The sequence below is a fragment of the Solanum pennellii genome, chromosome 7, assembly GCF_001406875.1.
Source record: "Solanum pennellii chromosome 7, SPENNV200".
NCBI classification, from domain to species: Eukaryota; Viridiplantae; Streptophyta; class Magnoliopsida; order Solanales; family Solanaceae; genus Solanum; species Solanum pennellii.
The window spans coordinates 58,605,491-58,677,579 of NC_028643.1; the positions used below are offsets into that span (position 1 = coordinate 58,605,491).

Consider the following 72,089-nt stretch of genomic DNA (forward strand, 5'->3'; position numbering starts at 1 on the left):
TTGCATCATATTTTAGAAGCTCTTGTACTTATGACACAAATTCTTGGGTGGTACTTTAATCTTTCCTTAATTCATACTTATAAAGAGCTTTTTTTGTTGAGATTTTCACTTAATGTTTACTTTCTAACTATTTACTTAAAATTTGTAAAATATGTTGGGTTGGCTTACCTATTAGTTGGGAACATAGGTGCCATCACGTCTTGTGAATTTGGTCATGACAAATTTGGTATCAGAGCCCTAGGTTCATCGGTATCACGAGTACAAGAGAACCGTCTATTAGATTATCGTATATCAGTATGATGACTTCCATACCTATTTTCGAAAGGCTATAGAACATTTAGGAAATATTTTGTTCTTTCATTCATTATCGTGTGCACTTGACCTTGTTGAAATTCTAATATTGATAACTCATTCCCTCTCAGATGGCGAGAACTCATACATCAGCAAGTGGTGGTCAGGAGCCTATTCCTACGCCTGCTTTTGCGAACAATATCCGAGGCAGAGGCAATAGACGAGCTCGAGGTTGAGGTCGGGGTAGTTTTTATATTAACGCACCTGTATGAGGTCAAGTAACAATATATACCCTGGTTCGTGATAGGACCGTACCTCCTGATGCAGATGTTATTAATGAGGATGTGCAAGATCGGGTCGAGGGAGATGGGCCAGCTCAGGCTCTACCCAGTACTATTGCCACCCTAGTGCATCAAGATATCTTAGATCGTATGTTAGAAATCCTAGAGATGATGGCTTAGGCATGAGCTTTGCCTGTCACTTCTAATATCTCACAGACCCGGGTAGGAGGTCAGACTCAAGATCCAATAGTTGCTCAAGATTCTGATGGCTAGAAAGATATGACGACCCGTAGGTAATTTTGAGAACTAGGACTATTTTAATTCTTGTTGAAAAATTTAAAGGGGTATTTTAAACAAGTTTGTAACTATGAGTATCTAATTGATGATTTTTCTTAAATGATTATCATAGTTTAATAGTTAGTGGGTCACATACATAATTAATAGTAACCACCTGACATATATAATTAGAATATGTTAGTGGAGTTAGTTTAGAGAAGAAGGGAAAACAAAAGAGTTGGAAATTTATTTGTGCGGTGGAAAATACAGAGCAAAGGATGGAAAAAAAAATACTTCATGTAAAAAGCTTTCTTTATCCGACTCTAATTTCTGCATAAGCGCACATAAGTCGTATAAATTATAGGCGCGAAAGACTGCGTTGATACTGTATTATTTTGTTGTCACTTGGTATTGAAAAATTAGAGAAAATCTAGTACAACTATTACGTTGAGTTTCTGATTGTTTAATCAATAATAATTAGTATGCAATCATTAGACAATGATTACAGGAATGAAAATGATTCAAGGGTTGGGGGTTTTGATTTTTCCGTCTCGTAGTTGTAGGATCTGTGCAAAATTTGCTTATAATTTCTTTATGTATTTTTCTTTATGGTATTAAAATGGAGGGGAGGACTAGAATCATAGCACAATCATGACAATGATTGGCATTTAGTAGAGACTTTTTAAAAATTTTGCATGTTTTGTGCATAATTAATTTTTTCTTAGAAAAATGGTCACGTTGCAGCAGTGCTCTGTCTGGTGGTGTTAATTGGGGGAATGTGATTCTTATTTTACTTATTTATCAAATCAAGATACTAGCTTTTGATATTGAGATAGGTAATAAATTATTAGGTGTATATTATATGATCTAACATTGAATTTTAGGGTATTTAAAGAGATTAAGGTTAAATTCTTGGCTTGAAATTAGGCAATATGATAATTTGAGCATATAAATTATATTAAGATTTGGATCCTGATTAGAGTTTGGAGTGAGTTTTAGGGTCTATGATAGACCTATAATAATTTCAATGTCTACGATCTCTCTTATTTATGAATAATGCCTCATTGGTAGATTGTGAATGTTCGTAAACTTTGCGAAAAGGGAAGGAACTATCTTGAGGATTCGTGGCACGAGTTCGGCACTTAAGGTGTGTTAAGGCTTTCAGACTTGTTGAAGGACGTTTTCCTAATAAAAGATAAAAAAAAGAAATTCACAAAGAGGTAAGGGTGAAAGATAGGAGTCTCGTATCAATGGTGTGAAGGGCATTGGAACGATTATCAGTGTTATAAAGGGAAAGTTATTACTGTAGAAGGTGGATTGTAGTTTTAGAATATCAAAGCATATGGGTATTAGATACTATATTTTTGACTTAAATTTTGTGTTTTCTTTATTATACCCGTACAGTTGTGATAATTAAGGTGATTATGTATTATGTGCATTTTGACTGATTGAGGTGCATCATCATCCCCTTATTTGAAATAATATTTTCCATAGGCATTGACATGAGATTGAGTAAAAGTTTGGCACGGGGAGATTGTCCGTGCTGGGATGTTTAGATATAAAGATCATAATTTGAGCACGTGGAGATCGTTCGTGCGGAAATTGTTTATTTTTATGATAGTACATTGAGATCGTTCTCACAAACACGTGGAGATTGTCAGTGTCGGCATATAGACCTCGCGAGACCCCCATGGGTCATGAAATCTCGATGTATTTTCGAGGAGTATCATGCATAAACGGTTGAGAGAATACTGGGTAATTTGAGGCATATCATTTCATGGTGTCATAATGCATTGCATCTCGTGACATCTTTCATTCCTGTTTGATTATGCTTTTTTTATTGGTGGTTGGAAAATAATTTATGTTTGATTACCTCTATTTGTTGAAACTTGTCTTGTAAGTGTAATATAGACTTGTGTAATTAAATAATTGACTTTTCTTATGTAAACTGCCGTCACTACTTCTTCGTGTCGGTCAATAAGATATACTTGCTCCACGTGGTTTCATACTCATACTACACTTGTTGCACTCTTTGTGGTGCAGATTCGATTCAAAGTACGAGCACATCTCGTGGAGCAATTTGAGTCCTAACTTGGAGTATGTTTGAGTTGTGGTGAGCTGCTTGGCTTTTCCGTGGCCCACACTTCCCTCTATCTTTTACTTATTCTGCTATATTAGTATTTAGACAGCATATCCCTTGTGATGTATTTGTAATTTCAGTTTCATACTTGCATCGTATTTTAGAAGCTCTTGTACATATGACACCAATTCTTGGGTGGTATTTTTATATTTTGCAATTCATACTTATAAAGTGCTTTTTGTGTGGTGATTTTCACTTAGTGTTTACTTTTTTCTCATTATTTAGTTAAAATTGGTACAATATGTTGGGTTGGCTTACCTATTGGTTGGGAACATAGGTGCCATCTCGACTTGTGAATTTGGATTGTGACGAATTTGGTATCAGAGACCTAGGTTCATCGGTCTCACGAGTACAAGAGCAAGTAGACTCTCGCAGATCGGTATGATGACGTCCATACCTACCTTCGAGAGGCTTTAGGACATTTAAGAAATAATTTATTCTTTCATTCATTATCGCGTGCACTTGACCTTGTTGAAATTCTAATATTGATATCTCATTCCCTCTTAGATGGAGAGAACTCATACATCTGCAAGTGGTGGTCAAGAGCCTATTCCTACGACTGCTTCTTGGAATAATATCCTAGGTAGAGGCAGGGGACGAGCTCGAGGTTGAGGTCGGATTAGTTTTTATATTGAAGCACCTGTGTGAGGTCAAGTAACAATATATACCCTGGGTCGTGATAGGACCGTACCTCTTGATGCAGATGTTATTCATGAGGATGTGCAAGATCGGGTCTAGGGAGATGGGCCAGCGCTGGCTCTACCCAGTACTATTGCCACCCCACTGCATCAAGATATCTTAGATCGTATGTTAGAAATCCTTGAGATGATGGCTTAGGCATCAGCTTTGCCTGTCACTTCTGATGGCTCACAAACCCGGGTAGGAGGTAAGACTGCAGATCCGATAGTTTCTCAAGATATTGATGGCTAGAAAGGTGTGACGACCCGCTAGATTGTTTCGAGAACTAGGACTCTTTAAACTCTTCTTTAAGAATTTAAAGGGGTATTTTAAACTAGTTAGTAACTATAAGTATCTAATTGATGATTTTTGTTAAATGAGTATCCTAGTTGAATAGTTAGTGGGTCATACATAATTAATAGTAACCACCTGACACATGTAATTAAAATATGTTAATGGAGTTAGTTTAGAGAAGAAGGGAAAACAAAATAGTTGGAATTTTATTTATGCGGTGTAAAATAGAAAGCGAAGGATGAAAAAACAAATACTTCAGGTAAAAAGGTTTCTTTAGCCGACTCTAATTTTTGCATAAGCGCGCATAAGTCGTATAAATTATTGGCGCGAAAGACTGTGTTGATATTGTATTATTTTGTTCTCACTTGGTATTGGAAAGTTAGAGAAAATCTAGTATAATTGTTACGTTGAGTTTCTTATTGTTTAATTAATAATAATTAGTAGTAAATCATTAGACAATGATTACAGGAATGAAAATAATTTAAGGGTTGGGGTTTGTGATTTTTCCCTCTCGTAGTTGTAGGATCTGTGCAAAATTGGCTTTAAATTTCTGTATTTATATTTTTATTTTTGGTATTAAAATAGTGTGGAGGACAAGAATCTTAGCCCAATCATTAGGCAATCATGCCAATGATTGGCCTTTAGTAGTGAGTTTTAGAAAATTTGGCATGTCTTGCGCATAGTTAATTTTTTTTTACAACAAATGGTCACATTGCAGCAGTGCTATGTCCGGTGTTGTTAATCGGGGGAAAGTGATTCTTATTTTTATTATTTATCAAATCAAGCTTCTAGTTTTTGATATATTGAGATAGACAATTAATTATTAGGTGTATTTTATATAATCTAATATTGAACTTTACAGTATTTAGAGAGATTATTGTTAAATTCTTTGCTTGAAATATGGAAATATGATATTTGGGCGTATAAATTAGATTCTATGATAGACTTATAATAATTTGAATGTCTACGAACTCGCTTACTTACGAATATTACATCATTTGTAGATTGTGAATGTTCGTAAACTTTGCAAAAAGGGAAGGAACTATCTTGAGGATTCGTGGCATGAGTTCGCTACTTAAGGTATGTTTAGGATTTTAGACTTGTTGAAGGACGTTTTCCTAATTAAAGATAAAAAATAAATTCACAAAGAGGTAAGGGCGAAAGATGGGGGTCTCGTATCAATGGTGTGACGGGCATTGGTACGAGTACCGGTGTTATATAGGGAAAGTTATTACTATAGAATGTGGATTGTAGTTTGAGAATATCAAAGCATATGGGTATTAGATGATGTATTATTGACTTGAATTTCTTGTGTAATTGTGTTTTCTAAATTACACCCGTATAGTTGCGATAATTGAGGTGAATATGTATTATGTGGATATTTGACTAATTGAGGTGCATCATGATTCCCTTATTTGAAATAATATTGTGCACAGGCATTGACAAGAGATTGAGTATAAGTTGGGAACAGGGAGATTGTCCCTTTTGGGGATGGTGAGATGTAAAGATCATAAATTCGGCACGTGGAGATTGTTCGTGCGGAAATTGTTTATTTTTATGATACTGCGTTGAGATCGTCCGCACAAACATGTAGAGATCGTCCGTTTTGCCATATAGATCTCGCGAGTCCCCCATGGGTTATGAACTCTCGATGTATTTTTGAGGAGTATCAAGTATAGACGATTGAAAGAGTATTTGGCATTCTGAGGCATATCATTTCATGATGTCATATTGCATTGCATTTTTGACATCTTTCATTTTTGTTTGATTATGTGTTTTTATTGGTGGTTGGAAAATAATTGATATTTGATTACCTCTATTTGATGAAACTCGGCTGGTAAGTGAATATAGACTTGTGTAATTAAAGAATTGACTTTTCTTATACAAACTCTTGTCACTACTTCTTCGTTGCCGGTCAATGCGATATACTTGGTCCACATTGTTTCGTAGTCAAACTACACTTGTTGCACTGTTTGTGGTGCAGATTCGTTTGCAAGTACAAGCATATCTCATGGAGCGATTTGAGTCCTAGCTTGGAGTATGTTTGGGTTGTGGTGAGCTGCTTGGCTGTTCCGTGGCCCACACCTCCCTCTATCTTTTACTAATTCTGTTATATTAGTATTTAGACAGGATATCCCTTATGACGTATTTGTCATTTCAGTTTCAAACTTGCATTATATTTTAGAAGCTCTTGTACTTATGACACCAATTTTTGGATGTTATTTTTATCTTTTTTGCAATTCATTCTTATAAAGAGATTTTTTTTGTGGAGATTTTCACTTAGTTTCTACATTTTCACACTGTTTAGGTGAAATTGGTAAAATATGTTGGGTTGGCTTACCAATTGGTCGGGAACATAGGTGCCATCACGACTTGTGAATTTGGATCGTGATAAATTTGGTATCAGATCCCTAGGTTCATCGGTCTCACGAGTGAAAGAGCAATGTCTAGTATACTCTTGTGGATCCGTATGATTTCATCCGTACCTATCTTCTAAAGGCTATAGGACATTTAGGAAAGATTTTGTTCTTTCATTCATTATTGTGTGCACTTGACCTTGTTGAATTTCTAATATTAATATCTCATTCTATCACAGATGGCGAGAACTTGTACATCGGAGAGTGGTGTTTGGTAGCCTATTCCCGCGCCTTCTTCTGGGAACACTATCCAATGTAGAGGCAGTGGATGAGCTCGAGGTTGAGGTCGGGGTAGGAGCCGTATTGCAACACCTGTGGGAGGTCAAGTACCAATATCTATCCAGGGTCGTGATAGGACCGTACCTCTTGATGCATATGTTATTCATGGGGATGTGCAAGATCGTGTAGAGGGAGATGGGCCAGTTGAGGCTCTACCTAGTACTATTTCCACCCCAGTGCATCAAGATACATTAGCTCATATGTTAGGAATCCTTTAGGGGATGTCTTAGGCAAGAGCTTTGCCTGTCACTTTTGATGGCTCACAGACCCGTGTTGGAGGTCAAACTCCTGGTCCGATAGTTTCTCCAGATTCCCAGACTCCCAAGGCTCTGCCAACTGCTATAGTATCTCCTCATTTGGATAATATGGAGTTTCCAGATATTGCATCATTTTTAGTGAACAAGCCTTGTATGACCATTTATGACCAAAAGATGTTTGAGAGGTTAAGACTAACGAATTTTCCAACTTATACAGGTGACTTAATTGAGGATGCATATGAATTTATAGTTAGTTGTCATGAGATCTTAGATAATCTTGGATTAGTGGAGTCTCATGAAGTTGACTACGCAGTGTTTCAGATGATTGGCTCTGCCAAGAAGTGGTGGGGGGATTATATTAGTAGTAGGCCAGCAGGATCCCCTCCGCTATCATGGACTCAGTCTACTCAGGTATTTCTAGCAAAATTTATTCTGTGCAGTGAGAGGGAGCGCAAGAGGGCCGAGTTTCACGGTTTGGAGCAAGGTGGTATGTCAGTATAAGGGTATCAGGGTAAATTTCATACCATGGCTAGGCATGGTTCTATGATACTTCCCATAGAGGCTGAGAGAGTGAGAAGGTTTGTTAAGGGTCTCATTATTCCGATTCTTATAGGAGTTTCTGAGGTTGCTTCTTCAGGCATTCCTTTAAAGAAAGTGGTTGATGCTGCTAAGGAGTTGGAGATTGTCACGACCCGCAAGTACATCCTAGAAGTTAGACCATTCTTGCGTCGTCACATGGCAAATGAGACTTTAAGAAGTCTCATCTAAGCCTCTCGTATCATTCATTGCATAATAAACATTCTAAAGTAGGTAAGAATTTAAAACTTTCCTCACACATGAAGAACTCTTTCATAAACATTACACAAGCGGAAGACTATTATTTGAAACATTAAATCATTACAACATCTACTTGAACCATCTAAACATTAAGTATACAACACTTGGGAACTAATCCCATACACCACAATAAAATAAAGTGTATGACATAAGGGACATGTGGATATTGTCCTCGAATCAATGAGGACTCACCAATACTTCATCTTCAAGGATTAAAAACCTATCCATCCTCCATGAAACATCAAGACTTCCAATTCCCTACACTTAAATAAAAAAGGGAAAAGAATGGGTTGTCACATTAGATGTACTACGTATGGAAGCCATGCAAAAATCGTGAAAAAGAGACATTTAGTAAATAGCATGATTTTCCGGAATTTCGATTAAAAAATCATACTATAAGCATAAGAACAACATTTACAAACTTAGAAATACATAAGAAATCGCTTAAGCCAATAATAAATTTTTTTTTAGAAACTTTACAGTGAATTCACTTCACTATACAGTGAACTCAATTCGATGTTACAGTGAAGTTCCTTTACTTCACTTTAAACACCCTTTAGCATGCAATCTTCTCAGTCAAAGCTATCCAAAGATTCACTTAAGTCACACCAATAATGACCGCCCATACACCCTCTCTAGATTATTTATATTGAGTCACATACACACTTATAAAGCATCATTAACATCAAGGTAAGATTCTCCTACCAAAGGTGATTCTAAGTCTCACTTGAGTGAGTTGTGAAGCGACCACCTATAAAATCCCTTACACACACACTTAAGAGATCCTATATAATCCCTAAGATAGAATCATTCTCACTTAATACATTACATATAGATGATATGAAGTTCTCCTTCCGAAGGCTATCGAAAGACTTACTTAGGTAAATCAAGAAGATAACGTCCATAGTGACCTCTTCAAGATTACCTAAGTAATCCTTAAGACTACCTAAGGCTTAGATCATGTCTACATAATAAACCAACTTCCCTAACTAGAATCATTCTTAAGACTTATCTAGGTAAGATAAGATGTGACCATTCCTGTGCCCCCTTCACACCTTAACTAGACAACCCTTAATTACTCTAGATTTATACTACTTCATTTAACATACTTTCTTACCTTATCTTATTACATTCATTAGTTCATTTAAGACTCATTCATCACATAAAGGACATTCAAGTAATAATCTTGGACAAGATCTAGGGTCTCCAAATAATATCTTCAAAGTCTATTGTGCAATGTCTAGATAGCGTCCCATACCATAACCTAAACTTCATAAAACTTCTCAAATGGTAATAGGTATACCACAAGATGAGAAATACACAATAATGGACATAGAACATGGTAGAAAACCATGGAATCCGGAGTTCAGACCTACTCCGATGAGGGTGTTCTACTTGCCAAGGGTAGAACTAGGAAACATCCCATGTAGGCACATGGTTAAGGAATATGAAGGGCGTGCATTGTATTCTAGTCTCATTCTTAAGTAGAACACTTCCTTACAATACTCACTCGGTGGTAGCCTTCGTTCTCATACAGTAATTCACATTAAAGGTTCATACAATTGGGTTCCATATCTAGTCATAACCTAATCACATTTTCCCTACCAAAGAGGGCCTCTAGGGATACCTTACAACTGCGACAAGAAGCTCATGATGAATTTACTAAGGATTAATATGATGTCATTCCATCCAATTAACCTTAAGTCCATCATTCCTTTGCTTGAAGGATACCATTACGACTTTCGACTACCACTATGTTCAAGTTTTCACATAAAAGACCCTCTTAACATCATTCAAGGTTACATATCATTCATACATTCAATACTAAGAGACTTTAGCATCCTAATTCAAGACATCACATATTCACTTTCGTACAAGCATCAAGCAAGGGATACAAGTCAACCAAGCGAAGACACCACATACTTTACCTTAGCACATATTACTAATCATTCTACAAGCACAGAAATAACCATTATCATCTTTAAGTCATCATCAACACTTCCATATCATCATCAATATAACTATTATAGACTCATATAGTCAAGTAGGAACAGCCATGCATCAACCATAAGACTACACTTAGAAGCACATAGTCATAGTTTACACGATTTCCTAACATACATAGAAAGAACATGTACTTTCACATTGCTGCACAATAGATAGATATACTCATACTTCACATAAAACAACTAGAAAAAATATGATAGTACTTCAAGTAGTGTTGACAAGGCCATGATAATCATATTGCATAAAGTAACGCCAACAAGGCCACATCAATTCACATAGCACCGCCACCATAAGTGGACCATATCAATCACCACATAATTGAAGTCTAATTAACATAAAATAAAAAAAATATGGCAGAATACCCCACTCCATCTTACCACTTTGATTTCAATGCTAAAACATCCAATTCGATATCATAAGGCCCCTTACCCAAGTCCATAACCAACAATTCAAAACAATTATATCAATAATCAATGAAACTAGGTCAATTAGTTACATACGTATCAATCTAATACAATCTACATATCAACTGAATATAAATATTGCATCATTAGATAGCCCCTAGAAGATTACATTAGAAATCATAAGCCTTAAGTCAATATCAATTCAATAAGTCTAACATTCAATAGATCTAGGAATATTCAATACTCAATTGATAAAATTGAAACAACCTATAAACCAATTAACCATAATCTATACATGAATCAAAAGCCCATAACAATCTACACATAAATTCATCAATCTCAAAGCATGATCACTTAACCCATATTTTTGTCAAATTGAGACATTTGTTAATGTCAAGGGTTCATGGAAAATTTCATTGGAAAACATAAATTATACATCAATTTCATCATATATAAACATTTGGAAACCATTTATGCAAGAACCCAAGACATAGAGTAAAAATTGGACTTTTTCATTTTTTTTTAAATCTTCGAAAGTCATCTTTGATATTGGATGTAAGGTCATAGAAAGACTTAGATAAAGAAATCACATACCTTATGTTAAGAATCAAAAGCTAATTGAATAAGAAACTCCATTGAAGACCCAGCTTCAAGCTCTATCTTCACTTTAAACTCACATGGAGGTTTTTGGACAAACTTTTGGAGTGAATATGTTTTGATTTAGGTGTTAGGGTTATAATGAGAGTTTAATGACTTATGTTCTCTTAAAATACCCATAAACACTCAAAACAACCATCCTCACATTTAATAAGACTTGGGGTGAACTTACAACTTCACCCCTCAAGTTAACAGAAAGCTGGCAAAACACAGGCAGCTCATCGACGGTCCGTTGTCTCACCCACGTCCTGTCGATGGGGGTCTCGTGGGTTGAACCTGAAATTCCCCAACCTTCAATAAAAGTGGATCCATCGACATGAACCATCGACGGTCCATTTCCTGGTTGACTGGCCGTTGTTTGGGTCGTCGATTGCCACTGCTTGGCAGTGTTGAGCTCCAATGTTGGGGTCCTCCTTTAGGGCCCCTTGTGGGTCCTAGATGGAGTCGTACCCGGACGTTTTCATCGCAAATATGTTCGTATACAAGTTAAGGACTTACCATATAAGTTTCATCCAAAACAAATAAGTAAAACTCGACTAAACACACATAGACACATAAAGTCGTTTCAAGGTAAACTTTTCGAACGTCATAGACTTTCTTGGACGTTTGACCTCCAAACTTCACAAAACGTGACACACTAACTATATACTCTATAATAACTCTTTTGAGGACCTAATAAACTTATGAATCACACATAAAAACATTAAACGACATACGAGGCACATAGGTCACTTATTCGTCGAACATCTTTTTCGTCCCTTGACGTTTGACTTCCAATGCACTTAAACTCTTAGACATTGCCTCAAACCCACATTATAAACCATTTTAGAACTTTATACCATCAAGATAACCATGTTAGTCTTTAGTTTACCTAAGTCATTTTCGGGGCCTTACAAAGATAATTTGACGTGAGGGATCTGAGCAGCGTGAGGATAAGAGGAATCGATATTCAGGTGAATATTGTGGTGCTCCCCCTAGGAGTCGAGGTTAGTTAGGCAGAGGTTATCATTCTCAGTCCAGCAGACCCATTCATGCTGCTATACCTGCGTTTGAGGCTGGTTAAGGTGGGTATAGTTCTTCAATCTCAGTGCATACTTCACAGGGTTCATCTGCTAGACTTGTAGTTCATGGAGGGAATTCTGGTCATTCAGGTGGACCTTATCATCCTGCGTCTCATAGGGGTTGTTTGGAGTGCGGTGATATGTGACCCAATGTGAGACACTGCCCTAGGACAAGGCGTGGTGGCTAACATCAAGGTTCTCAGGCTTCGACTTTCAGTGCTTGATACGCTCGAAGTTACTTCTCAAATAATAAGTAAAGCAGTCGTGTCAAGTAAATAACCCAAATAATGAGGTTGGGATCGATCCCACGAGGAAAATAGTTTAGACTTAACATCAATCTATTATTACTATTGTTCAGTCAATTACTTCCTTGGAAAGCAAAAATGATAAACGGGGGGTTTTCTAATTCTAAATAAATGAAAACAACTAGCAAAATTAAAGGAGACAACTAACAGCTTCAAATGTTGGAGTTTAATCAATTAATAAAAGTAACTAGGGTTTACGTGTTCCCGACAGGTTCATAAATTGATAATTCTTACTATAACAATTCTTTCCTCGTATCTTGCATGCAAAGTGATAAGTTATGTATTTCTAAATCCTTGGTCCGGCATCTAGAAAATTTCACTCCACACCTTGGTCCGGCTACGTGTGTTTCTATACTAACCCTTACCTTTACCTAATATTAAGCATAATATTCGGTATTTGACTAAGTTATTACCTCGTACCAATAAATACTAGCCTGTTAGATAGTATACATGAAATCTATGTTGATAATTCTTTTCCTATTATCTACCTCACTGGTCCGGCAAGTAGCATTTAGGTAAGTTCTAACGTTGGCCTTCCGTTAAAAAGACTTTTAAGCGAAAGAATTATCAATACATGCAAGACACTATTCTAGAATTGTTATTTTAGTTACGTTTTACCTCGTTATTCACCTATGGTTCCCAGAACCCTAGTTATGGAGTTTAGTTACCCATAGTCATAATCACAATATTCAAATACGTAATATAAGAATTCATGCACTTACTTCAATGAGAAAGAATAAAATCCAGAAGTTCACTTGATTAATCAACAAAGGTCACAAACAATCAATTACTGAAATTAATTGAGGACTAAAGATTCTCCAAAAGTGTAACAATAATCACCAAGTCTAATCCACAAAATAAGCTCAAATAACCAAGAGTCGAACAAGAGTCTAAAAATAATCAAGAGTCTAACAAAGAGTCTAAAAATAATCAAGAGTCTAACAAAGAGTCTTAAAATAATCAAGAGTCTAACCCCAAAAAAACGAGGTTTTTTCGAACTAGTTATAAAAAATAATAACCTAATTAAATAAGGGCTTTATTTGCTGGAAATCTGTCAAAACGCAGCTGGGTTGACAGACCTCGCGACGGATCGTCGTGCTCACGACGGGCCGTCATGGACTCCGTCGTCCCATACTTATGCAATTTCTTGTGTTGATCTCTTCATTACCCTCGACGGCAGGTATGAAGGATCGTCACAGGCACAACGGTCCGTCGGGGGTATCCATTCCATAACACTTGAACTCTTGGAATTTGGGTACTGGGACTACTTCTCTGATCTTCATGACTAACCAGCAGGACGGACCGTCATGGCTACGACGGTCCGTCACGCATTTTGTAACCCCATACTTGGTCAGACTTCCCCATCTTCCTTCAGCAGCTGCACTACGATGCCACCTACGGATCGTCACGGGCACGACGGACCGTCACAAGCTCCGTAGGTGGTACTTTTCTGCATTTCTTGCTCAAAAACCTCCGCATTCATCTTTTAGACAAATTTTAGCAAATAAAGAGAAACTTACATAAAAATTAATACAAAAAGGCTTTTGGACACACTAAACTTAAGGAAAAAGCATTAAAAATACCGTGAAACCACGGTATATTAACACCCTCAACTTAAATTCGTTGTTTGTCCTCAACCGATGCACTATGACACAATACAAAATCTTTGTACAATAGTATCCATGATTTATCTTTCGCAATTATTTGGCTATCAATCCCGATCAGTCTCATCATATTTATGCATGCTATAACTATTAGGCTTGAATTATGTGGAATAAGACCATGACACAGACTCACCATGCACTAACACCTAACCTCTTTAATTTCTCACCGAGGTGCTAAAATTTATGGTATTGCAACTAGTATCCTCACTTCAAAACAATATCCTCATTTTTCACACAACGATTTCAGTTTGGGTATAAGGATTACTTTTCAACACACAGTATCAGAACAGATTCACAACTCATTCATACATATTGCCATAAGCTTGGCCTTATTTTCACTGCTTTAAGTTTGCTATACAACTCTTAGGATCACGATAGGACTTTCTTAGCTAGTAACATAGGCTCAGGGTCAGGTAGGGTATATTTAGGTATACTTTAGTGACTTTTTGCCCTCCTTGACATATCGGCTAAACGTACCACTTTTTATCATTTTATTTCGCCCAGTTTCTCATATTCTTTCACCTTCCTCTTTTCCCTTCTTTCTTCATTTGTGTAAGTCACTCTCTTCTTTTCTTGCTTGTATTTCTTGTATTTTTTTATACTTTTTTCACTTTTCTTTCAACTGATTCTTGAGTCACTTTACTTTTGTTCTTTCTCTCTCTTTGTTCTTTCAACCCCACTTTCCAGAGCATTCCTCATAATAGCCACCCTCAACTCATGGCTTTGCCATGAGTCAAAGTACACAATACCCAAAGTTGGGTCAGGGCCATAAAAAGGGTTGTTTACTGCATTAGCCACCATCAACTTATGCTTTTGGCATAAGTTGAGGTGCACATGACCAAGGAGGGACCAAGGCCAACACATTATTCTCAGAAAAGAACAGTTGGGGTGAAAAAGAAAGGTCCAGTTTAAGCTCAAATCATTTGGATCAAAGAAGGATTAATTTCATTTGGTTTTCTTTTATTTAGGCTAAAAATGGGCTATATTGAACAAGTGCCTATGATCCTTTCCTAAATGACTATTACAGCTTACTTTTAGCAGGACTAACCAGGCATGTTCTAGCTCTGTAGAAATAGTGGACTATTCAAATCTTCTTTACACTCACTTGACATCTCATTACTCTACCAGATTATCAGACACCTAGTTCGAATTTTAGACTTAGGGTCATGCAGTAGTGTATCTCTATGTCATGCTTAATGCACACATTTATCAATTACTATGTCTAGTCATGCATCATTTTCATTTTATCAGGATATCATTTTAGCCATTATGCTTCAGAATTAAACTGTGTACACAAGATATAGACATGCTGGTTCAACAGAAAAAATAATCAGTCTCTTGGGGAAAAATAACACAGGCAAGAAAATACCAAAAGAGGATAGTGAATTGAGCTACTCAGACAACACCATAGCACTCACTTTACATTTACCCCACCCCCAATAATAAGACATGCAATTGTCCCCAATGCATAAAAAAATTGAATACAAGAGTGGTAGGTAAAGCATCCCTGGGGCGTAAAACGCCGACGATCAGCAAGCTGGTGGGTCCGGTTCCCCGGAACACACTATCTCTATTATTTGGACACCCTCAGTAGTGTCCACAGCATCAACAACACTATTAGTAGTGCCTCTCGCTATCTCCACATTTCTTGAACTAGATGCCACAACAGCTAACTCTACTGCCCTCATCTGACGCGCCTCCTCATCAGCAAGCGAGGCTCTCCTCGCAGCCTCCATCTCACGGCGCTCCTTCTTCCATGCTCGAGCCTTATCCTCCTCTCGACCCCTACGCCTCTTGGCATTCTCTCGAGGGGGAGGTGGTGGAATCTCAGAAGTGGTGAATAAGGCCGCCATCACTGTGTCTTCAGTAGGCTCTGCAGAAGGGGCCTCATACTCATGCACCCTAGCCTCTAAGATCATATCGATGTCTGCGCGAAGACTGTCGACCTCAACCTGAAGGGTCGACACATCTAGCTAAGGGGCTGGCCAGGCTAGCACCCGCAACTCAAAAGCATCCAAGCGCTGATGAACTTCAACGATCTTCCGCTCTGTGTGCTTGACCATTCTCCGCTCCAAGCGCTCCTATGCCTCAACAATAGACCTCTGCATCCAATGCTAGATGTTATGCAGAAGTGTAGGCATCTGTGCCTCTAATTTCTGGACCCAAGCAAGCGGGACCAGAGTGGGGAAAGGGGCTGAGCGAGAGGAGCTCGAGCCAGTGCTACTACCCGGGATAGACTCGACCGGGGTAGTGTCAGTGGAAACCGCCTGCATAGCCGTGCATGCCTGTGCTACGGTATCAGCCAGATTGTCACCAAGTGGAAGCAACTCTAGACGGGGCCCTCTGCGTGGAGCCAACTCATTGGCCTCATCCCTGATGAGGCCGATATCAACAGTGCCCAGCGGGGTCTTGAGCTGATAAACGTGCCATTAAGGAACACCTGCGGACGTGCATATAGAAAATATCATGCACGGGAAAGGGTAAGTAGTTGTGACCTTAAAAGCCCTCTAATGCATGACCGCCTGTAGAAGCCAAGAAAAGTCCACCTCAAACTCGGCTATCATCGCCGCCATAAGTACTGCACCATCCCATGTGACTATATTATCAGCGTCTGTGGAAGAAAGGCAGTGGCGGACAATCAACCATAAAAACTTCGCCGTGAAGGTAAGGTTAGCCTTCTTGATTGCTCCCTTCGACTCGGTCACCCAGTCAGCACCCTCTCCATTAACAGATAAGTGCAGGGCCATCCACCTCTTGGTGGACTCTCTCAGCGATGGCTCACGCAGAAAGTGGCCATCTTTGACAGTTTGCCACCGGTAGTCAAACTCGGCGGTGAGAGGGGTCTTGTTTGCATCAACATCCTCGCCGTATAGATACCGGCGGATGGCAGGAAGAGAGATATCAACCTGAATGCCACGTACGCGGACATGCTCCAGTGGGGCCTGTTTGGCGAAGGCAACCCGCCTATCAATCTTTGATTTTAGAGTAGCCACGTAAGAGGAGTAGAACTCTCTGACCAACTCTTCACTTTAATGTCCCAACGAATGCGCTGTCCACTCCAGTCGATGTACGGTGAAGAGATTGTGGATCTCTGGCATAGTCGGGAGACTTCCCGTAAGAACCCGCCTCTCCAATTTAAGTGTCCGTGTCATGACTCCTTTTTCATTCAGAAACTTTGCGTCGGAATAGACTTGATACTACCCATCGACACACCACCGGTTGGGCTAGTCGGCAACTGGGGTGAGAGCACGAGTCGGTGAACCGGGTGTGGATTCCTAACTGTCAGCCTCATCAGACGAGGCAGACTGTGCAGCGGCGGCGGGTGCAGGGATCTCAGCAGATTTGGAGGCTTCCTCCGACCACAAAACTCCTAAGGATCCAGACGCTCCTTCTTCATTAGTAGCTAACCCAAAAGGTGTTCCAGTCGGTGTGCACTCCTTATCAGACTGGGAGGCAGTGAATACGCCGTATGCCATCTTTTTCGGTGTGGCTCGGGCAGCACGTGTAGCTCGGGATGGGGTGGAAGTGCCTGGGGGCACGTACTCGGGGTCACGCTCATCATCAGAGCCAATGACCAGGCAGGCAGACGGGGGGATAGACTTCGATCACCCACGTGCGTAGACTCGATCTTGTTTTGGTGCCATAATAGATAGTACCTGTAAAGAATCAATATTAGTACTAGAAGGAGCAAACAAGACAAGCAAAACCACACAAAATAAATAAATGAGTTTAGATGTAATGACATTTCTATAGTAATAGTCAAACACGACGGACCAGGTGACGGCTCATCGTGAGTACGACGGACCGTCATGGGGTCTGTCATGTATTAATTTAAACTATGTTTATGTGGAGACCCCTGAATAAATGTCTCTGACAAGTATGACGGAAAGGCAGGATGGACCATTGTGATTATGACGGTCCGTCGTCGATCTCCGTTGGAGGACACTTTAGAAAAAAATGTATGGAGACCCTTAGAAGAGGGTTCTCTGACCGTCATGACGGTTATGCAGGACGGACCGTTGAGGGTATGACATTCCGTCGTAGGTGTACGTCAGAGGATACTTTTAAAAAGTAAGAAGACCCTTAGGAGAGGGGTCTCTGACCATCATAACGGTTATGCAGGACGGACCGTCGAGGGTATGACGGTCCGTCGAAGATTTTCGTTGGAGGACACTTAGAAAAAGTGAGAGACCCTTATGAATAGGGTCTCTGACCGTCATGACGGTATATGCAGGACGGACCGTCGTGGGAATGATGGTCCGTCGCATCTGTCCATTGGAGGACAATTAGCAAAAGTGAGAGACCCTTAGGAACAGGGTCTCTAACAACCAGAATGGTTGTGCAGGACGGACCGTCGTGGGAACGACAGTGCGTCGCATGTGTGCGTTGGTGGACACTTGGAGAAAATTGGACAGTGGGGTGTTAGGGATGTTGGAACGGACCCAATGACGGTCCGTCGTGGGTACGATGGTCCGTCATCGGGGTCTATTTCTGTCATTCAGTGACAGAACTGGGGATGCCCCATTCATCCCTTATGACCCAAATGGAAATGTTAGTGTTTTAACCTACATTTGTGTAACCCAAATACCTAGTAAACTAGCAATGCTAAAGAATCTATTTCTAGAGTTTTACCAAGGCAATTTTGAAGATTCTCAACCTAGGTCAGACAGAATATGTATTAAAGAATGAACCCATCAATAAGAAATAGGCTAATACTAATTGATAAACAAAAATACAATGTAAATCGGTAGAAATCAGAGACACATACCTGAGAATTTGAGAAAAACAAGAGAGAAAGGTACTTGGTGATCAAGTAAAGAACCACAACAGCAGACTCCGACTACAAGAGAGTGCATTTTAGAAATTGGGGTATTTGGGAAAATGATCGGTTGAAAGAAAGAAAGGTAGGAAACTAGAAGTTGAAAAGGGAGGGAAATGGGTGGAAGAGGGATGGAAATGGGTGAAATGAAGGGGGTCGGGTTTTTAGATGTTAAGAATTTTTAAAATCCCCAGCTAGGTCGGGTCGGGTACGCTTCATTAATGACGTGACGAGTCCCCGAAGATGGTACGTCGCTGTTGTGACGGTCCGTCATTGGTTTCGTCACGTGTTCCCTAGTTTTGAAACTAACAGAAAGACGTTCCTAGCACGACGGATTCATGCGACGGTCCGTCGCATGCGTGACGGTCCGTCGATGTGTCCGTCAGTGACTGTTGCAAAGTGATTTTCTGCAGAATTTCCTGTTGATGTGCCTGCAAATTTTAAACACACTAGTAGAAAATGCTACCATTACTGAAAAGAAAAAACTATAAGTATTGGGTTGCGTCACAAGAAGCGCCTGATTTAACGTCGCGGCACGACTGATGACACTTGACTCCTCAGACTTCATCAAGATGGTATGCCTCTATCACTTCATGCACCGATGCAGCATACCCAAAATAGAGTTTTATTCGTTCTGCATTCACCTTAAACCGCACTCTCTCCTTGGTTTTTAACTCAACTACTCCATCAGGGAATACTTGGGTAATCAAGTAAGGGCCAGTCCGTTTGGACTTGAGCTTGCCCGGAAGCCAACACAACCTAGAACTGTCTAAAAGCACGAAATCCCCAACCATAAACTCTCGTTATTCACTTTTTAGGTCATTATCCTTCTTCATCTTTTCTTTGAAGGATATAGCAGATACCGATTGGAGCTCACCACTCTGCCTTATAGACCTACAAATGTTGAAGGTCGCTTCTTCATTGTTCAATCGAAATATCATCTGCCCCTTTTCCATATCAACTAAGGCTCTACCCGTAGCAAGGAATGGCCTCCCAAGAATAATAGGCACTTCAAAATCGAATTCACAATCAAGAATAACAAAATCTGCCGGAAATGTGAACGACTCTAGTTTTACTAGCACATAGTAGAGTATCCCTATATGCCTTTTCACTGTTCGATCAGCCATCAGTAGCCGCATCGCAGTGGACTTTGGGTCACCCAAACCCAACTTCTTGTAAATCGATAGGGGCATGCGATTTAGGCTTGCCCTCAGATCACATAATGCTTTTGCAAAATGAAATGACCCGGCTGTACAAGGAATAGTGAATGTACCCGGATCTTCTTTCTTTTGAACGAGAGATCTTGTAGCAATAGCACTACAATGCTGCATTCTATCATCATCCTCAAAAGTGAGCAATCTTCTCTTTGTAACCAGATCTTTCATAAACTTGGCATAACCGGGCATTTGTTCTAGAGCTTCTACCAAAGGGACATTGATAGAAAGCTGCTTCAACATTGTTATAAAACGTTGACATTTACCATCCTCGGTCTTTTTCACTAATCTCTGAGGAAAGAGGGGGGCTAGGCATGGGAATCACCTTTATAGGGACTTCTGTATCTTTTCCGGTGCTATCTTCTGCTTCACCACTACCCTCTACCACCTTTTCATTATCCTTTCTCACCTTTTCCTCATTCGACGACATTGGTGGGTCAATGGTTTGCTTACCACCCTGAGTAGTGATTTCCATACAATGTGCATTATTTTTTGGATTCTGGACAGTGTTGCTAGGAAGAGTGCCCGGTTGCCGTGTTCACAGTCGCAGATAATTGGGCCATTTGCAACTCGATCTGCTTTATCGATATTGCATGTGTATCGAATTTCTGCCCAATACCCGCTAAATCACTCCTTAAATCTTTAATGTGCTCATCATTAGCATCGAACCTCCTCATCATTTTGTGCAACATATCCTCAACTCGCGCCATACTATCTCCTCCATCCCTAGGAGTAACTTCACTATTTTGAATAGGGACATAGGGCCCATTCCTACCATTTCTGTTACCGTAGTTACCCCTGTTGAAGTTGTTATCGTGGTTGTAGTTTCCTTCTCTGATATAATGACCCTCACGATTATACTTACTATAGATCCGACCTTGGTGCCAATTATCCTGATTTGAGCCTTGGGCACTCGGTCGAAAAACCCCCGTCTGCTCATTTACTGCATAGGAATCCTCCATAATATCATTCATCATTTGGTGGTGGTGGTGGTTTGGACAAGTAGTTAACCGCATTTATCTTTTCTGCTTCCCCGGTGATATGTTTTAATACCAACCCAAGCTCATTTCTCATATGTGCCATGTCTTCACGGATGTCATCTGTGGCTGGGTTGTGAGTGGATTTCACTGCGAAGGTGTTTCTCCTAGTGTCTAACTTCCTAGTACTCCAAGCTTTATTGTTCCAGGAGATTTTCTTTAACTTGTCAGCAATCTCAGCATAAGGACACTCCCCATAAGAACCACCCGCTAGTATCCAACACCACTTTATTTTTATCATCCTGTCCCCGATAGAAGTATTCCTTCACTTACTCATCATCTATGCGGTGATTGGGGACGCTTCTCAAAGACGAGGTGAATCTATCCCAAGAACTACTAACTGAGTCTCCTGGTAGTGCCACAAAGTTGTTCACCCTGTCTTTGTGGTTTAGTTTCTTGGAGACCGGGTAGTAGCGTGCTAAGAAAACGTGCCTTAGTTGGTTCCAAGTTAAAATTGAGTTGTAAGGAAGCTCAGTAAACCATATAGCAGCCTCTCCCGTTAGTGACAGAGGAAACACTATTAGCCCTATTACATCCAAGTCCAAGTCAGACCTCCCTACACAGCTTTTACTCACTGCCCTTACCTTAGCTATATGGGCATGTGGATCCTCAGAAGGTAGCACTGAAAACAAACCTCTGGCAGTTAGCATTTGCATCAAGCTACTATTTACCACAAAGGTGTGGCCTGGTGGTAGAGGGTTCAAGACAAGCGGCCCACCAGAGTCTGCTATATTGTCATAGCCTCTGTAGTATTCTTGGGGACGTGGAGCGGGGTTCTGTCCCCTCTGTTGGTTCTCACCCGGAGCATCGGGTAACAGCTGTCCATGAACATCAACCGGATCTGGGATGTTCTGGTTTGGATAATCACATTAATACCCAAGGTTCGATTCATGTTGCGTAGTGTACGCTCTAATTCGTGATCGTAGGGAAACAAGGGTTCTCTTTCTCTCCATGTATTTGGCATACAAGGAAGATGGTTCTGCAAAAATAAAAAACAATAAAACAAAGTAAAATCCAGAAAATATTGAGTAAACTATTGTAATAAGTTTAAGTTAATCGAAAAGCTACTTTCCCCGGCAGCGGCGCCAATATTTGATATGCTCAAACTTAATTCTCAAATAAGAAGTAAAGCGGTCGTGTCAAGTAAATAACCCAACTAATGAGGTTGGGATCGTTCCCACGAGGAAAATAGTTTAGACTTAACTTCAATCTATTATTACAATTGTTCAGTCAATTACTTCCTTGAAAAGCAAAAATTATAAAAGGGGGGTTTTCTATTTCTAAATAAATGAAAACAACTAGCGAAATTAAAGGAGACAACTAACAGCTTCAAATGTTGGAGTTTAATCAATTAATAAAAGTATCTAGGGTTTACGTGTTCCCCACGGGTTCATAACTTATTAATTCTAACTATAACAATTCTTTCCTAGTATCTTCCATTCAAAGTGATAAGTTATGTATTTCTAAATCCTTGGTCCGGCATCTAGAAAATTTCACTTCACACCTTGGTCCGGCTACGTGTGTTGCTATACTAACCCTTACCTTCACCTCATATTAAGCATCATATTCGATATTTGACTAAGTTATTACCTCGTACCAATAAATACTAGCCTATTAGATATAATACACTAAATCTATGTTTATAATTCTTTTCCTATTATCTACCTCCTTGGTCCGGCAAGTAGCATTAAGGTGAGTTCTAACGTTGGTTATCCGTTAGAAAGACTTTCAAGCGAAAGAATTATCAATACATGCAAGAAACTATTCTTGAATTGTTATTTTAGTTAGGTTTTACCTCATTATTTATCAATTGTTACCAAAAATCTAGTTATGGAGTTTAGTTACCCATATTTATAATCACAATATTCAAATATGTAATATAAGAATTCATGCACTTACTTCAATGAGAAAGAATAAAATCCAGAAGTTCACTTGATTAATCAACAAAAGTCACCATTAATCAGTTGCTGAAATTAATTGAAGACTGAAGATTCTCCAAAAGTGTAACAATAATCACCAAGTCTAATCCACAGAAGAAGCTCAAATAACCAAGAGCCTAACAAAGAGTCTAAAAATAATCAAGAGTCTTACAAAGAGTCTAAAAATAATCAAGAGTCTAACAAAGAGTCCAAAAATAATCAAGAGTCTAACCCTAAAAACGAGGTTTTTTCGAACTATTTATAAAAAATAAAAACCTAATTAAATAAGGACTCTATTTTCTGGAAATCTGTCAAAAAGCGGCTGGGTCGACGAACCTCGCGATGGATCGTCGTGGTCAAGATGGGCCGTCATGGACTCCGTCATCCCATACTTATGCAATTTCTTCTGCTGCTCTCTTCATTACCCTCGACGACACGTATGGCGGATCGTCACAGGCACAACAGTCCATCAGGGGTATCCGTTCCATAACACTAAACTTTTGGAATTTGGGTACTAGGACTACTTCTCTGATCTTCATGACGAACCAGCAGGACGGACCGTCATGGCTACGACGGTCCGTCACGCATTCCGTTACCCCACACTTTGTAAGTTTTCCCCATCTTCCTTCAGAAGCTGCACTAAGATGCCACCTACGGACCGTCAAGGGCACGACGGACCGTCACAAGCTCCGTAGGTGGTACTTTTCTGCATTTCTTGCTCAAAAACCTCCGCATTCATCTTTTAGACAGATTTCCTGCAAATAAAGAGAAACTTACATAAAAATTAATACAAAAAGTCTTTTGGACACATTTAACTTAAGGAAAAAGCATTAAAAATACCGTGAAACCACGGTATATCAGTGCTGTACAACCTCCAGCTAGGGGTGGTACGTAGAGTGGTAGAAGTGGTTCTCATTCAGGTAGAGGTGTTTCTCCTTCTGGTCAAGGTAGTGGTCGTAGGGGTTCACAATATGAGGGAGGTCGTTCTCACTATTATGTTTTTCCGAGTAGGCTAGAGGATGAAGCTTCAGATTCTTTTATCACAGTTATTTTTCCAGTTTGTCCTTGACCAACTGCTGTATCATTTGATCCAGGATCTACTTATTCTTATGTTTCCACATATTTTGCTCCTAGTCTAGATATATTATGTGAGTATCTTGATTTGTCGATACATGTATCTACTCATGTCGGGGATTCTGTAGTGGTAGACCGTGTGTATCGATTATGTATTGTTACGTTTATAGTGTATGAAAGTCATGCAGATTTAAAGGTCTTAAATATTGTAAATTTTGATGTGATTCTTGGTATGGATTGGTTATCTTCTAACCACGGTATTTTAAATTTCCATGCCAAGACAATAACTTTAGCTATGCCTGGAATTCCTATAGGAGAATTGAGAGGTTCCTTTAGTCACCCTCCTCAGGGTGTGATATTATTTCTCAAGGCTCGTCAATTTGTACAGGTCGATGCTGAAGCCATCTGGACGTGGAGCATTCATATAGACTTGGTAGGCCCTCATGCATTTGAGAAAGCTTACCCATTTTAATCTAACTTAGTTATTGGAATGATCTAGTGGAGTATGTTCCACTAGCGTTTCTTTCCCATTTTTATTTCAGTCATTATATTTGTGCCATTTTGGCAAGTATATATTTAATGCCACATTGTACTATTTCTTTCATTTGATGATATTAATGTTAGATGGTTGATGGTGAACATATATGAGTTTAAGTAGAATGACTTACATACATGCTAAGAAACAAAAAGTTCAAAATTTCTTCTAAAATTTACCTAGACGAAGTAACGATGACGTATGTAGGCTTGTCTGCGACCTCTGAGAGGTCAACGATGACGGTATCGTCTGGGTTCTAGTCTCCGGTTGTGACAAAGTTGGTATCAGAGCCTTAGTTTATATTCCGAGGATAATAATTTCACATCGACCACATCGAGTAGTTCCTAATTCATGTTTGTGAAGTGCACCACTATCCCGAAATAGAGACTGCATGATGCGTAGGAAAAATTCCCTTCTTTTGATCTTATCGTGCCTTCTCTAATGTCTGATTTATTGCTGTTAAGAGTGTATCTAACATCAAGTGTTGAGATTAAGAAAGATGAATACGAGGAGAAACTCTAGCGGAGAGATTGGAGGAGCAGCTACTAGGGTAAATAAAGTTCGTTCCCAGGCTCCAGCTACAGGAATGGAGATGTCTGTTAAACCAACTTGGTTGACAGATGGAGAAGTGAGGACAGCCTTGGTAGAGATGGCCCAAGCCATCACTTTAAAAGCTCAGGTTATGACAGCCCAGGCAGAGCAATAGGGTGTTCCCAGGGAAAACCCACCTTCCAGCACAATCGCTAGCAGGTTAAGGGACTTCACGAGGATGAATTCTCCAGTTTACACTGGATCTAAGATTTCTGAGGTTCTCGAGGGGGAGTGTAGGGCATCTATGCTGCATGATAGTATGGATCTTTCCAGGCTTATGGTCCATGTCCAACAATTGGAAGAAAGCAGGAAGAGGAAGCATACAGGGGCAGGGAACAAGTCAATGCAAGCTAAAAAGAATTTTTCAAGGAAGAGTAATACTTAAATTAGGGATAAGCCCGGGTTTAAGAAGTGACTCTCCCACCAAGGGGAGTCAAGTTCATCCAAGGGTCACTTTGATAGGGATTCTGAGCCCAGAGTTAAGAGAAACAGTGAAGTAGATACACCTTAAGAGAGGCCACCTTGTAGGAAATGTAAAATACTTCATGGAGGAGAGTGTACGAGGGGCTCTAACGCTTGTTACAGTTCTTGAAAACTGGGTCACATGATGAACGATTATCCTTATATGAGAGGTCGAGAAAAAGGAAATGATAAAGTTCAGCCGAATGGTCCAAGTGAAGAGGTTCCAAGTAGGGAACGATTCTTCGCACTCAAGTCTAGGGGTGTAGGGGAAGACACCTCTAGTGATGTCTCCGGTGCGTAGCCTTAATTAGTTTTTCATGTCTATGGTTTTATGCACTAGTATGAAGTTAATATTTTGGAGTCATCATGTTGGTTGCTGACTTATGTGACTTATGTGTTTAGTTATGTTGTATGCTTTGGTTTAGGAAGGAGTTCCTTAGTCTATTAATGTGAATCTGCTAGTAGGTTTCAAGAATGTGCACCAACATACTAATATGTGAATTAGATATTCACCAACAAAAAGCATTGAATGGCGTAGGTATGGATTTTCTCCACAAGTGTTATGCTACGATAGAATAGCAAACAATGGTAGTGAGGTTTCAGGTGCCAAATGATATAGGGTATAAATGAACAGGGCGTGGATCAATCCAACAAAACCATATAATTTCAAATATTAAGGACAACAAGATGTTATCTTAGGGGTTAGATATACTCCTCCTAAGGCTGGTTTATTTTAACAAACTCTAAGTTTTAGTGCAATAGTCGACTTGGTGTTGTAAGTCCGAAAATCGTATCTGTAATAATTGCACTATGTGAGTTAAAATGAATTCAAATTTGCATATCATGTTGCTGTTTTTGTATAGTGTGTACATGATACTTTTTTGTTGCATGAATTGTGAGGTGCATCAAGTTAAGTGATATTGAGAAAGAAGTTCCTCAATCTCAAATATGAAGCTTCAGATAAGCTTGATTAATATGCATTATCCAGAGTAAGTGTGAAACAAAAATTCACAAAGAGTAAAGTCTAAAGTATGAAGATATTTTCAAAAATCACACTCCTTATTTTAAAATGATGTGTAGTGTCATTCGGGGACAAATGTTCTTCAGGGTGGACAATGTATCAACCCTAAACTGGATATGCTAAGTATGGTTGATGTGTCAATACTGCCTACTGTTAGACCGGGCTCACACTGATTGATCCGCGTAGAAGCAGACCTCTGAACCCTTGCGACAGCCCATCCAACTAACTTGGGGAGTAAGTTGATATAGGAAAGGTGTGGTCCATCCATGTAGGGCTCCCGAATATGAAGATTTACTCGGATGAGTCTTTAACGGACTTAAAAAGGGGAAATCTTAATTTTGGAGGGTCTAGGGGTAAAATGGTCTTTTTTAGGCTAAGGATGGTATCGTAATTACCCTAAATATGTAATTAATTATTTAACTAATAAGTTGGAGGGTCATTTTTGGTAGAAAGGACAGAAATTGCCCATTGAGCAAAATATTGCTCCACCCGTGTTCGAACCTAGGTGGGAGAAATGATTTAAATCGATTAGTTATACTGGTGAATTAATTTAATTAATTAATATTTAAATACTATTGAACAAAATGGAAAATTAGATTATTATTATTAGTTAATTAATTAATGGGGCTGTTTGGGTCGGGTCGACCCGGAGGGACCCATTTCCGCAATGGGGACGTCACGGGTTCGAACCTCGATGGAAGCGACATTTAACTGGACCAAATTGAGGTTTAGAATTTGATCTTGTAAGGTCATTATGGTCATTTCACTAAACTAATTAAATTAGATTTTCGAATTTTGAAAGAGTTGACTAAGTCAAAACTACATCACCTAATCCTAAGCCACTCACCTTTTTCATGTTAATCTCTCTCTCCTTCACGTCTATCTCTCTCTTTTCACACTTTCTTTCTTGCTGCCAAACTTGAAAATAATTTCTTCACACTTGAAGAACTTTCACGCAAAACACCAACGAGAAAGCAATCTTAAAACGTTATACGCTAGTCGGGTAAGGTGCAAGTTGTAGGATTGGACGTGAATTTGGTGATGTCTTGGGAAGAAAGATCAAGTGTTGAACAATGTTAAAATCAGGAATGGGTTTTCTTACTTTTGGTCCCTTTCCTAAGAGACCCTTAAGACTCAGATAATTCTATTCCGAAACTAGGATTGTTCCCCATTACATGTTCCCTGTCACTAGCTCCTATCACTGATCTTACATTGGTATGTTTGCTGGTAGATTAGGTATGAAGTGTGATTTTTGTAATAATGTGTTCATGATTATGTGTTCGGAATTGTATGACCGATGAAGTTTGTATGCCAAAATTTCTTGAAAAATAAATGTGTATGGCGTGACATGATTTTTGGTTTTAAGCCTTAAAAATGATATGTTTTTATGGTTGAATTTTATGTGCGAATGTTTGTGTAAATCATGAGGTGTAAAAGTTGTGTAATGTTGCTGGATTTAATGGGAATTCTTGGCTTAATATAATCATAAAAAGATTACACTTAATCATACACCAAATGATCTACGAAATGCCTTAAGAATTAACGTATGAATGATGATAAAAAGAAGCTGAAAATAGTGAACAAATTTCCAGCATTTGGCAGGTTGGGTTCGGCCAAACAAAGTCATACAAAATGCAATGAAAAATGAATGTAAAATAAGTGATATCACTAAGGATTGAACCAAAGATATCATTACATGAAAGCTACAAAAAAATCAACAAAATATTGAGAGCAAAATGGATTAGAAGAGACCAAATTTTAAGCAGTCTCGATCAAGGATGAGGAATTTTAAAATTTTTTAAATGTGAGGTCATTGGGGATTGAACCCATGACCTCAACAAATGAAAATTTCATAAAAATTTCATGATAAAAAATCAAGGAAAAATAGATGTGGTGAGTGGGGATTGAACCCATAACCTCTTGAATTGATGAGAGAGTTAGGCGAAAAATAAAGGAGAAATTAAATGTGGAAGATGGCAATTGAACCCACAAACTCTTGGATAGGTGATAAAGTTAAGAGATAAATTAAAAGAAAAATAATGAGCTTGTGGGGGATTGAACCCACAACCTCCTCGTCTTAAAACAAAAAAGGAGAGGAGAATAAGAAAAAAATATTATGGGGTTGATAGGAATTGAACTAGGGTCTCCCAAATATGAATAATTCAATCATCAAGTTTAAAATAAGATTAAGTGTTGTTTAAGGGATTCAAAATCGGGTTCCATTACCCGATTCCGTATTGACACATAAGTCATACGTAAACAAATATTTAATAAATGTTGCCTCTAAAGATCGAAATCAATATCTTGGCATATCAACAAGATGCATAAGTCTTGTACCATAAAATCTTGTGTAAACATGAATCACTTTGACAAACTATGAATGAATCCTCATGGCTTGTATTTGTGGACTCATAAGTCTAGCATACGTTTAAAAGTAACTGAGCCTAAGATGTATGTGATAAAATGATGTGACCCTAGAAAGGTTAAATAAGAGTGTGAAACATACTAAATGGCAAAGTGCATTGGCTATGATGAAATGAACATTCACGTGAAGTGGTGATTAATTATGAAAAGCAAATGTGTTAAAGTTAATTAATGAGGTGACAATGATAAGCGGCTAATATGAAAGATGAGAGCAATCTTAAATGAGCCTAAGTAAATGTTACCAAAAAGTACTCACCTATGAGAGTGTAAAGCTAATGAAGAAACCAGTCTCTATGAACACTCTAACGAATGTATTGAAGTTAATGCATACTTAATACTAATAATGATATGAGAAATCATCTAATTAGCTATAATGTCCTCATGCTAGAAGCCAGCTTCCATGATATATGAGTTGAATGTAATGGAACTTTATACTGAGCACCGATAGGCTAGCTATGAGTGATGATGCCTTCCTTCGGGAAGGGCGGAGGTTCACGTAACTCTCATGAGATGAGACTGTCCGGCATGCCGGGTATGGATCTCCTTATATTTCCTAGTCTTTGAACCTATACTGCCAATATAGGGATCTAGTAGGGTTCAATCCCCTATACACGCTAGCATGTTTTGGGTCACTTTGGCCGTTGATTCAACCTTTTTCGGTGTGGGGAAGACACTGGATTTCATGATGTTCACATGATATATGTGGGTTAAAGTTAAAGTTCCCAATCAATGAATGAGGCCAACCTGAAATGATGCACATAATGAAATGAATTATACTGAAGGTGTTAAGATAGGATAATCAATAGGTGAAGTAATCTTAAGTAATGATACTAGGTCATTCTTGATCATTGCACAGAGAAACCGATAAATGTCTTAAACTAAATCCTAGGGATAGTTGGTGTTTACACTAGCTTATGAATGTATGAAGTGAAGTACGTATGAATGAATGAAGCAGACTCTGTGTTTGCTAAAGAAGGCTCCCTAGTTGATGTCTCATATGTTGAGACCTCATTTTTGGGAAGTCTTTATGTCAAGCCCGTGATTCCAAAGTCCCATGGCGTATGAATGAATGATACAAAGGATGTTATGTTCTATATGCAATATGTTATGTTCTATGTGTAAGACGTTATGTGCTGTGTGCAATATGATACGTATGATGATGCATGTTACTCTCATGGCATGACCTTCCTAATCCAATTTGGCAAGTCCACTAACCTTTCTAATCCAAATTTGGCAAGTCTAATGACTTGACTTTCCATATATCATGTTGTTAGGAAAGAGCTATTCTTACTCATACATGTCATTGGTGTGTGCTTGCATATACCCATACTTAGTACAAGTGTGTACTAATCCTATAGAACTCTATATTTTTAGGTGCAAGCACAGGTGGACGTTAGAGCTTACAGGTCGATGGTGAAGCCATCCGTACGTGGAGCATTCATCCGGACTTTTTATGCCCTCATTCATTCGAGGATGCTTGCCCAGTTTTTTCTAGCTTAGTTATAGGATTGAGCTAGTGGAGTATGTTCCACTAGCGTTTCTTTCCCGTTTTTATTTCAGACATTGTATTGCGGCCATTTTGGCAAGTATACATTTGATGCAACATTGTACTATTTGTTTCATTTGATGATCTTAATGGTAGATGGTTGATGGTGAACGTATATGAGTTTAACTAGAATGACTTACATGCATGTTGAAAAACAAAAAGTTCAAATTTTCTGCTAAAATTAACCTAGATGAAGTAACGATGATGTATGTAGGCTTGTCTTCAACCTCTGAGAGGTCAACGACGCCGGTCTTATCTGGGATCTAGACTCCGGTCGTGACAATGGAACCAAAAGGGAAACAAAATTTTTCGAAATTTTCAATGGGGTAACTCAATATATTTTAATACGAAAAAGGGAAACATTTCCTTACTTTCCCTAACGGTGTAAATTATAGGGTTTTAAAAGTAAGACTCAAAATGAGTCTTACAAGCTTCCTGAATTTTTGAGCCTTATAAGGCACAAATCCACATAATTTTTTTTAAAAAATCCATTTTTTCTTTCTTACTAGGACTATTCTATAACTTGAAGCATATTAATACAACAAAAGTTGTTCTTCCTATATTTATTTATATACATTTAATTGTAGTCTTTGATTTGTATAAATTTAGTAATAAATTCCCATATGCTTATCTTGAATGGTGAAGCCACGTATGCTAATTAAAAAATAACAATTGAATATTTTTCGTCGCAAAATTATATTATATAAAAGTAAAATTTGAAGCTGTTGATTTTTGAATTTTAATTTTTTTTTTAATTTAAGAAGGTCATAAATTCAAGCCATGGAAAGAACCTTCAGTATAAATGCAAGGGCTGCACAAATAAGTCCCTTTTGGTTTGGGCCATTCTCGAACTCCACACATAGATATGCATTTTAAGATGTTTTAATTACACACTTCTACACGTTCATGTACCAGCCTGCAACATTAGACAACCACTTAAAGATAAAGACTTTGGTAAATGGATTTCATCAACATATATATACTCCATCCATTAGTTTACATTTAGTTATTATCACAGGTAACCTGCCTTATTTTGAAGATAAAAATTTCATATTTTGTACAATGCATTTTAAATTAAGACCACAAAAGATTGTCACTATATTGTTCCTCCCTTTCGTCACAATTAAAATTTTTGTTTTATATTTTTTCGATAATAATAACACACTACTTAGTGTAATCCTACAACTAGAGTTTGGAGAAGGTAGGATGTATGCTGATTTTACCTCTACCTTTATGAGGTAAAGAGAATGTTTTCAATGGACCATCTGCTCAAAAAGAATGTTATCAAAGTAAGATTTGCAAGAAAAATATAATACCCAAATACCACGACTTGAAGAAAATAAAACAACAATTAGTCCGACACACAGAATAATAGGAGACTATACAATTACTAAATACTACTGCAATGATGAGAAGAGGAAAATGAGGAGGTTATCCCCAAATTCTCCCACGTTAGGTACGAGAACACCCGACAACCTACTGAGTTGGAGCTGTGCTAAGTCATATGAAATCGCTAACAATGTTTTCCCAGTATACCTCTACCTCTCTTAACTCTTGCTACAACCAACCTCTCACATCTCCTAATTGGCGTACCCTCGCAGCTCCTTTTCACATGACCGAACCACCTTGTACCCTCGCAGCTCCTTTTCACATGACCGAACCACCTTAGCCTCATATTTCTCATCTTGTCTTTCATAGAGCTACTCCCACCTTGTACCGAAAAACTTTATTCCCAATCATATCTCTCTCAGCGTGTGATCACACATCCATTTGAGCATCCTCATCTCAATAATCTTCATCTTCTGGACGTGGATTTCTTGACTAACTATATCTCTTCCCGTACATCTCTACCTCATATGTTACATCACTAATCATCATTTTGATCTTATTAATAATCAATGACATTGTAAGAAAAAATATTCTATGGGTTGATGAAGGGACTCTCAAAGTCAATATGATTATAATAGAAGTATTAAATTTATGTAGGCCTTTTTACAAGAAGAATAACCATAAACAAGCTAAACACAGTGAAAGAGATGCAAGCGATGAAATAGAGAGTAACGGCTAGACCAACTGAATGTTCTAAGGTAACATACATACCAGTTGCAAATGCAACTACAACGACTTCCATCAGATAAATCTACAATGCAATCACCATATTATAAATCTGGATAATAATTGTCAACTCTGTTACAGCGGTAATGACATCCAATAATCTAGATAAGCTATATGAGATAGGAAGTTAAAAGGATTGGGTTGGGGTAGGGGTAGGCATGTTCAAACTTTTTTCTATTGTAATATTGTAGCATGCAACATATAATCTAGTTTTATGTTGACCTTCAATATTTTTTTTCTGTTGTAATCTTGTCATCCTTTCTATAGTATTTTTCCATGATCGCTTCACGTCTTCATAAGTCAAATATAGGTTGTGATAGTGATACTTCAAGCACAAGCACTACAAAAAGAGACATTTAGCGGTAATTGAGTTAATATCATTGCATCTAATTTCACTAAAATCTTTAATGACATTTATATAGGGTATTGGTTATAAATACTCATATTTATTAAATTTTGCCATTAGATACTATATAGTGGCAAAATATGTTATTGCCACATAGTCGTTTATTTATTATAGTGAAGTTGTTTTTAAGGACTCATGGCTGGTGTCTTCTTGTCTTCCATTCATTATTTAGTTATTGTGAAGATCATTATGTTAAATTTTAGGAAAGAATATCTATTACATATAGTGTGAGCTATTTATAAGACTCTATGAATACATAAACTAGTTGTGAAGAAGCATATGGATGTTGAGAATACTTACCTTTATTGATTTGGTATACTATCAACAACAACAATAACGTACCTAGTGAAATCCACTAAGTGGTATCTGCGAAGGATACATTGTATGCAAACCTTATCACTATCTCGTAGAAGTAGATAGTTTTTTTTCTAAAGACCCTTGTATCGAATTTGATCTGTTATTATTCAAAAGAGATGACCATTCTTGTTGATGAATTTTTAATAAAATACTTAATAAAGGATAATTAATAAACATGAACTGAAGAAGCAATTGACAAAATTTATAAATGCGACTTAAATTTTAAGTTTTGCATGAAATGATAAAATTCAACATTCAAGAAAATTATTAAAAGAAAACCTAAGCTTGCATATATGACTAAAAGAACTGATTAAAATGCAATCCTGAAACTACGGGGAAGAAGTATCAACATCGTTTTCTCAGTTGTTGTTTCTCCGTTTTCTCTCACAACAAACAGTCTTTTTGTTTGTTTTGATACTTGAATCTTCAGTTTCAAAATGATTCATATTTGGTCTTCTTCAGTCGGACGATTCCAATTATATTCTTCAATTGGTGAGAGCATGAAAGTACACTATGGAATGGAATGAAATTTTGTGAGATAACAAAATAAGTTCAGAAATTTATTTTATTTTGTCAAATATCGAAGTATCAAAAGAAAAGAAAAAAATAAACTATTGTTGAATAATATTAGAAACTCTTTTCATACATGATGTAGATAAACAAAAGCTTTATATGAATTACCTTATAAATGTTATTGATGGAACGAAATTTGATACTTCTTGGCATTCCTTGTGTGATATGATAGTTTCCACCATTTTCATCTTTTGCCAAAAGTCTCGAGGCATAGTTAAATATTTTCATTTATAATGTGATCAGAATTATCTGGGATATCATCTTCGCTTGTAATTTTGTTGATATCTGGCTCACCTGAAAATTTTATGTTACATTTCATGATATATGTGAAACAAATTAGAAGTTCAAAAAGTAAGGTTGCAACATCAATTTAATGACTGTATTTTAGGCTACCAATGTGCTATGTGCCATTTAGGGGAAGAGTTTCAATTACCATGCGCTCATCGATTTAAATTTAGGATAATTCTCTATTTTCGATGAAAAAAAGTCAAATAATTAAAATATATTTAATTTAAAAGTTGCAAAATTCCTAAAGTACCATCAATAATTTCTTCTTCTCGTTCGTGAAGAAGTTCCTCCACAAAAGAATCCTTTTGATCCCGGCTTATGTTGCTTTCGCTATGTTCTTTAAATTTCTCACTTTCTAATTCCTGCAAATCCAGATTGTTTCTTAATAAACAATTGGAGATAGAAAGGTATATTGTGAAATATAATAAACGTGCTAAATAAAAGATTTTTAAATAGATGTAAGTGTTAAAAAATTACCTCGCAAGCAGGAAGGAGGCGATACAAAAACGTATTGACAGTGTTATTTTCTATTTGGGTAGCACTATAATGGTTATCTTCACCAAGGCTCTCAAACTCACCTTAAAAACTTTAATAATCAAATGAAAGATAATTAATAGTATAAGTCATCTATGAGTTGTTGAATAAACTAATGAATTACGTACTATGAATAATTTGATGTTCGTGATTGTCTGCATCCTTCCTCTATTTCATGGGAAGTTGTGAATTGCTTTCCTTGTTCCCTTGAAACAAATAGTTAAAATTTTATTTTTCTAAATAAGAGTTACTAATGATATATTGAAATTAATTCTTAGACTACTAATACTCCAATTAATTTTTAAAAATTTATTTAATAATAAGATTAAAATTTTAAAAAGGCATTATTTCTGTTTTAATTTATTAAAGTGAGCAAGGACAATAATAATCAACATAAATCAGTTGTAAGATGTTGAAGTAATTAACTACGTACTATAAATAAGTTTTTCCTTTTGCTTGTTCTCTAGTATATTCTTGGAAGAGTCCCCTTGGTCCTCTACAGAAGATTACTTATTCCTCTTGTAAAAATAATTACCTTGACGCTTTGAGATGAAAATATTGATTTTTCTCCTCCTTTTCCCTTTTCTTTTCTCCCTTTCTTTTTTTTTTCTTCTCTGCATTTTTTTTCTTTTTCAAATGTTCTTTTCTTTCACTTTCTTATAAGCCGTGCGGCTTTAACAATTTAGGGCACTTTGCCCCCTTTTTTTATTTTATTTTATTTTATTCATTTATTTAATTAATTCCTTTTCTTTCTTTTTTTTAATTATTTTTTCAGCAATAAAATAATCTTTTATTAAATCTAAAATCATGTCACTTATTGTTACAAGTCATATAAATTATTTATAAAATCTACTAAAACGTTAATATAAAAATAATAGTTGGAATTTCTAACGACTCTCTTAGTCGTTTTAGAAATTCCAACTATTATTTATATATTAACGTTTTAGTAGATTTTATAAATAATTTATATGACTTGTAACAATAAGTGACATGATTTTAGATTTAATAAAAGATTATTTTATCGCTGAATAATAATTTAAAATAAAAAATAAAAAAATGAAAAGGAATTAATTAAATAAATGAATAAAATAAAATAAAATAAAAAAAGGGGGCAAAGTGCCCTAAATTGTTAAAGCCGCACGGCTTATAAGAAAGAGAAAGAAAAGAACGATTTGAAAAAGAAAAAAAAAACGCAGAGAAGAAAAGAAAAGAAAGGGAGAAAAGAAAAGGGAAAAGGAGGAGAAAAATCAATATTTTCATCTCAAAGCGTCAAGGTAATTATTTTCATCCTTTCTATTAAGTTTTTATGTAATTAGAAGTAGATTTTTAGATTAAAACGTGTATAATTTACACTAATATGTGAAACTAATTTTAAATTTTATGTACATGTATGCATATGTTATTTAGCATAAATTTCACCATAGTCATTAAGTAATTATGACCAATTGTTGATGATCATGAAACAATTAATGGGCTGAAGTTATAATTTATTTAACACCTTATAAATTTGATCCATATTTATCAAAAATAAAATACTAGGGTTTGTCATATATAATACATAATTATTTTAATCAGAAAAAAATAAAGAAAAAGAGAGAAGGGACGAAAACATACCTGACCAGACGAATGGCACAAGGAGAAACAAAAGAGAAAGAGCAATACCATAATGAGGTAAATTAACTAGGAACAAGTCTTTTTAATGGTGTATATTGATTGAGTGATATTAATATTAATATATAATTTAGAGAATGAAAGTGCAAAATTAAGTTTTTGCAAATTGTATTGCTTCACTGTATCAATTTTTCTTATTATATAAAAGAAAATGTTGGTGGCCAATGATTGGTTGAATAAATAGCTAATGATTGTTTGATAATGCAGAATGCTAAATTTATATAGATTCGTATTATTATAATATATTATTATAACGATTAAGGTTACTTAAAAGTGGAATAGAAATGAGGTTTAGGGTTATATGCCACTGCTGCGCCAGGCTTATAATTCCTAAGATTATTATTTATTTTCCAATTATCAATCAATTTTTGATATACCAATGTAGGTAATTGAATATTAAGGGTGTTGTATTATATGATATTATTAAATTTATAATATTTGTGTAATTAGAACTTAAACCTAGACTCGAAATTTAGAGACTATGAGAAATGGGTATGTAATTGGTATTAAGGTTAGAAGTTTGATTATAAATTTGGAATGAGTTTTTTGTTCTAAACTAGACACATAGTTATATGAGTGTTTTTAATTTCAAAATCTTAGTATGATTACTTATTTGAATAGATTGCTTTGAGTTGAATGTTCAACGAAAATGGAAGGATCGATCAAGTCCCGGAGTTATTGTTCTACTATTTGAGGCAAGTGGATTTCTAAACTCTTGTTAAGTGTATGGAATGCGTGTATTTCCTTGTGCTATATGTTTGGGAGTAATGGGACTTGGTGATGGGTTGACTTGTCCACATTGATTAATTCTAATGATGAAAACAAAAGGGTAATAAAAGGCAATGTGAATAATGGGTTGTGTGTGATGTGTTGATAATGGAGAATGATTTGAAAGGCTTGTTGAATCATTGTTGATGTTGTTGTGGATTGTGCAATGTTATTAAAATAGTGATATCCTCTTTATTTTTGTATGAACATGTCATTTGCATTATTTTGAGACATGATTGTGAAAAGCGTTATGTGCATTGAGAAAGAATGAGAACTTAAAGAGGATGTACCATTTTGAGGGACGTATCGCGCGCCGCGATGGATACTATATTTCGAGGGACGTATCGCGCGCCGCGATGGTTACTATATCGAGGGTCGTGTCGTGCGCCGCGACAGATGCATGGACATATATGTCCCCCATGGGTCCCGGACTGAGAGACAGCGGGTGTGTATCACTAGGTCAGACATGCATCATTATACTTGACATTGCATTCCATTGCATTACACATACTTATCATTGGTGAACTTGATATTGTGTTTTGCTGATCTTGTGATTGACTTTCTGCGAAATTTGTGATTGATGAATACTGAGCTTGTTATTGAGGATATGTAATTTGTTGAATTGTTGTTGTTGAGGGTATGTAATTTGTTGAAGTGTTGTTATCGAGAATATGTAATTTGTTGAAGTGTTGTTATTGAGGATATGTAATTTGGTAAAGTGTGATTGTGGAGGATGTATATGTAATTTGTCTGAGTGTTGTTGTAGAGTTACGTGCTATGTAAATATGAACTGTTAGGTTAGACTGAATTTTATGCAGGTTGTAATTGTGGAGGTTCGGTTGGGGTGGTAGGAGTACCCGTATTTCATCCCCTTAGCTTGTGTTTAGACGTTTACTTGCTGAGTACCGTGTGTTTGGTACTCACCCCTTGCTTCTACAAATTTTTGTAGGTTATGAGCTTGGATTTTTGTTGTACTTGTCATTCTCTTCTTTTCCGAGGCTTCTTGGAGATTTGTCAGGTAGTTGTTTCCATCGCAGCAGACTTTCTTCTCCTTAATTATGATCTTGTTCTATTCTAGAAACAAGTTCATTTGAGACTTGAGTTTTCTTTTGAATCAATTGTAATACTTTAGAGGCTTGTACACGTGACAACCAGGTTTTGGGGTATAATGTAAGTCGATAGTAAATTTTCCGCATTTAATTGTAATAAGTTGAGTTTTAGGCTGACTTGTCTTGGTGGGATAAGACAAATGCCATCACGTCCATTTTTGGGTCGTGACACCTCTTGGCATCTTATTTCTTTTTATTTTCTTCTTCAAGCATATTGGGCATATACTAGTGAATGAAAACCAAAAGGTAAGATCAACAAATTATTCAAATTGACAAATCATGCTCACAAAAAAGAAAGATCTTCCCCACACACTAAAGAGTATAAAGTTGAAAGCCAAATGAGATTTAGAAGTCACAAACAAAATATAGTTAATTTATTATACACAAATGTCGTTGAAGCTATATACACTTTATCCTAATCATAACCGTATATATACATCGTATTTCATAATGTAAAACTTATTTGAAATAAATAGAAATAGATATTACATATAGGTTTTTAGAGATGAAACACACTTTTGGATTTGAGCACATAGGAATGCTTTTAAGGGATTAAGAAAGCATCATCCTTCGATGACTCTCGTTCTATGATCGAGATAAAAGTCTCGTTCTAAGATTGGAAAAAATAATTGACAGAATGCTTGTGGAAAAATTTATGGAAGTCTTATTGTGTTTAAATGAGATTGTTCATACATATCCATACACAACAACAAAAGCAACATATCTGATGTCATCCCACAAATAGGATTTCAAAAGGGTGAGATATACACAAACTAGGGTTTGAAAATAGGAAGATGTACACAACTTTTACTATAACTTTTTTGGGGTTGAGATATTTTTTTCTATATTCCATAGACAAAAGAACTGAAATTGGATTTCAAGCAGGAGAAATAAAAAAATTCAATCTTGTTGATTATAGGTTTTAAAATTTATTAGAAATGGTTTGTAAATTCAAAAACATGACACTTGCTAAAATGAACAGTAAATTTATAAATTGAACACAAGGCAAAAAATTGAGAAACAAAACAATATCTGAATTGAATCAAACTTACCATCACGTAATTTGATTCTTTTATGCGAGAAAATAAAAAGCAAAAATGAATTGAATAGAATGAACGAGTGAATCAATACTTTCTCAATCACATTTACATATTCCTCTTTATTATTCCCTTTAAAAAATTGAAGTAAGTGAAGAAGCAAACTTGTATTGATTCAAGTGTCTTCTCTTGACTGCTTATATATTTTTTCAAAAACTAAAATTAAAATGAAGAAGTGAACAGACATCTCGCCTATTATATGTACAATCTAGATTGCTGAGTTGTTTCTTGAAAACTATGTTTGTTCAATTTTGAAAAATTTATTATTTGTCCATAAAAGGTAAGATAAATGTAAAGTGCAAAGGTGTGAACAGAGTAGAGTTTTAAATCAATTATTGTGAAGACTTTTATTATTTTGCTAATATTGATATTTTAAAATTAATTGAGAAATTATTTAAAATCATTTTTTTCTTTTACCTTAGTCATTTATTATACTTTGTAATGTGTATTATAAGGAAAATACATGACTATTGGTTTTAAGACTTTGAACAAATAAATTGAAATAGTTTTCGTAAAGTTGGTAGAATATCATATTTAATGCAAACCATCAAAATCACTACAAAATTGATATAGGACATGAAATTATGGTTGAGGTAATGATATTTTTCTTCCGAAAGATAATAGTTATCTTGACTTAAAATTAATGTATTTTGAATTTATGTTTTGGAGTGGAAGACTCCATATCTCTTTTCATTAAACTTGTTTAAATTATGAAATTCACATAAAACAATTTATGTGTAGTTGTTTCTATAATAATATAGAATACATTAATATAAAATAAAAAATCAATTTTAAATTAAATGAAAAATATTCACTTTTTCCTGCAATTTGATAAACGAATAATTTATGGGTAATTGAAATTAAAAATTAGTTGTTCTGTCCTACGTGTTTATATGTCTCCACTTAATTGTTTAACTATTCCTTTTAAGAGTAATACCTTCAAGATATTTAGTAAAAAAATTCAAAAAATAGTTGCAGATAAAAATTTATTCTGGTGTGGGAGACAAATAAAGTATAAATATTAGAAAAAATAAGTGTATTTATAAAATATAATTTTTCAATGAATGCAATTAAATTGAAACCCTTCCCAACAGATAGTTTCTTCATTGCTTTAGCAAACAACAATCATCATATTTTACAATTTAAAAAAGAAACGATATGAAGAGATAAAAGTTCTAACTAGCACGATTCAATAATTGGGTGTGATGACATCTGACTTATCCAACTAAGACAAGTCAACGGAAACAATCTTTGACAAGGGTAAATACGAAAGTAAGAAAAGAAATAAGGACTAAAAATAACATAAAAATTTTGAAAATAATAACATCACAAAACATGATTTCACGTATACAAGCCACTAGATAAATATACAAGTTTTTATAAATGAACAAGTCTGAATGTCTACATTCCTAGAATGATAGAAAGACATAGTCAATAGTAAGTAAAACCTTCCGCGAGGTGGTACCTCACAAAGTCCTCAAAATCAAGCCACGAACACTGATGCAAGAGGAGGATCAAAATGAACGGGGCACATAAACTAAATAAGTGTAGGAAACAAGTGAGTGAGTGATGAGTGGTGGATTTCCACTCATTTAAATTGCTTTCATAGTTAATTTCACTTGATTTAGTTTAGAATTGATGCTTTTTATGTTGTTTGCTTAAAATTTATAGGTAAATGAAATGGAGAGTAGATTAAGAATATGGATGAAAAAATTAAGTGGAATTGAAGAAGGAAGAGGCCAATTAGAAGAAAGTGGAACTGAGAGAGGTTTGGTTATCACGACCGTATGAAGTATAGGTCGTGATTGCGTTGCCCGTGAAATTCAAATCTTGCGATTCTGTATTCAGATGTCGTGATACCATGTCCTAGATACACTACTCCCTGCGATTGCATGAGTTAGTTGTCGTGATTACAAAGGGTAAAATACCTAGCACCTGGGCAGATTGGGAATTTCACCAAATTGATCCCAAAACCCCTTTGCACACTTGCCAACAATCAGTGTTTATGTATCCATCTTGTACGCAATAATCCTAGAGAGAGAGAATTCCATATTCTTAGCTTAGATTAGAAAAGTACTTGTAGATTTCAATTAGGATTGACACTTCCAAGTTGACGCACAATTCACATTTGGATTTGACAATCTTGTTCTTTTTACTAAAATATCTTAATTTTTTCTTTATTTTATTTCTTTAAATTTCTAGAACTATGGGTGAAATTGTCTAATTGATATTTGGGGTTTTATGCTAAAAATAGACAACTTGTTTGGATTTTTATTGCTCACTCTAATGCTTGTTTTTGTGATTGTGTGCTTTCATGATTAGGGTTTAATCTTATTTTCATGCTTTAATCTATGATTTGAGAGTGCATGCTTGAATCTAGCTTCCGATTTATGTGGATTGCTCGAATAAGAATTTCTGAAGTGGAGCATTAGATTAATAGTCATGTTTGACTTTGATTCCTAAATTTGAGACAAGGAGATAATATGGATTTACTTTGTTGAATGCTAGAAATATGGATTCAGATTATTGTATTGGATTGCTTGTTGTTGAACTCAATTGAACTTGAAGGAGATTTTCTGATAAATCACTTTGAGAGATAAAGGAGATAAGTGTTGATTGATAATTATCTAGTCAAACTTAAATTGATTTGAGATGGCAATGGATTGTTGAATGAGGGTTGAGTTCCAAATTTCCTAATCTAGACTTGCTTAGTATTGTCTTTGACTAAATCCTTTATTTTCTTAACAAACTCCCTTTCTATTTGATAGTGTTGTCGATTTCATGTTCAAATTCAAACCAATATCTATTTATCCTATAACTTTTCGATTGCTGATAAAATGTTCCTTGTGGGATTTTTCCCTAACTCTTAGTTGGGTATTTTTATTGATGACAACCACTCACTGTTACAATTTTTTAGGGTAATTTAGTATTATAGGAAACGGGCGCCATTGTCGTTGAGCAATTAGACGTATTGAATTGATTTAGGATTTCTAGTTTACTTGTTTCTCTCTAAATTGTGAGTAGGTCTCTTTATAGTTTTTTTGTGACCGTATGTTTGAGAGTGGTTTGCCTATACCGATCCATGTCCATGTCGTGAATCGAATGTGATAAGTCAATTTTTGGCTTAAGGTTGTAGCAGAAAAGCTCAATTGGGGGAAAAGGAACTACTCTGATTCTCCTAAGAAAAGGAAAAACCTCTCATAATCCACTTCACTCGGTGCCAATGGGTAGTCAATTTCAAGTTTGAACTCACAACTCATACGACCATATTAGGAACAACATATGAGGTAGATACTACTCCTTATCCAATAGTCAAAAGGAGCGAAGAAAAGTCTCATGCCTTGCACCTAGCTAGGTGCTATGAGATGGTACCACTCAATTTTGAGATCTCTACTATGGAAGGTAATGTGGAGACAACAAAAGGGACGGTGGTTTACATTGAGAATACCTTAGGCCTTTGAAACATATCCAAACCAATAAGAGTCCAACAAGCTGGAAAAAATGTGATTATACTAAAGTTGCATAAATATGATGCAAAGTTGGGCTAGAGGTGTATTTCCGCAAACTGAAAACATAAAGAGTGATATACCTGGCGTCGTGTCTCAACGTTAAATTGTGCGCTTGATAGGGGGCAACCCATCGATATCTTAATTAGTTTAATGTCTCATTTTTTACTTGTAGTTTAGATTTGACATTTTTTTAATTAACCCTCATAATTTTAAAGTTGTGGTGGTGTGTAGAACATGTTTGAATGTATAAAACTGACTGGAATTGAAGTTTGGGGTGAAACACCTTCAAAAATAAGAGTTGACAATTTTTCTGATACTCTTATGTGCCTAATTATTGGGTGGATCGTCATTTTTGATCTACCATCACCCAAATTGAAAGTACCTTTAGCAAGTCTAACACCATGTTTTTCATCACAATTTTGAGAGAATCTAGCCTCGATCATAAGTAACTGGTGTCACATTCATGGAAGGTAAAAAAACTTTTTGTTGTGATTGTGAGAAGAGGGGTCCCAACAATAATGATTCACGTTAATTTCAAAAGGCAGTAGTTTTGAAATCCATTTTAGTGTCCCATAAACTTCCAAAAACTTCTTCCCCATAAAATCAATTACTCTAATCAATTTTGGACAAGAATTCCATCCAAGTATTTTTTTTTAACTTAAGGTATGTCTTCTTCCCCCTTTCTTGATCATTTCTTAAAATTAGTGAGTTATTTATAAAAGGGTAGATTCTCGCCCGTAGTTTTTTTAATCATGATTGGTGTTGAAAACTTTATTGTGTAGAGAATTATTGTAGTTTAATGTCCTGTAATGGGTGATTATTGAATAAGGATGAATTTGAGGCTTGAAATCGGTTGAAAATGGAACGAGAACAAGTTACAACTTGTTTAATGCAATGCCGAAGTGAAAAATATTTTCTAGGCTGAAGTTTTCTATGCGATTGTGGTCTCATCCCGTGATCAAGGTATCTCATCCCACAATCACGCCGTATTAAAATTTTAAATTCCATGATTGTGATGTCTAATCCTGCAATTACAATGACACTAAAGGTTGATGCTCATGATCACAACGTCTTATCCCGTGATCGCGATGAGTCGTGTGCTTCGTATTGAAAACTACCAAAAATAGTAACTTTGCCTCCATTCACTCGATTCTTTTTTAACTCATTTCATTGGCCTAATTTCTTTATCATACATTTATTTACCTGCCTTTGCATTAATTTTACATTTTTGTATCGTGTATAGGTATACTTTCTTCAAAAGCATGGACTACGACGACGTCAACCAAATGCAAGAAAATATCATGGGAGAGGAAATCTTTAGTCACGAGCTTTTAATGTTCGTTAATTTCAGCGATTGGATGTCCACCTCCACAAAAGAATATCATAAAGGAGAATGGTCTTCTTTTAAAACGTCTCCATGGGAACATCATACTTCTATGGGAGATTCGAGGGCAGTGAATAGATGTGTTTTGTTATAAACTTAACAAGGTTAAACACATGGTGGATCAAGATTTCTATGCCAATATTGCCGAAGGTAATTTTTCTAGTGACTTGGTAGTCACGATCTGGGGCAACCAAGTTTGTTTTGACTTCATGGGGATCAATAATTATTATTGTATTAATGATGTTAATAATGATATTCACATGACAAGTGCAACGGAAGGGGGCCAAGAGTGGTTTGTGAGATACTTGCATGACGGTCATATGCCTAAATGGATTGAGAACAACTAGTGGATTGATTCCTCAAAATTCAAAGCTAAATACAAAACTTGGGTGTCCATCATTTTAATTTAGGTGATACCAATTTTTCTCTTTATTGGGAGCTTTTGACTTTTCCCATCACGGATGGGATTCCTATTAATGTTGGGTGGATCATTGTGCAACACATTCAGTGTAAATACACTAAATAATAGACCATGACTAACATGTCGATACATCATTGCCTAATTACTAATATATGTTTTATTCTCATTTTTGGGACTTAAAATTTTGCGATAATTACAACCTTGCTTATGTAAGACCCTGAAAATGATCTAGGTTAACTAGAGCCTAACATGTTAGTATTGATGTTCTAAGTTCCTTAATATGACTAAAATATAGTATATAGTCTATAGCGAAAATATTAGAAGTGTTGGAACTGAAACGTCAAGGGACGACCAAGACGTTCAACGACTAAGTCACCTAAATGTCTAAAATGTGGTTCTATGTGTTTATGTGTGTTTCATGGTGTTTTAAGGTTCTTAATTGAGTTAATATAGTATGTATAGTCAGTTATTGCCTATTCTCATCATATGGAATACCTATTAGCATTTGAGGAGTTTATGGAGTTTAGATGGTGGTATGGGACGCTACCTAGACATTGCACAATAGACTTTGAAGGTGTTATGTGGAGTTCCTAGGTCTTCTTCAAGACCATTATTTTAATGTCCTTTATGTGATGTATGAGTCTTAATGAACTAAGGAACTAATGACTTATGTTAATGAGTATGTAAATAAATGAGTACCTAATCTAAAGTGACTTAAGGATTCCTTAACTAAAGTGTGAAGAGGGAATAAGAGCTGATCTTTTCATGTCTTCTCTTTGGAAGTCTTGAGTATTACTCTAGTTAGGGAAGTAGGTTTATTTTGTGGGCATTATCTAAGCCTTAGGTAGTCTTAAGGACAATTTTTGAAATCTTGAAGAGGTCTCTATGGACGTTATGTTCTTGATTTACTTAAGTAGGTATTTTGATAGTCTTTGGGAAGAGAATGTCATATCATCTATGTGTTGGTGATTTAAGTGAGCATGATCCTATCTTAGGGAGTCTATTGGATCTCTTAAGTGTGTGTGTAAGGGATTGTATGGGCGTTCGCTTCACAACTAACTTAAGTGAGACTTAGAGTTCACCTTTGGTTGAAGAATCTTACCTTGATGTTAATGATTTCTTTGTAAATATGTATGTGAATCATTAAAGGTAATCTTAAGGGTCGTTTAGGCACATCTAGAGAGGGTGTATAAGCGGTCTCTCTTTGTGTGACTTAAGTGAATCTTAGGATGACTTTAAGTGAGGAAATTACATGCTAGAAGTATCTTATGTGTTTCTAAATTGATTTATGATGTTATTATGATTATAATATGATTTTAAATGAAAAGATGCATATTTCCAATAAAGTCCATTTTCATGATTTATATGTATTAGCCATACTTAGTACATTTGGTTGTACTAATTCCATGATTTTATCTATCTATATAGTTCTTGGTAGGTGAGGAGCTTCGAGAAGTGAGGACTTAGACTTAGAAGATCATTCAAGAGAAGTTAAAGTATGTCCTTACTTGACTCGAGGGCATATATATGTCTTTTGTGTTTTCGTTCGAAGTATTGTAATAGACTAAGCTTTTCTATATTCGTATTTTGATGTATGGGCCGTGTCCCAAGTTTTCTCGTGTCTTAAGATGATGACATTGAGACTTAGTATTTCCTATTAATTTTATATGAAAGAGATTTTGAAGAATATATTATGTTTTGTGAAAAGTTTTAATTCCGCACTACTTTTCACTATGTATATGCAATGAATGATATGAAAGGGCTTGTCTAAGAACTCCGAGAGTTCGACGACGCCGTGCCACAATCCAAAATTGTGCCCTAACTTCTAGGGCGTGGTTTTGGGTTGTGACAAAGCTTGGTGTTATAGCATAGGATGGTGAAAGTAGTATTAGGAATCAAGAAGTATCATCAAGTCACATCTAGTAGAGTCTTGACCATCGGGGTGAGTCACGACACATCTATGGGCGAGAGGCTATAGGACGATAGTGTTTCCCTTCTTTTCTACCCCTATGCCGTGCGGTAGAGTAAATGTTATTATTATCCTTCTGATTAGTTTCCTTGTGTTTTCTAGGAGATTAATACTAGAAGGATGGCCGCTAGAAGGTTGGAAGAGGAGAGGGTGAATGAGGAGGTTCCCCCTCAAGCTTAGCAAGTCGAGCAAGTTCCTCAAGGTGGGCAAGAAGTTCAAGGTGCTAAAGATGCACAAGTTCCTCCCCAAGGTGATCCTATACCAAATGTAGAAGGAGGTATTGAGGTTCCGGAGATGTCTAATAGGGAAATTAGAGAGGCTTTTATTTCTATCACCCGAGACGTGACTATGAAAGCTAATTTGAATATGATGCCTAGGGTTGTGGAGAGCACTATGACATCTAGGTTGAGAGATTCTGTGAGGATGAATACTCCTATCTTTCTTGGCTCTATGGTAAATAAGGATCCCCAAGAGTTTCTTGATGGGGTGTACAAAATTTTGAGTGCTATGGGGGGTACATCTAGGGAGAAGGCGGAGTTGGATTCGTACCAATTGAGGGATGTTTCTCAAATTTGGTACACTCAATGGAATGATAATAGGCCAGAAGGATCGGGTCCTATTGAATGGGATGAATTTAAGGAAGCTTTTCTTGGTATGTACTTTCTCCGGAGAGGAGAGAAATTAAGATGGAGGAGTTTATCAATCTCAAGAAAGGCAATATGAGTGTTGCGGAGTACTCTTTGAAATTCTCAACTTTGTCTAGGTATGCCCCTTCTCTTTGTCCAATCCAAGAGAAGAAATGAGTCGTTTTGTGACGGGGGTAGCCGATTTAGTGGTGGAAGAGTGTCGTACCACTATGTTGCATAATGATATGACCCTAGCTAGACTCATGGTGTATGCACAATCAATTAAAGAGTCTAAACTTAGGAGGACGGCTAGAAGTTTGAAAAGGAGTGGTGCTAGTGATCAAGAGCAAACTAGGTTTAAGAAGAAGGTTCAATGTAAATGAGAATCTAGGAGTGCTAAGTTCAAGGTTTAGAAAGGAGGTGGTTCGAAGGATGGCAAGCCTACTTGTGCAAATTGTGCCAAGAAACATTATGGTGAGTGTCTATTGGGTACCGGGAGTTTCTTTAGTTGTGGTAAAGATGGGCACAAAATGAGAGATTGTCCTATGATTGCTTCTAGAGGAAGAGAGGGTAAGAAAGTTCCTCCTAGTGTTCCAAAGGATGATGCTTCGACTAAGAGGCGTTTCTATGCACTCCGTTCTCGAGTGGAGAAGCCGAATCTGATGTAGAGTGATGATGATGTTGGTAAGTTCTCTTTCTTTGGTTAAGATATGAGTCCCTTCTAAGTGGGGGAGTATGTTTTGTAGATGGGATAGAAGTCCTTGAAATTGTTGCTTGTGCATGATGTTTAGGAGTTTTGTTGAAATTGAATTTCATTAACTTCTTGCATTGTGTGTTTTATGAAGCCATGATTATGTCGTAAGATGTGTTTATATGATGTTGCTTTCCATATTAGCTTGTGTTTATATCATGAATTGCTTAAAAATGTGAATTTTTGAAAAGTTGCTTGAAGAAAGTCATTTTTTCATTAAAAACTGCATGCTGCCATATTTTTTAGAAAATGACTAATTGATTCGTTTGCCAAAAAAAATATTGTAATGTTGTTAGAACTGATGTATATGAGTAGGGTATTGATTATAAAATGATTTTTTAGTATTTAAATTGAATAATGTGAAGTTGATGTTTTCTTCTTGGAAAGGTTTTTTATGGTTTGCTTATGAGCTGCTAGTTGAGTCTCTAATCTTGGAAGTGTTCGGAGAGTGGCAAGCGTCATTCGAAGACGAATGTTGTCCAAATGGGGGAGATTGTAAGACCCCGAAAATGACCTCGTTTACGTAGGGCCTAACATGTTTGTATTGATTTTCTAAGGTCCTAAATATGTCTAAAATATTGTATATAGGCAGTAGCTAAAATATTAGAGGTGTTGGAAGTCAAACGTCAAGAGACGACCAAGACGTTCGACGACTAAGTCACCTAAATGTCTAAAATGTGGGTCTATGTGTTTATGTGTGTTTCATGGTGTTAAAGGTTCTTAATTGAGTTAATATATAATTTATAGGTAGTGGTCAAAGTTTCGTGAAGTTTGGAGGTCGAACGACCAAGAACGTCCAAGGCGTTCGAAAGATATGCCTTGAGTCGACCTTGTACGTCTAGACGAGTATCAGCAAGTTTTACGTGTTCGTTTTGGATGAAATTCGAGTGAAAGGTTTCGAACTTATATAATATAGTATTTGGGTTGGAAACGTCCGGGAAATTATCCCCAAGGACCATCTAAGGGTCCTTGAGGGAGGACCCAAAATTAGTATGTAGGCTGTCGCAGGCAGACCTTGGAGACGGAGCAGTCAACGGCCCGTTGTGGCTGTGACGCCCCGTCAAAGGGTCCCGTGGTGAGGGACTTAGACAAAGGTGAATAGAGGAAGCTTGTAAAGCTACTTTAGCCAACGACGGAGGGCTGTGACGCCCCGTCGTGGCTGTGACGAACCGTCAAGGGCATGCGTCGCACGCAACTGCCTTCCTGCGCAGGCTGCTGCCAAGTCAAGGGGTGATTTGGTAAATTCGCCCCAATTCTAAATTTAGTCATGGACGGTTTATTAAGGGTTGTTTGCGTATTTTAATTAAATATATAAAGGGTAATCACATGGAAGACCGCGCTCTTCAAAATCATAAACCCAAAACTCTTAGAAAATATTCCAAAACCTCCATTGAAGTCCAACATGAAGAGGCAGCTTGGTCAGGGGTTTTCGTGTCGAAATTCTTCATCAAAGTGAAGAATTATCATCCTTGAGTTATGTCTTGTGATCCTTGAAACTCGTATCATCAAGGAGCCCAACTCTCAACATGTTTTTCAAAGTTTTCTAAAGTGAATTGTCCAATATCACGATTCTACCATGGGCTCTTGCATAAATGATTTCTAAACATTGAATTATGATCTAATTGTTATTTTATTGATGATTGCAATCTAAATTACCTATGAACCCATGAATTTGGATGAACCCTAATTTTTTACTATAATGCGGGTTACTTGATATTAAGCTAATATTGTTGAATTGTAATGTAGTTTCGTATGGGCTTTCTACTGATATTATAATTGTATTCGATTGTTATATAATTGATCCTAGATTGTTAAACCTAAATTGAATTGACAGAGATTCCATTGGATTTTATGATTTTTGCTTAAATTGTTGGTTATGGCCATGGGTATGGGCCTTGTGATGTTGAATTGGACGATTTAGCATTGAATTGAAGTGTGAATAAGGGGATGAAGGTATGCTGCCCGGATTTCTTTAATTTTATATTAATTTTACTTCGATTTTATTGTGATTGATATGGTCAACATATGGTGGCGGTGTTATGTGTTTTACTTGCAATTGACGTGGCCTTATTGGCGTTACTTTATGCAATATTTTGAGCATGGCCTTATTGGCAACTAGTTGAAGTTATGTGGCTATTTGTGTAGTTTTATTATGTGAAGCATGATGCTATCTATCTACATGTGAAGTTATATAGTCATATATGTATTCTTTTAGTTATGTTTCCTTAAGTGATCATGTTAGACTTTGACTTGACATTATGAGTATAGTGTTAGGTTAAGTCTTGGTTATTTCTATTTTACTTTATGAGTCTATGTGGAGTATATTAATGATGTTAAGATGATATATAGGATTACTTGAAGATGTATAGTTATTTTAGAGGAGTTTCTAGAATGACTTGTATTATGTGTTAAAATTGAAGTATGTGATGTTTTGTCTTGATTGACTTGTATATCTTGCTTGATGTATATATGATTATGAATATGCGATGTCTTGATTTAGAGTGTTAGAGATCTTAGTCTTGAATGTATGATTGACATGTGAATTTAAAAGATGTTATGAGAGTCTCTTATGTCCAAACCTTGACTTAATGGTAAGGTTGATAATAAATTAAAGTGTAAGCCAAAATGGTATCCTTCAAAGTAAAGGAATGATGGACTTAAGGCTAGTTGGCTTGAACGGCATCATATTAATCTTTAGGAAAGTCGTGATGAGATTTTTGTCTCCATTGTGAGGTAGCCCTAGTGGACCTTCTTTGGTAGGGTAAATGTGATTGGGTTATGAACTAGTTATGGAACCCTTTTATGTGAACCTAATGTATGAATTACTCTATGAGGACGAAGGCTAGCACCAAGTTAGTATGGTAAGGGAAAGTAGTTCTAGTTAAGCATGAGACTAGAATAAAAAGAAGATCTTCATATTCATTAACCATGTTCCTACATGGGATGTGTCCAAGTTTTACCATTTGGAAGTAGAAAATCCACATCGGAGTAGGATAGAACTCTGGATTCCATGTCTTGCTATTATGGTCTATGTCGGTTATTGACTATTCTCATTATATGGAATACCTATTAGCATTTGAGGAGTTTATGGAGTTCAGATGGTGGTATGGGACACTATCTAGACATTGCACAATAGACTTTGAAGGTGTTATGTGGAGTTCCTAAGTCTTGTTCAAGACCATTATTTGAATGTCCTTTATGTGATGTATGGGTCTTAATGAACTAAGGAACTAATGACTTATGTTAAGGAGTATGTACATAAATGAGTAAGTAATCTAAAGTGACTTAAGGATTTCTTAGCTAAAGTGTGAAGAGGGCATCAGGGATTATCTCTTCATGTCTTATCTTTGGAAGTCTAAAGTATGACTCTAGTTAGAGAATTTAGTTGATTTTGTGGACATGATCTAAGCCTTAGGTAGTCTTAAGGACTATTTAGGAAATCTTGAAGACGTCACTATGGACGTTATGTTCTTGATTTACTTAAGTAGGTCTTTTGATAGTCCTTGGGAAGAGAATGTCATATCATGTACGTGTTGGTGAATTATGTGAGGATGATTCTATCTTAGGGCGTCTATTGGATCTCTTAAGTGTGTGTGTAAGGTATTGTATGGGCGGTCGTTTCACAACTCACTCAAGTGAGCCGTAGAGTTCATCTTTTGTAGAAGAATCTTACCTTGATGTCTATGATTGCTTTGTAAGTATGTATGTGAATCATTAAAGGTAATCTTAAGGGTCGTTTAAGCACATCTAGAGAGCGTGTATGGGCGGTCTCTCTTTGTGTTACATAACTAAATCTTAGGATGACTGTAAGTGAGGAAATTACATGCTAGAAGTATCTTATGTGTTTCTAAATTGATTTATGATGTTATTATGATTATAAAATGATTTTAAATGAAAAGAGGCATATTTCCAATAAAGTTTATTTCATGATTTTTATGCATAAGTCATACTTAGTACATGTGGTTGTACTAATTCCATGCTTTTATCTATCTATATAGGTTTTTGTAGGTGAGGAGCTTTGAGAAGTGAGGACTTGAACTTAGAAGATCGTTCAAAAGAAGTTGAAGTATGTCCTCACTTGACCCGAGGGCATATATATGTTTTTTATGTTTTCATTCAAAGTATTGTAATATAATAAGTATTTCTATATTCGTATTTTGAAGTATGGGTCGTGTCCCAAGTATTCTTGTGTCTTAAGATGATGAGATTGAGACTTAGTATTTCCTATTATTTTTAAATGAAAGAGATTTCGAAGACTATATTAAGTTTCGTGAAAAGTTTTAATTCTGCACTACTTTTCACTATGTATATGCAATGAATGATATGAAAGGGCTTGTCTAAGAACATCGAGAGTTTGACGACGCCGTGCCACAATCCAAGATTGTGCCCTAACTTCTAGGGTGTGGTTTCGGGTTGTGACAGCTTAACATAAGTGTTAGCGTAAATTAAGGTATTGTATGGGGATATTTGCATAATTTTCTTATTGTATTTGCATATACACTGGAAGTGTGAGAATAAGGTATATAAATATAGGTATATATATACTTTTTGGGAAGCCAAGTGTTTATTTGGGCAGCCCCTTTTAGTGACATCTCTAACCATGTGATAATGATCATTTGTGTAGCTATATATTTCACACCTCCTGTTGTGATTTTCGTCTCACTTGAAGAATAGGAACCTTAGGAAATTACCTGACATTTTGTCTTTCAAACTGAAGAGAAAAACTAGGTCCGTTTGGCTGGAATTCGAGACACACACTTCTTTTTGGTAAGTGATGAAAACCCTGTTTCTTAGTTGGGTAGTGTTTTGTATTTTAAGCATATCTTGTCTTATAGAACTTCGTTTACAGTGAATAAATATGATTTGGAAAGATACTTTGTAATTATGCAACTCTTATGTTTATGAAAACTATAATTTTGCTCTTATGGATTCGAAATATGCGACGAAACATAGGACCAGTTTTGTCAAGCTTTTGGAATTAGAAATCCTATATGTTCAACTGCTAGTGTTTTGATTAGATCTTTTTGTACAGAACGTATTATGCGAATATTCTTGATTATTTTCAAGCCTAAGAGATCCACCTAGATATTTCATGCAGGTTATGAAGTCCAGTTATGCCGTTTTCCTTTTAAAATCTAAGTTGTGAATTGAGATATTAGGATGGCCGGAGTCATTGTTCTGGGAACATAGTCGTATTTATAAAGGATAAGAAAACTTGTGGTGATTATACTATTTTATTTCGACTTTATTGATATAATAGGAATTAAATAAGTTATTTAATTGTATTTTGAACGTTGTATGTACTCGTGAACAAGTTGAGGACCTTCATACGTTGATTGATCTATGGTTTGAACTCTTGAAGTGGTGTTGAATTGTTTATTGCCTAAAGAACTGAGGTTTGTGCATAAAATTGTACTTGTACTATTCTTACCTGCTGGTATATCTGAAACTTCATCGTGGTACCTTGGTTACCTCTTGGCACTTTGCATTTTCGTATTATTGTCGTTTAAGACGTTAAAGAATCTTTTGTAACTTGCCAACCTGTACGGATTGTTTCATCACTTACCACTCTTCTTGGGAACTTGTCTTTCTTCTGGGTGTGACTTTGTCACAATTGTAATTCCTCTTAATTCATATCATTTGTCATCTTGACACTGGATATTTTGTTCGTTTTAAGCATGGGAGTTGTCCATTTTAAGCACGAACTAGAAAACAACTTTTAATATGATTCTTGGTTCTCTTGATTATTGGGCTTTGAATCTTCTTGATCATGGGCGTTGACCCTTCTTGACACTTTCTCGTGCTTGGTGTGATTACATGATGTATATAATTGGTGAGTCTTGTTATTTAACCTCTTGGAAAATGTTGCTATGAGCGTTATTTCCATTAGGAGCTTTAAATATCCAACTTGATATTCTTTTTATATTGTTTGCTTAAATTATTGATTCTATTTCAATTGTGCTGCCTTTGACTTAAGATTCATAACTTGGTGAATCTGAGGGCTCTTGATCTTAGTTTTTACACCACTAAGATAAAGGCTTAGCGATACTTGTTTCTATCATAGGGAATGTTAGAGAAGATGCATGAAGCTTGCAATTGGAGATGGAGATTTTTAGAGCCTTAAGGAAGATCACATTTGCAAATAGGCATCTTTATTTTCTATAAACCTTGGGACTTGTACATAATCGATGTGTTGCATATTTACATTAAATTTTGAGGGATGATTTTGTCATGTCACCATGGGTTGTAACATAAGAATGGATATGCATATTTATCTTTTGGGGTGTGTAAACCCATGTTTTGTAATATACTAATTTACTCTCTGTTTTGATAGTTTGTGTGAAGCATGAACTGACTGATTTCGCTACATAGAAGTTGGCATTATCCTTGTTATTTCCTCCTTATGTGTGAGGATAATAAATGCATGAAAATATCATCGATTATTTGTTTTACGAATTTTGGGAGGGTTTTATTTAAACGAGTTAATATTCTCTGCGATATCAATTTTGACCTCAAATAAATGTTTAAATGGACAACATGCACATCCTTATCTAAATTATTCAAACCTAATCCCTCAACTAGATTAAAATCTGTATGCCTTCATTGATCTATTTTAAATGTCGCAAATATTAAATTATGTTTCTTGTCAAGTTGTAGTATCTCTCGGTAAGGGTCGCCGCAAGTGTTGGTAACAGAGCCTAGGTTTGTGGTTCTAGGACTTTTGGTGTGAATTGCTTGTATAGATGTTTGCTTTAGAAAAGGTTCTATTTAGAGTCCACGTTGACTTACATGGTTTTCCATATTCTTATTGCATGTAGAGTGCACATGCATCATGTACATGTCCCTAATGCAATGTGATCTTCCCTTTTGAAGGAATTAAGTTATGACACTTCTTCTGACCGACCTGTGGAAGCTGCTTGTTAAGGTTTAGGTGCCTCTGTTTCCTAACCTCATGAAATGAAAGGGGTTGGAGAACATATCTCGAATGAGTATGTTCCCCACACTAGCGGATCTGAAGTGGGAAACCATAAACATGTAAAAGCTGGTACATATCCTCATATGAGTCATGGTACTCAAGCCATGAATCATCCTTTTCAATAAATTGCTAAATTCTTCCACCACAAGGTTGAATCGATGCATGATCCCAATGGGATTAACTTTTAGAAAATAAGGAAAATGGGTGGAGTGGATTTTTAAGTGACTATTGATCCCATTGATGCTGAACAATGGCTAGATTGCATGGAGAGGGTGTTTGAGCAGTTGGAGTGTTCAGATGTTGCGAAACATAAGTATGTTATTTCACTATTACAATAGGATGCTTAGATTGGTGGGTACGTGTTCTAAATGCCAAGGTAAAACTTCCTATTTTTAATTGGGATGATTTTCTTAAGGAATTTCGTGTGAAGTATGTACCACATGCTTATTGTGATGCAAAGAAAAAGGAGTTTTTGAATTTAAGGCAGCGAGGCATGTCTATTGCTGAATATGAACAAAAGTTTCTACGCCTCTCTCGCTGCTAAAGGTATTATTAAAGAGGAAAAAGACAAGTGTAGGAAATTTGAAGATGGTTTAAATGATTTTATTAGGAAGAATGTGGCGATCCGGCAACATGAGAACTTTTCTAAGTTAGTGTCTACTACTTTTACTTGGGAACGACTTGATAAAGAAGAAGCTAGTAGAAATGAAAATAAATTTCGAAAGCCTAGACCAAATTTTGGAGGTCCATCATAAAAAGAAATGTTTGATAGTTCTAAGGCTAGTAGTGATAACATAACAACAAAATCAAAACAAAACAGATTTTTCTACAGCTAACACTCCAAATTATGGTCAAGGCAAGCCTCGCATTCCCATTTGTCCGCAATATGGAAAGAATCATTATGGTACTTGTAGGAGAGCCTCTATAGCATGTTTTAATTGTGGGAGAATTGATCATAAAGTGAAGGACTGTCCTAATCCTAATAATGCTCCTTCCTTGAAAACTGAAGGTTCGGTTCATAGGCCTCCTATTAATCCTCCTCAAACTAATAAAGGTGCAGGGCCTAGAAAAAACCAAGCAGCAGGTGCACGTGGAGCTAATTAAGGTAGTGGACAAAGGGGTACTACACGCGCTTATGCTATGAGGATGAGGGATGATCAAGATGGACAAGACGTGGTTGTCGGTAAATTTCACTTATTCGGCTTAAGTGTGTTTACATTGGTTTATATCGGTTCTACACATTCCTATATTTGTTCATCACTTGTTCTTCCTATACATGTGAAATCTTTGACACTTAATTATGATATGTTTGTTGAAAGTCCTTTGGGTTATTAGGTTGTGTGTAATCAAATTTATCGTGATTGTCTCTTCGTGATTCAAAACCTAGTCTTCCCTACTGATTTGATTGAAATGTCTTTCAAGTATTTTGATGTTATTATAGGGATGGACTATCTTTATAAATATCATGAAGTCATATATTGGAGGTCAGAGCATGTGACTTTTAAAGATCCTACATATTCACACATCATCGTACATGGTTAAAAACCAATGACTTCTAGTATTATTTTTGCGGCCTTTGCAAGAAAGTTGATGCGTCAAGGTTGTGGGGAATACCTTTCTCACATAGTTGCTAAACAATTGGAGAGTTCTTCTATCATGGACATACCTGTTATATGTGATTCCCTGAAAATCTTCCTGGATTTCCCCTGAGAAGAGAGGTTGAATTTCTATCGAGCTTATTCCTTGATCTACCCCTATTTCCATTACTCCTTATAGAATATCTCTAGAAGAATTTAGAGAACTGAAATCTCAATTGCAAGAAATTCTTGAGAAATATTTTATTCGACCTAGTGTTTCTGCTTGGGGAACCCCTGTTGTATTTGTAAAGAAGAGAGATGTCACTATTAGGCTTTTTATTGACTATAGACAATTGGACAGAATAACAATAAATAATAGATATCCACTACCAAGTATTGATGATTTGTTTTACCAATTGAAGGGTGATAAAGTATTCTCAAAGATCAATTTAAGGTTTGAATATCACCAACTACGTGTTAGAGAGAACGATGTTCCTACAACTGCTTTTAGAACTCAGTATGTTCATTATAAATTTTTTGTGATGTCATTGAGACTGATCAATGCTCATGCGGTATTCATGGACCTAATGAATCGAGTATCCTTATCTTGATCAATTTGTGGTTGTTTTTATAGATGATATATTAATATTTCCGAGAAGTAGTGAAGCCCATGATAAACACCTCTGGATTATTTTGCAGATTTTGCAGGAGAAAGATCTTTATGCTAAACTTTATAAGTGTGAATTTTGTCTTGATTAAATGTCATTTCTGGGACATGTTGTATCAAGTGACGGCCTGAAGGTTGATCCTAGTAAGATAAAAGAATTTGTTTATTGGAGACCTCTCAAAAGTCCGACTGAGCTAAGAAGTTTGTTGGGCTTATCAAGATACTATAGAAGATTCGTGAAATGCTTCTCCATTATTGCCTCCTCATTGTCTAGACTCTTGCATAAGGATCTAAAGTTTATTTGGGATGGAAATTGTCAAAAGAGCTTTGGAACTCTCAAGTCCTTGTTGACTCAAGCGCCTATACCTACTCTACTAATTGAAGGAAAGGAATATGTAGTGTACAGTGATGCTTCTCACAATTGTCAAGGATGCATTTTGATGCAAGAAGGGAAGGTAATATCTTATGCCTCTCAGAAATTAAAATCGCATGAATTGAATGATCCAACTTTTGATCTTGAACTGCTGCTATGGTGTTTGCTTTAAAAATATGGCGACATTATTTATATGGAGAGATATATCATATATTAACTGATCAAAAGATCTTAAAGTACTTGGGTACTCAAAAGGAGAGAAATCTAAGAAAGTGTAGATGGCTTGAACTCATCAAGGATTATGGCTGCACGATTGGTTATCATCCAGGTGTAGCTAATGTGGTTGCCAATGCCTTAAGTCGAAAATCCTTGGCAAGCATTTCTTTGAGTTCTTTGACATTGCTCCTTAAGTTAAGAGCCATTAATGTTTGTTTTACACCAGATTTGAATGGTTTAGTTATTCGTATTTTGCAAGTAAAGTCAATATTACTTGAACAGGTGAAGGAAGCACAAAAGTTAGATGAGAAACTTGTAAATTGACCAGAGAACTCTAAACTGGGGAAATGCTTGATTTTACATTAGCAATGGATGGTGTCTTACTTTATCAAAACAGGTTATGCATCCTAATGATTTCAAATTGAGGAGAGAAATATTAAAAGAAGCACATACTTCACCATATGCAATGCATCCTGGAGGTACAAAGATGTACTAGACCATCAAAGAAAACTATTGGTGGAATAATATGAAGAGAGACATTTTGGAGTTCATTTCAAATTATTTTTTTGTCAATAAGTAAAGGCAGAACATCATGTCTCAGTTGTTCTACTACAACCCTTGTCGATGTCGGAATGGAAATGGGAGAGAATAACTAGACTTTGTTTCTTAACTTCTTCGCACTCAAAGAAATTATGATGCAATATGGGTGATTGTAGATACGCTAACAAAGAGTGATCACTTCTTAGCAATAAGGATGGATTACTCACTTGAGCGTATCCCCGAGTTTTACATTAATGAGATAGTAAGACTACATGGGATCCCGATGTCTATTGTATCTGACTGAGACCCAAGTTTTACATCTAGATTTTGGGGCACCTTACAGGAAGCTTTGGGTACAAAATTTAAAATTAGCACTTCGTTCCATCCTCAGACAGATGGCCAGCCGGAAAGAGTTATACAAATTTTGGAGGATATGTTTCGAGCTTGAATTATCGAGTTTGAGGGAAGTTGGGAAAAATATTGGCTTTGAAAGAATTTTCTTACAGCAATAGCTACAAATAAAGTAATTGAATGCCTCTATGAGCCTTGTATGGAAGAAAATGTCAAACCCCTCTTTGTTGGAGTGAAATTGGTGAAAGAAAGCTGATTGGTCCTGAAATGGTGCAGCAAAAAGAGGACAAGGTAAAAATTATCAAGGATCATTTAAACATTTCTTTGTATAGACAAAATTCGTATGCTAATCTTAAAATGTGTGATATTAAATATCAAGTTGGAGATAAAGTATTCTTAAGGGTATCTCCATGGAAAAAAATTATGAGATTTGGCCAAAAAGGAAAACTTTGTGCCAAATTTATTGGACCTTATGAGATACATGAAAGGGTTGAACCAGTTGCATACAAATTGGCGTTACCATCTTAGTTAGAAAAGATATGCAATGTCTTCCATGTTTCTATGCTCACAAGATACAGTTCTAACCTATCTCATGTTCTGCTATTTGAAATATTGAGGTTAATCATGATTTGATGTATAATGAAAAACCAATCCTAATTCAAGATTGGGAAGTAAAGCAGCTTCGGAACAAGATTATCTCCTTAGTAAAGGTACTTTGGATGATCCATTCTAGAAAAAAAGGTACCTCAGAGAGGGAAGAAGACATGAGGACACAATATCCGCACTTGTTTCGTGACTAGTATAAGGTAAATTTCGAGACGAAATTTCTTTAAGGGGGAGAGATCTGTAACACCCCTAAAATACAAGACCAAGATTCACATGTCGATACATCATAGCTTAATTACTATAATATGTTTTTCTCATTTTGGGAACTTGAAATTTTGCGATATTTACACCTCGCTTAACATAAGTGTTAGCATATATTAAGGTATTGTATGGGGGTATTTGTGTAATTTTATAATTATAATTACATAAAAATTGCAAGTGGGAGTATAAGATATATAAATATAAGTATATACGTATGGTTTTTGGGCAGCCCCTTTTGGTGACATCTGTCCATGTGATGAGGATCATTTGTGTGGCTATATATTTCTCACCTCTTCTTGTGATTTTCATCTCACTTGATGAATATGAACCTTAGGACATTACAAGTTGTTCTTCAAAATCAAGATAAAAACTAGGTCCTTTCGGCTGGAATAAGAGACACACATTTCATTTTGGTAGGTGATGAAAAATCTGTTTCTTAGATTGGTAGTGTGTTGTATTTTTATGCATATCGTGACTTATAGAACTTCCTTTTCAGTGAATAAATATTATTTGGAAAGATAATTTGTAATTCTACAACTATTATATTTATGGAGAACTCTAATTTTTCTGTTATGGATTCTAAATATATGATGCAACATAGGACCAGTTCTATCCGACTTCTGGAATTAAAAATCATGTATGTGCAACTGTTAGTATTTTGATTAGATCTTTTTGTGAGAAACGTATTTTAATGTTATTCTTGATTATTTTCAAGCTTAAGATATGTAACTACATCTTTCATGAAGGTTATAAAGTCCAGTTATGCCATTTTCCTTTTCAAATCAAAGTGCGAAATGAGATATTAGGCTGGCCGGAATCACTGTTCTGGAACCATAGTCGTATTTGTAAAGGCTAAGAAAATTTGCTATGATTATCCTCTTTTACATCGAAAATATTAAGACACTAGGAATTAAATCTTTTTAAGGTTGTTTATACCCGTGAATAAGTTGAGGGCCTTCATACATAGGTTGGTCTACGGTTTGAATTCTTCAAGTGGTGTTTAACTGTTTCTTGTCTAAAGAACTGAGGTTTGTTCCTAAACTTGTACATGTACTAGTTTAACCTGTTGGTATATCTGAAAATCTATCCTGATGCCTTGGTTATCTCTTGTCACTTTGAATTGTCATATTTTCGTTTAAGACGTTAAAGACTCTTGTGTAACTCTCCCACTTGTACTGATTGTTTCATGACTTGATACTCTTGTTGGGACCTTGTCCTTCTTGTTTTTGTGACTTTGTAACTAATGCCTCTTTATTTGGATAATTTTCCATCTTGACTCTGATTTTTTGTTCGTCTTAAGTATGGGAGTTTTCCATTTTAAGTCCGACTCTAATTTATACATAAGAGCACATAAGTCGTATAAATTATTGGCGTGAAAGACTATGCTGAAAGTGTAATATTTTGTTGTTACTTGGTATTGGAAAGTTAGAGAGAATCTAGTACAATTATTATGTTGAGTTAATGATTGTTTAATTAATAATATTAGTATGCAATCATTAGACAATGATTACACGAATCAATATCATTTCGTAGTTGTAGGATCTGTGCAAAATTTTGCTTATAATTTCATTATTTATTTTTCTTTTTGGTTTTAAAATTGTGGGCAGGACAAGAATCTTAGCCCTATCATTGGGAAATCACGCTAATGATTGGCATTTGGTTGTGACTTTTAGAAAATTTGGCATGTTTAGCGCAGAATTAATTTTTTTAAAACGAATGGTCACGTTGCAGCAGTGCTCTGTCCGGTGTTGTTAATCGGGGGAAAGTGATTCTTATTTTACTTATTTATCAAATCAAGATACTAGTTTTTGCTATATTGAGATAGCTAATTAATTATTAGGTGTATATTATATGATCTAACATTGAATTTTTTGGTATTTATAGAGATTATGGTTAATTTCTCGACTTGTAATTTGGCAATATGATTTTTGGGCATATAAATTATATTGAGATTTGGATCCTGGTAAGCGTTTGGAGTTAGTTTTAGGGTCTATGACAGACCTACAATATTTTTAATGTCTACGAACTCGCTTACTTATTAATATTGCATCATCGGTAGATTGTGAACATTCGTAAACATCGCGAAAAGGGAAGGAACTATCTTAAGGATTCGTGGCAAGAGTTTTGCACTTAAGGTATGTTAAAACATTCAGACTTGTTGAAGGATGCTTTCCTAATTAAAGTTTAAAAAATGAAATGACAAAGATGTTAGGGCGAAAGATGGGGGTCTCGTATCAATAATGTGATGGGCCTTGGTAGGAGTACCGATGTTATAAACGGAAAGTTATTACTATACAATGTGGATTGTAGTTTGAGAATATCGAAGCATATGGGTATTAGATTATATATTACTGACTTAAATTTCTTGTGTGATTGTGTTTTCTTTATTTCACCCGTATAGTTGTGATAATTGAGGTGATTATGTATTATATGGATATTTGACAGATTGAGGTGCATCATCATCCCCTTATTTGAAATAATATTGTGTACAAGCATTGACATGAGATCGAGTATAAGTTGGGCACGGGGGAATTGTCCATGCTGGGGATGGTGAGATATAATCATCATAATTGAGCACATGGAGATCGTCAGTGCCGAAATTTTTTATTTTTATGATATTTCATTGAGATGGACTGCACAAAAATGTAGAGATCGTCCGTTTCGCCATATAGACCTCGCGAGTCCCCCATGGGTCATGAACTCTCGATGTATTTTTTAGCGGTATCATGTATGTACCGTTGAGAGAGTATTGGGCATTCTCTGACATATCATTTCATGGTGTCATATTACATTGCATCTTGTGACATCTTTCTTTATTGTTTGATTATGTGTTTTTATTGGTGGTTGGAAAATAATTGATATTTGATTATCTTTTTTTCATGAAATTTGACTAGTAAGTGTAATATGGACTTGTGTAAATAAAGAATTGAGTTTTCTTATATAAACTCCCGTCACTACTTTTTCATTTTCGGTCAATGAGTTATACTTGGTCCTCCTTGTTTCATTCTCATATTACACTTGTTGCACTCTTTGTGGTGCAGAATCAATCCAAGTACGAGCACATCTCGTGGAGCGATTTGAGTCCTAGCTTGGAGTATGTTTGAGTTATGGTGATCTTCTAGGCTATTCCATGGACCATACCTCCCTCTATCTTTTACTTATTCTGTTATATTAGTATTTAGACAGGCTATCCCTTACGATGTATTTTTCATTTCAGCTTCAGACTTGAATAATATTTTAGAAGCTCTTGTACTTATGGAACCAATTCTTGGGTGGTATTTTTATCTTTATGCAATTCACACTCATAAAGAGCTTTTTGTGTGGACATTTTCACTTAGTGTTTACTTTTTCTTACTATTTAGTTAAAATTTGTAAAATATGTTGGGTTGACTTACCTATTGGTTGGGAACATAGGTGCAATCACGGCTTGTGAATTTGGATCGTGACAAATTTTGTATCATATCCCTAGGTTCATCGGTCTCACGAGTAGAAGAGCAATGTCTAGTAGATTCTTGCGGATTGGTATGATGACATCCATACCTATATTCAAGAGGCTATCGGACATTTAGGAAATATTATGTTCATTCATTCATTATCATGTGCTCTTGACCTTGTTGAAATTCTAATATTGATATCTTATTCTCTCTCAGATGGCGATATCTCGTACATCAGCAAGTGGTGGTCGGGAGACTTTTCCTGCGCCTGCTTCTAGGAACACTATCCGAGGTAGAGGCAGGGGACGATCTCGAGGTTGAGGTCGGGGTAGGGGTCGTAGTGCAACACCTGTGGGAGGTCAAGTACCTATAGCTACCCAGGCCGTGATAGGATATACCTCGTGATGCATATGTTATTCATGGGGATGTGCAAGATCGTGTCAAGGGAGTTGGGCCAGCTAAGGCTCTACCCAGTACTATTGCCACCCTAGGGTTTCAAGATACCTTAGCTCGTATGTTAGGAATACTAGAGGCGACGGCTTAGTCATGAGCTTTGCCTGTCCGTTATGATGGCTCAGAGACCCGTGTTGGAGGTCAGACTCCAGATCCGATAGTTGCTCAAGATTCTAATGGCTAGAAAGGTGTGATGACCCGCTAGGTCGTTTTGAGAACTAGGACTATTTTAACTGTTGTTGAAAAATTTAAAGGGGTATTTTAAACTAGTTAGTAACTATGAGTATCTGCTTGATGATTTTTGTTAAATGAGTATCATAGTTGAATAGTTAGTGGGTCACATACATAATTAATAGTAACCACCTGACACATGTAATTAAAATATGTTAGTGTTGTTAGTTTAGAGAAGAAGGGAAAACAAAATAGTTGGAATTTTATTTGTGCGGTGTAAAATAGAAAGCGAATGATGGAAAAACAAATACTTCGGGTAAACAGGTTTCTTTAGCCGACTCTAATTTCTGCAAAAGCACACATAAGTCGTATAAATTATTGGCGCGAAAGACTATGTTGATACTGTATTATTTTGTTCTCACTTGGTATTGGAAAGTTAGAGAAAATCTAGTATAATTATTACGTTGAGTTTCTGATTGTTTAATTAATAATAAATAGTATGAAATAATTATACAATGATTACAGGAATGATAATAATCTAAGGGTTGGGGTATGTAATTTTTCCCTCTCGTAGTTGTAGGATATGTGCAAAATTTGGCTTTTAATTTCTTTATTTATATTTTTCTTTTTGGTATTAAAATGGTGTGGAGAAGAAAAATCTTAGACCAATCATTAGGCAATCATGCCAATGATTGGCCTTTAGTAGTGATTGTAGAAATTTTGGCATGTTTTGTGCATAATTAGTTTTTAAAAAAAAACAAATGGTCACATTGCAGCACTGCTATGTCCTGTATTGTTAATCGGGGGAAAGTGATTCTTATTTTAATTGTTTATCAAATCAAGATGCTAGTTTTTGATATATTGAGATAGACAATTAAATATTAGGTGTATTTTATATAATCTTACATTGAACTTTAGAGTATTTAGAGAGATTAACGTTAAATTCTTGGCTTGAAATATGGCAATATGATACTTGGGCGTATAAATTAGATTCTATAATAGACCTATAATAATTTGAATGTCTACGAACTCGCTTACTTACGAATATTGCATCATTGGTAGATTGTGAACGTTCGTAAACTTCGCATAAAGGTAAGGAACTATCTAGAGGATTCGTGGCACGAGTTCGGCACTTAAGGTATGTTAAGGATTTCAGACTTGTTGAAGGACGTTTTCCTAATTAAAGATATAAAAGAAATTGACAAAGAGGTAAGGGCGAAAGATGGGGGTCTCGTATCAATGGTGTGACGGGCATTGGTACGAGTACCGGTGTTATACAGGGAAAGTTATTACTATAGAATGTGGATTGTAGTTTGAGAATATCAAAGTATATGGATATTAGATGATGTATTATTGACTTGAATTTCTTGTGTAATTGTGTTTTCTAAATTACACCCGTATAGTTGCGATAATTGAGGTGAATATATTTTATGTGGATATTTGACTAATTGAGGTGCATCATCATCCCCTTATTTGAAATAATATTGTGCAGAGGCATTGGCAAGAGATTGAGTATAAGTTGGGAACAGGTAGATTGTCCCTGTTGGGGATGGTGAGATATAAAGATCAGAAATTGAGCACGTGGAGATTGTTCGTGCAGAAATTGTTTATTTTTACGATACTGCGTTGAGATCGTCCGAACAAACATCTAGTGATCGTCCATTTGGACATATAGATCTCGCGAGTCCCCCATGGGTTATGAACTCTCGATGTATTTTCGAGGAGTATCAAGTATGTACGGTTGAAAGAGTACTGGGTATTCTAAGGCATATCATTTCATGATGTCATATTCCATTGCATCTTGTGACATCTTTCATTTTTTTTTGATTATGTGTTTTTATCGGTGGTTGGAAAATAATTGATATTTGATTACCTCTATTTGATGAAACTTGGCTGGGAAGTGAATATAGACTTGTGTAATTAAAGAATTGACTTTTCTTGTATAAACTCCCGTCACTACTTCTTCGTTATCGGTCAATGCGATATACTTGGTCCACATTGTTTCGTACTCAAACTACACTTGTTGCACTGTTTGTGGTGCAGATTCGTTTTGAAGTATGAGCATATCTCATGGAGCGATTTGAGTCCTAGCTTTGAGTATGTTTGGGTTGTGGTGATCTTCTTGGCTGTTCCGTGGCCCACACCTCCCTCTATCTTTTACTTATTATGTTATATTAGTATTTAGACAGTTTATCCCTTGTGACATATTTGTCATTTCAGCTTCAAACTTGCATTATGTTTTAGAAGCTCTTGTACTTATGACACCAATTCTTGGATGTTATTTTTATATTTCTGCAATTCATTCTTATAAAGAGATTTTTTGGTGGAGATTTTCACTTAGTTTTAACATTTTTACACTGTTTAGTTGAAATTGGTAAAATATGTTGGATTGACTTACCTATTGGTCGGGAATATAGGTGCCATCACGACTTGTGAATTTGGATCGTGATAAATTTGGTATCAGATCCCTAGGTTCATCGGTCTCACGAGTAAAAGAGCAATGTCTAGTATACTCTTGAGGATAGGTATGATGTAATCCATACCTATCTTCGAAAGGCTATAGGACATTTTGGAAAGATTTTGTTCTTTCATTCATTATTGTGTGCACTTGACCTTGTTGAATTTCTAATATTAATATCTCATTCTCTCTTAGATGGCGAGAACTCGTACATCGGCAAGTGGTGTTCGAGAGCCTATTATCGCGCCTTCTTCTGGGAATACTATCCGATTTATAGGAAGTGGATGAGCTCGAGATTGAGGTCGGGGTAGGAGCCGTATTGCAACACCTGTGGGAGGTCAAGTACCAATAGCTACCCAGGGTCGTGATAGGACGGTACCTTTTGATGATGGACCTGTTGAGGCTCTACCCAGTACTATTGCCACCCCAGTTCATCAAGATACATTAGCGCGTATGATAGGAATCCTTTAGGGCATGTCTTAGGCAGGAGCTTTGCCTGTCACTTCTGATGGCTTACAGACTCGTGTTGGAGGTCAAACTCCAGGCCAGATAGTTTCTCCAGATTCTCAGACTCCCAAGACTCAGCCAACTGCTATTGTAGCTCCTCATTTGGATAGTATGGAGTTTCCAGATATTGCATCATTTTTAGTGAACAAGCCTTGTATGACTATTTATGACCAAAAGATGTTTGAGAGGTTCAGACTAATGAATTTTCTAACTTATACTGGTGACTTAACTAAGGATGCATATGAATTTATAGTTAGTTGTCATGAGAGGTTACATAATCTTGGATTAGTGGAGTCTCATAAAGTTGACTACGCAGTGTTTCAGATGACTAGCTCTGGCAAGCAATGGTGGGGGGATTATATTAGTAGTAGGTCAGCTAGATCCCCTCCGTTATCCTGGACTCAGTCTACTCAGGTATTTCTAGCAAAATTTGTTCCGTGCAGTGTGAGGGAGCGCAAGAGGGCCGAGTTTCACGGTTTGCAGCAAGGTGGTATGTCAGTATAAGAGTATCAGGGTAAATTTCATGCCATGGCTAGGCATGGTTCTATGATAATTCCCACAGAGGCTGAGAGAGTGAGAAGGTTCGTTAAGGGGCTCATTATTCCGATTCTTATAGGAGTTTCCATGCAAAAATTGTGAAAAAGAGACATTTAGTAAATAGCATGATTTTCATGAATTTCGATTAAAACATCATACTATAAACATAAGAACAACATTTAAAGACCTAGAAATCACTTAAGCCAATAATCACGTTTTTTTAGAAACTTTACAGTGAATTCACTTCACTATACAGTGAACTCAATTCGAAGTTACAGTGAAGTTCCTTTACTTCACTTTAAACACCTTTTAGAATGTAATCTTTTCAGTAAAAGCTATCCAAAGATTCACTTAAGACACATCAATAATGACCGCCCATACACCCTCTCTAGATTATTTATATTGAGTCACATACACACATATAAAGCATCATTAACATCAAGGTAAGATTCTCCTACCAAAGGTGATTCCAAGTCTAACTTGAGTGAGTTGTGAAGCGACCACCTATACAATCCCTTACACACACACTTAAGATATCCTTTTATAGTCCCTAAGATAGAATCATTCTCACTTAATACATTAACATATAGATGATATGAAGTTCTCCTTCCGAAGCTATCGAAAGACTTACTTAAGCAAATCAAGAAGATAATGTCCATAGTGACCTCTTCAAGATTACCTAAGTAATCCTTAAGACTACCTAAGGCTTATATCATGTCTACATAATCAACCAACTTCCCTAACTAGAGTCATTCTTAAGACTTATCTAGGTAAGATAAGAAGTGACCATTCCTATGCCCCCTTCACAACTTAACTAGACAACCCTTAATTACTCTAGATTAATACTACTTCAGTTAACATACTTTCTTACCTTAAGTCATTACATTCATTAGTTCATTTAAGACTCATTCATCACATAAAGGACATTCAAGTAATAATCTTTGACAAGATCTAGAGACTCCAAATAATATCTTCAAAGTCTATTGTGCAATGTCTAGATAGCGTCCCATATAACAACCTAAACTTCCTAAAACTTCTCAAATGTTAATAGGTATACCACAAGATGAGAAATACACAATAATCGACATAGGCCATGGTAGAAAATTATGGGATCCGGAGTTCAAACCTACTCCGATGAGGGTGTTCTACTTGCCAAGGGTAGAACTAGGAAACATAGCATGTAGGCACTAGGAAACATCCCATGTAGGCAGATAGTTAAGGAATATGAAGGGCGTGCACTGTATTCTAGTCTCATGCATAACTAGAACAGTTCCCTTACCATACTCACTCGGTGGTAGCCTTCGTTCTCATACAGTAATTCACATTAAAGGTTCATACAATTGGGTTCCATATCTAGTTCATAACCTAATCACATTTACCCTACCAAAGAGGTCCTCTAGGGATACCTTACAACTGCGACAAGAAGCTCATGATGACATTACTAAGGATTACTATGATGTCATTCCAGCCAATTAACCTTAAGTCCATCATTCCTTTACTTGAAAGATACATTACGACTTTCGACTTCAATATTTATAACCTTACCACTATGTTGAAGTTTTCACATAAAAGACCCTCTTAACATCATTCAAGGTCACATATCATTCATGTATTCAATACTAAGAGATTTTAGCATCCTAATTCAAGACATCACATATTCACTTTCGTACAAGCATCAAGCAAGGGATACAAGTCAACCAAGAGAAGACACCACATACTTTAACTTAGCACATATTACTAATCATTCTACAAGCACATAGAAATAAACATTATCATCTTTAAGTCATCCTATACACTTCCATATCATCATCAATAAAACTATTATAGACTCATATAGTCAAGTAGGAACAACCATGCATCAAACATAAGACTACACATAGAAGCACATAGTCATAGTTTACACGATTTCCTAACATACATAGAAAGAACATATACTTTCACATTGCTTCACAATAGATAGATATACTCATACTTCACATAAAACAACTAGAAAAAATACCATAGTACTTCAAGTAGTGTCGACAAGGCCATGATCAACATATTGCATAAAGTAACTCCAACAGGGCCACATCAATTCACATAGCACCGCCACCATAAGTGGACCATATCAATCAGAACATAATTGAAGTCTAATTAACTTAAAGTAAAAAGAAATATGGTAGAATACCCCACTCCATCTTACCACTTTGATTTCAATGCTAAAACATCCAATTCGATATCATAAGGCCCTTTACCCAAGTCGATAACAAACAGTTCAAAACAATTATATCAATAATCAATGAAACTAGGTCAATTCATTACATACTTATAAATATAATACAATCTACATATCAATTGAATATAATTATTGCATCATTAGATAGACCCTAGAAGATTACATTAGAAATCATAAGCCTTATGTCAATATCAATTCAATAGGTCTAACATTCAATAGATCTAAGAATATTCAATACTCAATTGATCAAATTGAAACAGCCTATAAACCAATTAACTATAATCTATACATGAATCAAAAGCCCATAACAATCTACACATAAATTCATCAATCTCAAAGCATGATCACTTAACCCATATTTTAGTCAAATTAAGAGATATGTGAATGTCAAGGGTTCATGGACAATTTCATTGGAAAACATAAATTATACATCAATTTCATCATATATATACATTTGGAAACCATTTATGCAAGAACCCAAGACATAGAGTAAAAATTTGACTTTTTCATTTTTTTTAAAATCTTCGAAAGTCATCTTTGAAATGGGCTCTAAGGTGATAGCAAGACATAGTTATAGATATAACATACCTTATTTTAAGAATCCAAATCTAATTGAATAAGAAACTCCATTGAAGACACAACTTCAAGCTCTATCTTCACTTTAAACTCACATGGAGGTTTTTGGAGAAACTTTTGGTGGGAATATGTTTTGATTTAGGTGTTAGGGTTATAATTAGAGTTTAATGACTTATATACTCTCAAAATACCAATAAACACTCAAAACAACCATCCTCACATTTAATAAGACTTGGGGTGAACTTTCAACTTCACCCCTCAAGTTAACGGAAAGCTGGACAAATAGGTAGCTCATCGACGGTCGGTTGTCTCACCCACGTTCGGTCGATGGGGGTCTCGTGGGTTGCACATGCAACTCCTCAACCCTCAGGAAAAGTGTATTCATCGACATGAACCATCGACGGGCCATTTCCATGTTGACTTGCCGTCATTTGGGTCGTCGATTGCCACTTCTTTGCAGTGTTGAGCTCCAATGATGGGGTCCTTCTTTAGGGCCCCTTGTGGGTCCTAGATGGAGACGTACCCGACGTTTTCATCCAAAATATGTTTGTATACGAGTTTAGGACTTACCATATAAGTTTCATCCATAACGAATACGTAAAACTCAACTAAATATACATAAACACACAAAGTCGTATTAAGGTAAACCTTTCGAACGTCAAGTACTTTCTTGGACGTTTGACCTCCAAACTTCACAAAACTTGACACACTGACTATATACTCTATAATAACTCTTTTGAGGACCTTATAAACTTAGGAATCACACATAAACACATTAAACCACATACGAGGCACATATGTCACTTATTCGTCGAACATCTTTGTCGTCCCTTGACGTTTGACTTCCAATGCACTTAAACTCTTAGACACTGCCTCAAACCCACATTATAAACCATTTAAGAACTTTATACCATCACGACAACCATGTTAGTCTCTATTTTTACCTAAGTCATTTTCGGGGCCTTACAAAGGTAATTTGATGTGAGGGATCTGAGCAGCGTGAGGGTAAGAGGACTAGATATTAAGGTGACTATTGTGGTGCTCCCCCTAGGAGTCGAGGTTACTTAGGCAGAGGTCATCATTCTCAGTACAGCAGACCCATTCATGCTGCTATACCTGCGTTTGGGGCTGGTTACGGTGGGCATAGTTCTTCAAGCTCTGTGCATAGTTCACACGGTTCATCTTCTGAACTTGTATATCTTGGAGGGAATTCTGGTCATTCAGGTTGCCCTCATCAGCCTGCATCTCATAAGGGTTGTTTTGTGTGCGGTGATATGTGACACTTTGTGAGAGACTGCCCTAGGAAAAGGCATGGTGGCTAACGTCAAGGTTCTCAGGCTTCGACTTTCAGTGCTTGATACGCTCAAACTTACTTCTCAAATAAGAAGTAAAGCAGTCGTGTCAAGTAAATAACCCAACTAATGAGGTTGGGATCGTTCCCACGAGGAAAACAGTTTAGACTTAACTTAAATCTATTATTACTATTGTTCACTCAATTACTTCCTTGGAAAGACAAAATGATAAAAGGTGGCTTTTCTATTTCTAAATAAATGAAAACAACTAGCGAAATTAAAGGAGACAACTAACAGCTTCAAATGTTGGAGTTTAATAAATTAATAAAAGTAACTAGGGTTTACCTGTTCCCCACAGGTTCATAACTTGATAATTCTTAAAATAACAATTTTTCCTAGTATCTTGCATGCAAAGTGATAAGTTATGTATTTCTAAATCCTTTGTCCGGCGTCTAGAAAATTTCACTCCGCACCTTGGTCCGGCTACGTGTGTTGCTATACTAACCCTTACCTTGACCTCATATTAAGCATTGTATTCGATATTCGACTAAGTTATTACCTCGTACCAATCAATACTAGCCTATTAGATAGTATTCACTAAATCTATGTTGATAATTCTTTTCCTATTATCTACCTCCTTGGTCCGGCAAGTAGCATCAAGGTGAGTTCTAACGTTGGCCATCCGTTAAAAAGACTTCTAAGCGAAAGAATTATCAATACATGCAAGACACTATTCTTGAATTGTTATTTTAGTTAGGTTTTACCTCATTATTCACTATGGTTCCCACAACCCTAGTTATGGAGTTTAGTT

At 36.2% G+C, this 72,089-nt stretch overlaps 1 pseudogene; it reads right to left on the bottom strand.

Moving 5' to 3' along the window:
* Window positions 1–32,468: 32,468 nt before the first annotated feature.
* On the bottom strand, window positions 32,469–38,533 carry LOC107025715 (annotated as a pseudogene).
* Between the last annotated feature and the right edge of the window lie 33,556 nt (window positions 38,534–72,089).